This window comes from Mastigoproctus giganteus, chromosome 7, assembly GCF_048544385.1.
Source record: "Mastigoproctus giganteus isolate SK-2022 chromosome 7, ASM4854438v1, whole genome shotgun sequence".
NCBI lineage: Eukaryota > Metazoa > Arthropoda > Arachnida > Uropygi > Thelyphonidae > Mastigoproctus > Mastigoproctus giganteus.
Window position 1 is genome coordinate 187,242,841 of NC_143581.1, and position 72,089 is coordinate 187,314,929.

Sequence of the window (72,089 nt, forward strand, 5' to 3'; positions counted from 1 at the left end):
ATAAGTGACCTCAGAGAAAACTGATTTTATTTCTATTCATTTCAGGTGATGGAGTGCATTGAACAGCCTCCGAGTTCACACGTAAGTTCGTATTTACATTCAAAAGGTTGATAAAAATTACATAATTAAATTTTACAATGTAAATTGAATAGTACAGAATTCTCATAACTATGTCATTCTTATTTACAGAAAAGCTAAAAGATTAACTAAAGATTTATGGTTTATGTTTTAAACAGTGGTGTAAGATTCTGCATACCATAAAAGAGAAATAGGATTTGAACTCATTTAATTAGCGCTTGTATTGTCCAGCAAGATTGCTCAAGTTATGGTGAGCTAATTCCTTGCAACGTATCCAAACTGTTAGAAGAACTACATTCCTCCTACTTTAAATATGATGAATAACGATGCCTCTTTCAATCGTCTTTCAAATATTCCAAACAACGCATTGCATTTCTACAGGATAAATTCTAAAATTCTATTCTAAACGTATTCTAAATTATTGACTTTCTAACTATTCTAAATTAATTATTTTTTTCAAATAAACACTATTGAAAGAGCATTGCAAAAATACTATTAAGAAAAGTAGGAAGCGTTATGGATAAAAACATTAGCGTGCGAAGGCCTGTAAGCAAACAGGATTTTCTGAAATACCCAGTGTTCTGATATCTGTACGCCTCAAGTCATAGGCAATTGAAATATCAGTGATGTTTTGGATCACGTAGTAACACAGACCTCTAACAAGAGTTAGATTGCCTCAGTGGAATATTGTAAGACGGAGTCTTCAATTGTTCTTCCCGTTTTGCTCATTCCTAATACCTGTACAGGTTCTCTGTGTACCCACCAATGACAAAATTCCGTGTGAGAGGCCTATCACACGAAATGTTATCATTGTGGGAGCGTTGAAGCCTGGTGTTGTCCTCCATGACCGAGTTTCACATTAAGAGTTTAGAGACACTCTTATCTTCAAAGTTGGACAGCTTGTTCTTGGTATCGAATCTTCGCTTGTAGAAAATCAGCAGTTTTATGGTTTCTTTGACGAATTTTGCCAATGGATTTTAAAAGTTGTCTGGAGATCTTTCGGACTTAATTTCCTGTCTTTGACTTTCTGCTGCTTTGACTTCTTTTCTGCCTAAATTTCTCGAACCAAACCTCTGTTCCCTTTAAGGTGGAGCACCTTCCCCCCCCAAATGCCGGGAGAAAGAATAATTACACGCATTTTGCAATCCTATAAGAAGAGGTTTTAGACTACATGAGCGTCCAAGTTTCATTACCTGTGTTTACTGAATGTGCTTATGTGCTTACTGTTTTCTGAATGAAAGTAAATTTTGCTTTTATTCATAAAAAGGTAATATCAAGATATCCAAGAGAAGTATTTAAATCTTAAGTGATCCCACATTGTCCCAAATTCCTGTACGTGTTAGAGTGACACACGTACTTTAAACTTTTCTTCTTTTGTAGAATGTAATTAACAGATTTATATTCAATGGAATGCATCTTATATCTGTTCTTTCTTACGTTTTCAGCCAGGGGATAATGGTGTAGCAGACCAGAAGGCATACATGGTAAGTATTCCATTTAGAATCAATATTTCGCTGAATTGTATTGTGTATCGTAATAGTCACTGTTTTATAGCTTTCTTTCGCAGCCAATAAGACCAGAGCCTCTTCTGGGAAAACAGAAAAAAAGAATAATAGAATTTAAAATCAATTCTAATTTTATTTGTAAAAATGCACTTTTAACAAAATGAGATAAACTAAAGAAACAAAACGAATACGAAATCAATTTTAACAAATATAACAGTCCACTATCCCTAAACTCAGTGGTTTTGAAAACTACGTAATGCTGTGAAAGGGTTAATATTACTCCAATTGGCAACAGGGGATTTCATTCATTATCCCAATAAAGCATTGTCAAGGTCTCTAAAAGACATACAGTTGAGCCAAAAAGAAAATTCTTATCGTTATGAAAGAATTATTTAAGCATAGGCACACTTCAAAATGCACGTTGTGCGTATTCTGGCGCCTCCGTAGCCAGGTGGGAAGGAGCAGCAGTGCGTATCACACGCTTCTTGATTGTACCGGGGTTCGAGCCCGTTACCACCAAATACGGAGGATGCGGAAAGGTCAAGGAATGACCACCGCATATTCCCGAGCAATATGGCCTTAGTTGCTAATGCTCCTAAAAACCAAACAACAACAATATGCGTATTCTTTGGTCTTTTTTTCGCTTTTCGGGATGAAAATCCTAATTTTCAGCTGGGAACACCATGAAACCGTTTCTAGCGACCGACTAACATGGCCACAAGTTGAAAATGATTAATAAAGGAAGACCAGAAAGGAAAGATCTTTTTAATAGGGAGAAACAGAGATTATAGTCTACGATGGCTTAAAAGGGCTTATATCGGACTGTAAAGGCAAACGTTATTACAGTCAGAGTTTTTCATAAGTATATGCATAAATATTTTAAGGGGTGTTTGGACCCTGGTCCAGATGTCATAGTCAGCTTTCAATTTTTCGAAAATTGCCTAAAGCCCCCATGAATAATTCTTGCATTTCTACACAGACCATGATTTGTCTTACATTTTCGTAAATTATACACCAATTTTTCTCTTACAAACAAATCTCGTGTATAATTCTGAAAAAGACCAGGAAATAACTCTCAGTCATGTTTACTGTATGATTATGGCTGTGTAGGAATGCAAGAATTATTCATGGGGGTTTTAGTCAATTTTCAAAATGTTGGAGGCAGTCAAGACAATGCTGCCTCATCTTCAATTACACTTTCAAAAGGTCTGAAGAAGGAATATAATCTTGTCTCGAAATTGTCTCGAAACGTAGTTTAGTCATTAAAAGTATTCATTGAGTATATTCTCTCAATAAAGATTCTTAATCCTATTTTTCACTTGGTATATGAAGGTTTTATTATTATTAATTTCAATCTTAAACACCTACTATTCCTAAGTTATTACTCTCTGATTTACCGAGTGCATTCAACGCCATTAAACCTGCTACTAAAACTCCAAACAACTTTATTTATAAAGAAGCTTTTTTCATGACGAATTTGCTTCTCTCTTGGATCGATCTCATTTAAAGGAAATTCTTAAGGGACTGGGCTGACTATAAAAACATTTAGTGAAAACACCAGCTTTGTAGAAATTTCTCCTCCCTCCATTGAACTAGAATAAATTCCAACAAGCAGAGATAGATAACCAGTTGATTTTTAATAGAGCATTAAAGATAAAACATTTAAAAGAAACTGCACATGAACAAATTTCAAAGCACTTAAGAAGTAAAATTACTTATTCTATTTCTTTTCTTTTTTTTTCAGGAATGCATTAAAGCCATTTTGAGTAAAGGAGTTCGACCCGAAAGTCCAAATATCTAATGGAACTAACCAGAATTCCAAGAAAGAATGAAATATCAAGAAAAACAAAGAACCCCTTCATCATCATCATCATCAGCCATTTTCAATCCACTGCAGGATGAAGGCCTCTCCAGCAACTTTCCAGTTCCTTCTGTTTTGAGCACTGGCCATCCATTACTCCTTACAAGAACCCCTTACTTCGTTGTAACTGTCATGCTATAGGGGCACCCAAAATGCTAAGCTGTTTATTACTAATTGTTCAAGCATTTCTCCTCCAATTTCGGAGGTTTTATGTTTCTTATACGTCTCTGTAATAGAATGAAGAAAATCAGAAATGTATCCAGAAATATATAAAAAAATAATAAATCATTATAATTCAATTATTCACGTGGGATTGTTTGATTTAATGCCTCCCTCGTATGCTTCCATGTGAAGGTGATTCCATAATACTTATTAACAACTATTATCTGAATCGGTTCATTTCACACAACTAATGATAACGCAATGGTCTTATTGCTCACAATATAACAAAAACTTTGTTTTCACAGCGAGTTGTCACGGTATTGCACTACATTCAAGCAGATGGTCTCGCCAAAAGATTAATTGGTAAAATGTTTATAAGATGTTACATGTCTGTACGATGTTTCACTGCTACGATCGCTTGTTTTAGGAATAACTGGTTCCTCATCAGATATTTGGTGATCTCCAGCGACAACATTCAGACCAATAGTCCTGAAATATGCTGTCACACAATATATCATCTTTTAACAAATAGCCAATTAGCCTTTTAAAGAAGTCATCTCTTTGAAATCAGGTAGCGCAGTACCAAGGCAACTCGTTCTAAAGGCAACGTTTATCCTGGAGTGTGCAATAAGACCATTGATGATCTCCACACTTTATATCCTGCTGGCTACAAAAATCAGATGAAAGGAGTCCTGCAAGTGTTTTGTAATTATATGAACATTGCTGCTATTATGTTTGATCCTTGATTGCACGTCTGGGAAATCCCCGTAATCGTAATTTCAACATGGTCATAGCCATACCAACGTGTTTACGGGTGTAGTGAGCAAGAAAAGACTACACTCATATTAACCACATGTTTCATTACTCCAAATATTTTTCATATTAGAATACAGATAGAGGTGGGTTTTTTCCGTGTTTGGTGTTTTTGTCATTGAATATTGGAGCAAAGGTTGAATAAATATGACAGCCAAAAATCATTTTGCCATTCCCAAATCAATGAATACTTTACACGACATTAAATATTATACCATGGACTCTTTGTATTGTTTCGACAGAGATTAAAAATAAGGCAATCCATAGGATAGCAAAGATCGGGTATGTTCAAAAGATGATTTAAAACACGGAATGGATCCAAAAGTGACTTCAAAAGCAATCTCGCGAAAATTTATCCCATTTAGGTACACATCATCATCATCATCATCAGCCATTTTCAATCCACTGCAGGGTGAAGGCCTCTCCAGCAACTTTCCAGTTTCTTCTGTTTTGCAATGGCCATCCGTTTACTACCGATAAACTCATGAATTTCATCTATCCATCTCCACCGTTACCTTCCAGGCTTTCTTCTAGCTCCTCTTGGGTACCATTCTGTTATTTTCTTAGTCCATCTGTCATTATGTCTTCGAGCTATGTGTCCTGCCCAAGACCATTTTAGTTCTTTAGTTTTGATAAGAATGCCCTTTTCTTGAGTTTGCTGCGTAATCCATGTGTTTCTCTTCTTATCTAACACTCTGATTCCCAATATAATTCGTTCCATTCTTCGCTGTGTAGTTCTCAGCTTTTCTTCCATTCTTTTGGTGAGCGCCCAAGTTTCACTTCCATAATGCATGGTGGATGTATACATTGGTTCATTATTTTACGTTTCAGACAAACTGGGATATTGCTCTTCAGTACGTGACTATATTTCCTGAATGCTATACATCCAAAATGTATTCTTCTCTTGACTTCCAGCCATTTATCATTAGTACAACTAATAACTTGTCCCAGATAAGTATATGACTCCACCTTTTCTATTACTGCTCCTTCAATCATTATATCCCTTTCTGTGGCATACTTGTTCGTCATTACTTTTGTTTTAGCCATATTCATCTTTAGTCCAAAATCCTTACTAACTGTGCATAACTGATTAAGATTTTCCTCTAATTCTTTGGGATCGTGGCTTATGACCACAATGTCATCTGCAAATCGTAAATGGTTTAGGTACTCTCCGTTCACATTGACTCCTTTCTGCGACCAGTCTAATCTTCTGAAAGCTTCCTCAAGGGCAGCAGTAAACAGCTTCGCAGATATTGTGTCTCCTTGTCGAACTCCTTTCTCGATTTTAAATTTCCTACTGTCTTTGTCTAGTCTAATAAAGGAGATAGCACTCTCATATATTTTCTTCAAAATCATAATATATGGGGTATCTATGCCTTGTCTTTGCAGTGCCCGAAACATTGCCTTATGCTGTATGGAGTCAAATTCCTTTTCATAATCCACAAATGCCAGGCATAATGGTGTTTTATATTCATTTGCTTTCTCCATTACCTGTTATATTACGCGAAGGTGATTCATAGTTGAGAATCCTGTTCTAAAGTCAGCTTGCTCTTTCGGTGGTTTCTCATCAAGTATTCTTTCTAATCTGTTAGTAATGACCCTTGTGAACAACTTGTAGATGTGGCATAACAAGCTAATTGGTCCATAATTTCTAATTTCTGATTTATTTCCTTTCTTTATGCAGCAAAATTATGATTTCATTATTCCACTGCTTAGGCGTCACACCTTTTCTAATGCACTTTGTGAATTTTTTTTGTGTTATGTCTCTTCCTCTCAATTTTAACAAATCTACAGTAATTTCATCTTCCCATCTTTCCACAGAGCTTTCTAATTCTTCATTTACTTCAATGCATGTTCTACCTCATCAGGAAGAATAACGGGTATGTCGTATGTGTTGCTAATTTGCGATTCATCTTCTCCACTGCTGGCATCATTCCCTCGCTCCTAATATAATTCTCTATAGTAGTCTTCTGCTATTTGAATTATTCCTTCTCTGCTATTTATAAGTACACCATTGCTATTCTTCAGTATCAGTATCAGTTGTCTTTCTGTATTACTGCTCATGGCTGCTGATTTAAGTCCTTTGTTTTCCCTTAATGCTTGTTCTACGTTTCTTGTGTTTAATCTTCTTATGTCCTCTCTGAGTCTCTTTCTAATGGCTTTGCATAACTCAGTATACTCAATTTTCTCCTTGTCAGTGTTTATCTTGCTCTTCATTTGTCGTCTTCGGTTCATCATACAAGTGTTTCTTGACTAATTTTTTCTTCTTTGGATTTCGTTTTTCCTATAGATGCATTGGGCTTTATCACTTTCAGAAAGTTGTAATATTCCTCGTCGATGTCTTGGTCCTGAGCAGAATGCAGATGCTCAAACTTGTTCTTAAGTTCCAGTATATACTGCTTTTTCTCCTCTTCTGTTATCTCAAAGACCTTCGTATTTCATATAGATGAAAATAAACGAGAAGCTGTCCTTGATCTGTTATATGAAGTGGTACGTATTAACTGTCATCATTGTTCCAGCAGTCCTTAACTTTTTTCTAGGTTGAAGGGTCATCAAAACACTATTTTCTACAGACGTTATCTTCCACCTTTCTTGAATGGCTATGGTATTTAAAAGATATTTTAAAATTCTGGAATGTTTAAGATTCGCTCCTCACTTTGATTTTTCATTCTTCCCTTAAAGAAAACATCTAATTCAACCTCCACGAGTTATGAATTACAAAATAAAAGACATTCCCAAGTTTCCTGATGGTATACCACACCTGTCAGGCAACTCCTTCCACTGACTGTAACTACCAATCTCCTGCAGCTCCTTGTGGTGCTTGATGATGTATCATATTTCAAGTGACTCCTTGTGCTGCATTGTGCCCACTGACCCTTTGATTACTTATCTCCTGGAATTGCTGGTGTTGTACGATCACTCCATTAAGCCTAGTGCTACTTCTGCAAGGCAAATCAGCCTGATTAATATATAATTTTTTTATTGACTCCTTGTGCATGAAGCCAAGTGGCTAAATTCTTCATCCTTCAATCATCTCCTCACTCTGCATTATCATTACTACTCCTTCAAGTCGCTTCCACTACTTTTTTTTTTGATTTGGTAGTTATTGGCGCATCGGCTTCTGTGGCCATATTGCACCTCCCAAGGTTTTTGCAGTACTTTGATCCAAGCCCGAGGCGGGAATCGAACCAGCGACCTTTGGGTTGCCGGGCAGGTACTTTACCCACTCGGCTAGCCCGGTCGGCTGCTTCCACTACTGGGAGGTGCATCAAGGTTTCTAAGACTGTCAGGGGAATGGATTCTTACGATGGGTTATGATACTGGTACGTCTCCTGAAGCCAGTGAATTGTTTTTTTTTTTTGAAAACATGGTCCTCTCTTTTTGTACGGAGAGGGAGTTGCATTAGCAAGAGCACAATTAGTACACTAGAATAGTAAACCTTGGCCTGGCTCCTCGTGCCAGTGATGTTAATCAGGTGGTAGCTTATATTGTAACCATTTAGGTTAAGTAATCGGTCAATAACATGAACAACACACCACCATCTACACTACAGAACATTTACACCTTCTCCTCTACACTGATTGGCCTTTATCTGCACGATATCGTCATATAATATATTGCAGGGTTGCCATAGTTTGTCTGGGGCTACCCAAATAATGAATTTTAAAAAAGCACATATTTTGGGCGGGGGCTCTTAATAAACTCTCCATATGTCGCCGTGGGAGATGAAGTGGGATGTGATCTTCAGATCTTTAATTGAAATAACTACGATGATAGTACAGTATAAGGCCCGCTTCCACGTGGCAAGGACGGTAACCAGTAGTGTACACACCCTGCACCCTGTGGACTAAGAAGTCAATCACTCAGCGCGAGGAACACAATCCTACGCTGCACCGCACAAACATTCACCACTGCACTGATCGGCCTTATTGAGTACAGTATCTTTACAAATACGCGATGGGGTTGCCAAAGTTTGGCTCAAGTATAAAAGAAATAAAATAATAATAACAATCTCTATATACTTTGAATGTATTTAATTAATCTTTTATCTGGAGAATAGTTTTCTGTTTTTAAAATCTGTGATATTTTGCTTGAATCGAGAAAAGAAGCAAGGGATAAAATGAATAATTACAGCCAGATTACTTCCTCCAGTGTTATTGAGAAATATTCGTAAGAATATTTCCAATAATAGCATTATGAATTTTCTACAGTTCAGCTTATAAACTTATCAATTCTTACTCCACATACTGACTCTACTTAACAAAAGTTAATGAACAACGAAGTTTGTTAAGACCCCACTCAAGAGATTGGCTTCGAACTTGTGACTGAATTGAAATGCAATTTTCTACTCGAGAACAGATAGTTAAGAAGAAGTGATCATTTCTGCTCTTTTTAACGAAAATGTGTGTATTCTTTGTGCTTAAGCGTAAGTAGAAATATCATCTAACGCAAAATGATTTCCATTTTAGACCCGTCAATGGGCTGAAGATTGCTTTTTGGCTGCATATCCAGAGAGTAAAAATCTATTTGTAGCATATGCGTTCAGTTTTTGCAGGAGAGACGAACAACATATTTTATATAGTATAAAAAAATAAATATATCCTTTTGTTGTAAGTGGACGATACATCCGGATGCATCATATTTTACCAGAAAATCAAACTACAAAACAGCAAACTGAAAATTAAAGTCTAAACCAATTAAGAAACAACTCCAGTAAACTTAGAGCGAATGAATAAATATTCCTTTCTGTGCTGTACAAGCATCTAAAGAATAAAAACCTTGGTTTTTATAATTTTAATGAAATGTTAAGAAACTGCAAATGATTATGCATTAGTTGGCATTTATTTCATACCGTATTCAAACTGTTTCATTAAGATGCGCAACTCTTAAACTTCCTTTATTATAATTGTTGCTCTTTTATTATCTTTCCTTGATTCGGGTTTCCACCCATGACGGGTACTGCTACCAAGTACATACGGTCGGTTGTTAAGTCTGGTGTTACCTTTGTTCGAGGAACTTTGACTATCCTACAGGTGTTCAGGATTGCGACTTTCTGGAGTTCCTTGTAGGTGTTCTCTGGGAGATCTATTGCTGCTAGACCGTTGTGTAGTCTTTGGCACCATACCGGTGGTTGACGCAATGACCGGGATGGGCGTTACTTGCATATGCCGCATCTCTTTGATCTCCTGTCTTAATTTCTTGTACTTCCTGATTTTTTCCTCATGGGTTTCCTGCAGGTTGCCAGTGTTGGGTACCGCTATGTGAATCAGATAGATTGTCTCTCCTTCTTATCCACAGGGGTGATGTGCGGTCTGTTGTACAGGATTGTCTTATCTGTTATTATGGCGCCGTCCCAGTACAGCTTGTTGGTTGGGTTCTCTAGTACTGCCTGGCGTTCATACTTGTAGTACAGTACACATTTAAGATTTTATTCGAAAAAACGTATTTTATGGGAAAATACGCTCTTCGTGATGGATCCTGAAGGAAACCGACTGTCATTGATGCCGACAAACTGAAAGCCGCCATGGAGTCGAATTCAAGCCATACGTGTCAGGTGTTTGTAGAACGATTCAATGCGAGCGAAAACTCACAGCCAACAACTATTAGTTTTCTTGTCACTGCTTCCGCATCGTATTTCTGGGCCATTTTGGGGTAATTTGTTCAACTTGAACAAAAAATGGCTTGTATCAGTAATACTAAATAATCACGTTATTGCTTATCATCCTGTAAATGTGTGTCCCTCACACCGAAGCCCCCAATTCATCAACAGATGATTTTGCTATGTATCTGCTGGAATACGAGTGGTATCATGCAATACGAACTTCTGCCATCTGGCCGAACTATCACAGAGAACATAAAGTGTTTTTATTCATTCATTTTTTTAAAATATTTTACCGTGTCGTATTTTAAATTTACCGGTGACCACTTTTTGGTCACCCGATATTCATCTAACCACACTTTAAATTTCCGTAAATTCTGTCACCGGGTATAATCGCTTACAAGAAATCTTGAAAACTAAGTAGAAATACTTTGCATTTAGTACAATTTACATTGTTTTCTTATTTCGTATAGCTTCTTTTATCCTTATGCAAATTTGAGTTTTCTGAATAATCTAACCGTAAACATGCTGTATAAAAGCAATTGATTTTTATATCTTTAATCATTTCAGGCGAGTCTCTGTTTAAATAGGAAAAGGACAAGTTCCGTAAGTATTATAGTACAAATTTTCGTTGATAATCATTCTTCCCAAAATGTTAAAACGAAATAGTGAACTAAATTTTAATTGTGCAATAGTTAAAATTGAATAAAATGAAAGTATCACCAACTCGAATTGGATTTGTTTTTAGTTACAATAAGTTTAAAAAATATCTCACTAAGGTTTTTAAATATTGATCCACTTTTGGACTATTTTGACTCCCTTTCCAAATCCATCGGTTTTGAGCGAATATTGTACTCTCTTTTTGCAATAGAAGTTCTGAAGTTCTATTAATTTATTGAGAATTAATCATATATTACCAAAATTAGCTCAAAAACAATATAATTGATTAAAATCCATCAAGAAAGATTCTCAATTATTCCGTGTTCTGCTCTACTTATGACAATGTTTCTATTCCTCCCTGGAGATCATTTTCAAACCCGGCTGTCGCAATTTGACCCACTGCTTTGGAGTCTTTCACGTATTTCTAGTTTTCCTTATTCTTGCGAGTGGATAAGTGTTGGTTTAATGGTTTAGTTCGTATGACATATTAAGACTCGTCTTAAGACTCTTTCATCAACATGTAATTTTGTTATCCAAAATAGCTGGAAAAAATTATAATTATATAAGATCGTTTAAGAATATGAATGCGCATGATTTTAATATATGGACTGACTTAAAATTTTAAATAATTTTGGTCTATGACTATAGAATAATTTGATAGTGAATATGAAAACAGCAATTTACCTCCCTTTGTTTTACATGTGTTTTGCAGGAATTTAAGATTTGTGTTCAATGTTACTAATTTCATGCAAAGATAAATTGAAAAGAGAAAATTATTGAAAACTAAATAACTAAAAATTTACACTTATTGCATACAATATTGTCGGCTTCTCCAGGGGCAGCAGCCTCGTATATGTTGGGAAATCCATTCACATAACAGAACAGAGGAAACAAGGAGAGTAAAACAATCTGGAAATTCATCCCGTGCTGCGACAGCTTAATGCAAGAAAACGAATACAAATGAAAAATCCTCTTTGTTATAAAAACCTTTTCATTTACATCAGTAAGAATTATCAAGCGTAACCCAACTGACCACTTGTTTCCTCTGCTTGACTCCTTATGGAAAATCAGTTCATAATGCACACTATCCCAATCTGTACCATAAAAAAACGTTACCCATTTGGCTAATGTCTTTGACAGTTAGGTGATTATCTTTTAATAATGCATTCAACTACAACAACATTCAGAGCAGCGATTGGGTCGTGAGGGATCAGCCCATTCCTCGTCCTGCAAGTTGCTTTCTCCTTCTTTAAATACTTGACACCACTACTGACGAATGTTTCTGAAGACTTGTTACTTCATTAAACAAAGATATATATTTTTATAGATTTCTGTTAGTTTCTTCACCTTAGTCTATAAGGAACGATTGCATTTGTGTGCCACTGCATATTCATATCAGAAGGAGAATCAATCAAATCAGTTTCATCCAATTTGACACAAAATATTCGATATATTTCAGATTAACAAAATATTACTGTTTCCTATACCTATAGGACAGTCATTATACCGCAAAATATTACATCAGAAGTTATTAGCCTCAATAAAGCGCACACGAGACAGGAATGAGAGTGTGCAGTACGTTCCATTAAAGGATCCAATTAAAATTTTTTTCCAGCTCTCCGCATTAAAGTTGCAGACTGAAATTTTTTTTTTTAAAAAATGGATATGATGAATTATTCGAGAGGATTTCGTTACTTAGGAAGGAAATTTCTAAAGGTCAGTGTCACGAATTTTAAAGCGAGAAAAGCGGTGTCCCAAATCAGAAAGCTGCTGCAGAATGAATAATTTTTAAAATATAGTGATGAAACTAAAAGCAGGCAGATGGCTTTGTGGGAACGTTTTGGGCAAAAACAGAGTTCCCGCATGGAAAGGTGGAGTTGAGAAACTGTTCAATCGTTATAACAAATTTAGATATTGGAAGACACTAGAACTCCATATCTGGCATTCTAGTTTATACTTCTTTTCGGAAAACCTTGGCAAGGTGTGTGTGCTGACCAGGAGAACGATAATCCATCAATAAATTAAATTAAATCAATGGAAAATCGATACCAAGGTTTATCGCACTAAAGCATGTTGGCAGGCTACTGTTGGATGTGTTGGATATTGTTCAGTGACATTCCAGACAAAGAGTACGAAAAGAATAAACTGTACAACATTTGAAATTGTTCATAACTTTTTACAATAGTGTACACTGTATTTTAACTATGTGTTTGAAACGTATTAGGTTTAATTGACAAAATCGTAAAACTGATAAAAAAATTGTGTTTTTAAGGAAATCATCTTAATTATCTTTTATTGATATTATCAGCAGTCTAATCAAGAAATCTACGCTCACAAGAACCAAGGATATATTTAAAATCAGCACGCAACATTTTGAAAAGTGCGTTTACATATTTGAAGGAAAAAAGATTAATTTCAAATATAGATATATATAAAGTTATACCCAGTTGTTTATTAACAGATAAAATAAAATATAAGTACAACATTCAGTAGCTTTCGGAACACGTGTCCCTTTATCAACTGACAAGTTAATATAAAATTTGAATACATTACAAATTTTATAATGTATTCAAATTTTATATTAACTTGTCAGTTGATAAAGGGACACGTGTTCCGAAAGCTACTGAATGTTGTACTTATATTTTATTTTATCTGTTAATAAACAACTGGGTATAACTTTATATATATCTATATTTGAAACTATGGACCCCAGTACTCCAGGCCCATTTGTCACTAAAGATTAATTTATTGACTATTGTAATCAATAAACGGCGAGAGAAGATATCTCGGTTAAATAAACCGAGATATTTTCTCTTCGACAGGAAATTATAGAACAGCTTTTGGGCGCAATGAGATTAAGGCCTGCAGAGCGGTTTTGAATACAGCCTGGGAGTCACAGGTAATGGGACGAATAACGAATACTGAGAAGCAGCCTTCCCAGTGATCGCTGCTTCCTGGTGGAAGTAACTAAAGAACACAACAATAACAGCACAAACAACATAAATATTGCGCTACACCCATCCTTTCAGGTAGCACGTAGTAATTTGCACATTTCGAATATGGCATGTTTTTCTCATAAGATCATACATAACATTATTTCACCATAAAATAATGTGCAAAGTTATTTATAAATTTTTAAAAAATGCAAACAATTGCACTTTTGTAATTTATAAGTGATGGGATGTGAGAAAATTGCTGCCAATTGTGATGGTTGAACTTTAATGCAACAACAAAAATGGGCAACTGAAGTATTTAATTAAATACTTTAATTAAATCAAATTTGATTGCAGTGAAGTTGAAATTAGAATTGTAATGTTTAATTACAACTCAGTCGTCTTGCCATGGTGGCTGACAAGTATATAAATGGAAATTTGACGATACTTAATTTCGTCCACCACTGGAAGTTGGAACTCTTTTGTAATCATTGCCCTGTGAAGGTAGCTCTGCAGGATTGATCTCTTGCTCGTTTTACGGTGAAGCATTTTGCTCAATTTACATGCTTAATACTGTTTAATTTACACGTATCTTTCGTGGATCATTGGATGCCGGAAATTCTTTGTAATTAGTACCCTGTAAATATGGTTTCACTGGATGTCTCCTTTGTTAAACGGTGAAGCATTCACGTGAATACACAAACGATTTGCCGCTATATTTTCCGCTATATGATCCTGCTCAGATAGCAAACAAACTGAATGAGTATTTTGCCTCTACATTCACACGTGAGGAATTAAGGTTTGAAAATGATAGAAGGTTATCAAATTGTAGCAGGATACTTAATGATTTTGTAATAACTGAGAGCAAAGTGGAAGAGAAATTGTTGAAGTTAAACGTAAGAAAAGCACCTGGGGTGGATGGGATCTCTCCAGTTATGTTAAAGGAGGCGACGAAGAAACTAAGAAAACCCTTAGCCATAATTATGAGAGCATCCTTGGACTCAGGAGAGGTCCCCACGGACTGGAGATGTGCAAATGTATCCCCAATTCACAAAGGGGGTTCGAAGGGTGACACGAGTAATTACAGACCAGTTAGTTTAACTTCTGTTCCGGGTAAAATAATGGAGTCGCTGGTTAAAGATGCATTGCAGGATCATCTAGACAAGACTGCAGCAATAATTTAGACACAGCATGGGTTTGTTAAGAGAAAGTCTTGTCTAACAAAGTTCATAGGATATTATGATGTGGTTACAAAGGAACTGGATGCAAAAATTAATTTTGATATCATATATTTGGATTTCAGGAAAGCTTTTGACACTGTTGCGCATGGAAGACTATTGTACAAATTGGAGCAGAATGGTATTAAGGGTAAGTTGCTACAATGGATAAAAGGATAGTTAAGTGGGAGAAGACAGAGGGTGGTAATCAATGGGTGCTGCTCTTCTTGGACTAATGTTATTAGTGGAGTCCCACAGGGTTCGGTGTTGGGTCCACTGTTGTTTTGTATATTTATCAATGATATTGATGAAGGTATATCAGGCTTAGTGTCGAAGTTTGCAGATGATACAAAGGTTGGCAGGGTTGTTAATGACAGTAATAGTAGTGTACTGCTGCAACAGGATCAAGAAAATTTGGGCAGATGGGCTAAGAAGTGGCAACTGAAGTTTAACCTTGATAAATGCAAAGTACTGCATATGGGTAGAAGTAACCCCAGAGAAACGTACCAACTGTGTGGTACTACACTTAAGGTGGTAGAAAATGAAAAAGATCTGGGAGTAATTGTGCAGGCAGATATGAAGTTTTCTGAGCAATGCAGACAGGCTGCCAGGGCAGGTCATGGGGTTTGTCAATGATATATAGGAATTTTGCTAGCAGGGAAAAGGAGGTGATTATCCCTCTGTATAAGGCAATGGTCAGGCCACGCCTTGAGTACTGCGAACAGGTCTGGAGGCCTCATTTTAAGAAGGATGTAGATTTACTTGAGCGTGTACAGAGAAGGACAACAAGATTGGTGAGGGGAATGAAGGGATCCTCTTATCAAGAGAGGCTTAATTTCTGCAAATTGTAGTGGCTGGAGACTAGGCACCTGCGCGGTGATGTGATTGAGGTGTATAAGGCCTTGAATGTGTTGAGCACGCTGAATTCTGATGGGATCCTTCCACTTGTTCAGATTACGAACCTAAGGGGGCATAAATTCAAATTAAGAAAAGACAGATGTAGATTGGATGTGCGGAAATTTGCCTTTAGCCAGCGGGTGGTTAATTGCTGGAACAAACTTCCATCTGTTGTTGTGGAAGTTGATAGGTTGAATAAATTTAAGGCGGAACTGGACAGGCATTTGGAGGGAATGGTGTGATTTTTTTTTTTCTGATGCTGCATAAGCTCATACATTTGCTTTCTTGCATCACATGCCACTACTACTACTACTACTACCACCATTTTATTCAGGATGTTTTGCAGCTTAGGGGAAGAAAATGGAGTACATTCGTGCCCTCTATCCTGATTTTTAACTGTATGGATGCTTTTGCTATATTTCTTCAGATTATTGGAGACTACAGGTATAAAGAGATCTGCAGTAAGATATTTTTTAGAGAAGTAGAACTTCTGATGTAAGTTATTAAAATTTCGCTAGCTCTGTAATCACTATTACAGAGTGGTGAGTTCCATTGGATAATCGATCCACTGGCTCACCACTGCTTACACAAACTAGCTTTGTAATGGAAATTAATTATCATAGTTATTGCAGCTGAATTTTCCAGCTGTTATGTGCATTCTACCAATAAATCACAAATGTTTACTTACTTATCAAGACTGTAATAATTTACAGCTGCATATTGAAAGATGTGTTTTATTTAAAGAATCCTGTTTGTTGAGTTTACAACATTATTAAAAAAATTCAAATGCTGGTGTTAAAACTGATAAATATAAGCCGAGACGTTCTCAGTCGATATCAAGAAGTTAAGAAAGGCCAAGTATCCTTGAACTTCTTAAAGAACTAATGCAAATTCACGTATCCATCATATACTCCAAGGGTGGGCAACTTAATTTGTGAAAAATCTCTGTGATTTTTTCAGCAGTTTGTTTCGTTTCTAAGTCGATATTAATGGATAAGAAATATATTGAACAATGTCTTCGACTGTATTAAAATAACTGAATCTGGTTTCAAACTCATCCACAACTTTCCCAATTTCAGAAACATATTTCTCACTATTAAATTCAAAAACAAGATATTTTTGCAAAACGGTCGATTTCTTTTTCTTTTGAGATTCTTACCTATTGCCAAAAATTTATATTTATATGCAGAAATACTACTAATCATGTCACCCACATTTTTATTTTTTTCCTGGTAAACGGTGGTAAATAAAAATAAGAGATAAATGCTTATGAGGTATGTCGAAAGTTTTCAGAATTTTTATAAATTTAAAATTGTGAATCCATCAGTTTTTCTTGTGACTAGTGAAGTATGTTAAATATTCTGTAAAAACTTGTCTGCAGATGCCTGACTGTTTAAAATCTGGGCTACGATGCCCGGGTGCGCATATTTTCATTTGAACGAAATCAGAGGACCTTTATGACAAGGGCTGATGAATCCCGCTGTTTGTGCCACAAATGATTTCTCCACATTGCTTGTGGAGAAATCACTTACTGTCTTCCTTCGTCATTACTCCAATATCACAGAAGTTTAACCAAACCGATAATCATAAATCATTTAAGAATTGTATAATTTAATAATAATGTGATTCCAGAGAGACTTACTGTTTGCTTAATTTATTCAGAGAATTAAACTATTTTTAAAAATGGTTCCAAATGAACACAACTAAAATGTTTTCATGCTTCTTAAATGTTCCTTGTTCTTGACTTTCGTTTTCTTCTTATAATCTGATTTGATGTTCAGGAATGCCTTCTTTTCTGAACATATCTTTTATACATTCCTGAAAAAGATTAACGAAGGTATGTTATTGTGATAGAAAGACAGATATTTCAATACTATTATTACTATTTAGCATTCTATTTAACATGTTTAATGCGTTCAGCCCACATTTAATTTTACGCAAGAACTTAAAACAATGGTCAGCTTGATTTTCTTAACTTTGAAATCTTCAAATAACTTTGTAAAATTAAGATTGTGTAAATTAAGACTGTAAAGGTACTACTTTACATCGGTCTTTACTAACGAGTGACCCTTCATGCTGAGAAGATGCTGTGCGAGTGAAGCTGAGCCGTATGAAATTGGTGAAGTCTAAATTACAGATGACTGTTTAAAAGAAAAAAAACTTTTGAGCATAAAGGCATGTAAGGCTCCCGGAGTTGATGGCATATCCCTGTAGTTTTGAGGTAGAGTGCGAGGGAGTGAATTGAATCATTCAGATTAATTATCAGGGCATCTTTAGACTCATGGGAGATGAAACACATAAAATCGGTTCTAAGAGCGAAGTTGGTAAACTACAGACCGGGTAGTTTGACTTCAGTGGTAGGATAAACCTTAGCGTGGCAATGATTAAGAGTGCAAACCAGAGACATTTAGATAGTTGTAGCATCTTGAAGGACACACAACATGGATTTGTTAAGGGTAAATCATGCTTAACTAACTTAGTAGGCTATTTTACCACAGTTACTCATGAGGTGGACTTATAAAACAATTTTGACATAGTTCATTTGTTAGAAACGATTTTGACATAGTTTATTTGGATTTTAGCAAAGAATGTGACTCAGTCCCTTATGAGAGGTTACTTTATAAGCTTGGACATCAAAGAATTTGACTCAGTTCGTTATGAGAGGTTACTTTATAAGCTTGGACAGGTTGGGAGTACTGGTAAGGTTCTAAAGTGGATTGGTGGGTGGCTGTAAGACAGAGGGCTGTGGTTAATGGATATTCTGTACTGATGTAAAAATTTCAGATGACGCAAAGATTGGCAGAGTCGTTAATGATCAGTGCCAAGCAGTGCTCCTTCAGGAAGACTTGAACAGATTTCAAAGGTGGACAGAGAAATGGAACTATGTTTCAATGCTGCTAAATGCAAGGTCTTACACTTGGTGAATAACAACTCCCCAAATAAATTATACAATTGGTGGGATTTAATTAAAAACAGTAGAGGAGGAAAGGGATCTGGGAGTTTCAAATAGGCACATATGTTTTCTGAAGAGTGTAAACAGACAGTCAGGAAAGCCCGTGGTGTCCTATCGATGATTCATCGAATGTTATCCAGCAGATCATAATTCGACTGTACAGTATTTAGGCAATTGTACGACCACATTTGGATTACTGTGTTCAAGTATGGAAACCTCGTCTAAAAAAGACATCGAGTTTCTTGAAAGGGCCCAAAGCCGGGCAACTTGGATGGTGAGACTGGCAGAAGGACGACGGGATGAAGAAAGGCTCCAATTATGTGGGCTACAGAGCTTTGCAACCAGGCACCTCAGAGGTGACCTGATTGAAGTTTATAAGGTTCTGAGAGGGATTAGTAAAATGCATGAAGTTGAAATTTTCACCGTTATAAAGATTTATAGAACTAGGGGCCATACATTCAAATTACAGGGGTTGAGGTTTAGATTAGATTGCAGGAAGTTTTCGTTTAGCCAGAGAATCGTTTATTGCTGGAACAAGTGCCTTAGCAAGTAGTTGAGGCTGAGAGTTTGAATAAATTCAAAGTTCAACTGGATAGTTACCTGCATGAGGTTTGAAGCATATAATTTGCATTTTCTCATTTAGTTTTTTTTCCAGTGGAGCAAAAGCCTGTGTCTTCCTTGTACCATATGGCGAATACTATTACTATTTATTTCAATTATATATCATTACATCTACGGTTGTTAAAAAAACGGCGTCTTAATATACACTATAGTTGATTGTATAAATTTTTTTGTTGTTGTTTTTTCTTTTTATTTTAAATTTCACAACTAATTAGCACATATTAGGCTAATTTACGTACATAGACAAAAAATGAACAAACTGTATTCTTTTCGCCCTATACTTTCGACATTCTCGTTGAGAAAGAAACAAAGCACATCTGTGATTGCATTCTAGTAGTTACAGATGAGTTAATCAGTTCCGTTTTCTGTTGTTTCTTTAATGTGTATATCCTTCTGTCGGTTTGCTCGAAAAATCTAACAGAAGCTGTATTGAATAGGCTTCACTTAAATATATTAATTTCTATACACTGCTAGTCAAAAAATCGAAGAGCAATTCGCTCAAAATCATTCAGCCAACTTATCTAAGTAATCGTTTGATGTCAGAAGATCGAAATTTTGTTTCGTCAAGCTTCTTATTTCACCTAGATTTTATTTTAAACTAAAAAAAAATGCGGTTCACTTGTTGTGAAGCTACTAGTAAAAGTAGTAGTTTCATCTTTGAGATATTAAAATAGTTATGGCGTTGTTTCACTATACAAAATTAAACGCTTACTGCCTGGGTGTGCTGCCATAATGGTGAAGTCGTGAGGAGGAGGAGGAGTCATGGTCAAGAGGTGTTTCTTGTGGCATGAACTAGGTTCAGTGATAGCAATACACGAAACCACGAATGCCGTATGCTATTGTGAGGTTCTGGTCAATTATTTGTAACCTACATGCTGGTAATTTTATAGAAGCGACAACGTATCACAAAGCGAGAATTAAGTACAATGACATCGGAATGTTGCACCGACCAGCACTGAGCTCCGACTGTAATCCAACTAAACTAGTGAAGTTCACAAATGCCTTAAATCTGGAAGGGAGCAAAATGCACCGTCAATATCGCTCTAAAAGAAATTAGTAGGTGTTCAACGACACATCGAAGCAATCATTGGGGCCAAAAGTGGAAAAATTACATATTGTGCTCAGAATTACAGTGTCTCATTTGTTTTTTTTAATTTTATGGTTATAAAAAAATCTGATCCACTGGGAAGCCGATTTTGAATGAAAGACTACTTACAACATAATCCTCTTGTATATTTGGGAGTCCTACTTGAGCCTGAAATCATAAAAAAAAAAAAAAAAAATAGAATTATTCGCTTGAACTCTGAAAGAAATGAAAACATATTTATAAAATTAATCCCCTTAATATAATTTAACTAGATCGGATGGAAAATAATTTAAACGATGCCGTATTGGCTACTGCTGGATGAAAATAAAATTGATATAAAAAAAAATCCTTTAACTTATGTACCAGGAAACTAAGAATCTTAGGCGCTACTAATTCAGTTTTTATTTCAGGACTACTTAATTTTATTAAAACCTGTACACCCGATATTAATGTTGATATTGGTAGTTCTCTTTGACTAAGGCTATTTGACTATTTTTGTTTTGACTAAGGATATCAAACATTTTGTAGGCATTCTGTACAGGAGACGTTTTCGGTCAGTCTCTATTTTTCAAAATTTATTTAAAATTTATTTAAAACAAAACAAAACATAACATGTCTTTTCTTCTCAAGATCTGAAACGCGTCATTAGTAATTTCATAATTATAATATTTATATTTCTGAATGTTATTTCCTTAACTATTGTAACGGGAAGAATCAGTTAGCACTCCCTTTGGTTCTATACAAACTATAAGAAATATGTTGTTACAAGTTACAGCAATAAAAATACAATTAATCCGACGGTAAAATTTAATTTAAATTTTTATTTTATATTTTAAGTTTAGCACTTTAAATGCTTTCAATTGAACGATAATAAATAGTTATACTTACAGCCTCTTCTATTCCTTTTATCACACATTGCATCGCCTGAAATAAGTACAAAAAAAATCAGTTTTCTTTCTTGCGGCATATTTTAAGGGTGTAATCAATTAAGGGCGTAATCAATTAGGGAGCGTAATAAATTAAGGCCACAATGCGCCTGTAACAGCGAATATTCTCTATTCGATTTGCTTGTTTTCTGTAAGAAAACTCCGAGTTTTGTGGAAGATAAAACTGTTGACCCCTTTTCTGACTAACTCTGGAAAGGTTCTTTAATTTTGTCCAATGGATTTTGTCCAATGGAAAGGTTCTTTAATTTTGTCCGATGGGTCCAATGGACTCGTGTTGCTTGCGCCACTCACGAAGGCGTCCATTGGTGTTGCACTAGGTTTTAAAGTTATCCGATCAACACATCGTTTCCAGTCCTCCAGTCTCCGACCGGCGTGTAGTTGACACCATAGCATTCGCAGTCGACGATGATCAGCGAAGAGGAGAGGGGTATCTCTTGGGTCGAGTGCTATGGAACCCCATAAGTCTGAATGTGTGGCGCATCGTCATTAGCAATATTTTCCGTGCATTCTCCATACTGTATTGGGATGTCGATTGTCCAACTTTGAGCCGGTACAATTTGCTACACCCTTCGCTCACGACGAACATCCACCTTATGTAATCCTTTGCAGTTCTGTCGGCTGGAGGTGGTCTCACCCGTTAGACACCATTCTTTGTACACTGTAATAATGCAGTGAACAACAGACAAAACATAAGATTTCCAATATGGAAGGATATTAAATGACTTGATAAAGAAAAGAAGAGGATTTGGGAGCTCCTTTTACAAAAATGGCAAAACAGACGGAATTGTTTAGAAAAAGGTAGAATAATATTTAAATTTTTTCCCTTCTGTTAATGGTGTGAATTATATTAAACCAATCTGGTTAGTACCAAATCTACGTTGTACATTCTTACTAACAGATCACGGATCATTTTTTGCCAAACTGAATAGTCTTGGATTCGTAGCAAGATGCAAATGTACGTGTGGTGGTCTGGAAACATGGGAACATGTGTTTAATTGTTCGGTCAGAATATGCTGATTTGCGTTTGGATTACTGAATAATGTTGATAATGTAACTCGTCTGTTGGATGGAATTGAGCCATTACTTATTAAAACAAGGGAAAATTTTATTGCCTTTCAAAATTTTGCAAATTCGTTTTCGTGAGAAGGAATATACTTTTGCAATTGGAAGAGTGAAAGTTGAATAATGGATAAATTGGTGGACTGTACTCTCTTATTTACATGGAACAGTATGTTATTTTTTATATAGGACAGAGAAAATTCTTTGCACAGGTGGACAGGATGTTGGTACTCTGTTTCCTTAATGGGTGGGTGTCCACTTCTGCTCCTGCCAACGCAGTTGGCAAGAAACCTTAGTTTTTTCTTGGATTTGATCCTGCAATAACACCTTCTTCCAGCTTGGTTTTGCTGGTTAATATGAATAACTTCTGTTGAGCTCTCTGGATGCTGGTAGATGGCTGTTCGTTGAACTCTGTCTTTTGGAGAATACTGGCGATGATCAATCTCTAGGATGTGATGCTTGTGCTCATCTGTGGACAGTGCCTCTTCATCGGTTTCTGCTGTAGCCTACTTGCCAGGTTGTTATGTGTATTGTAGCTGAGGGGATGACCATTGCACAGAACTGTTGATTTGTAATGTGAATGTGAAATTTGTATTTGTAAATAATTGTATTCTGTACTATACTATTTCTATATGTATGGCGGATTTGCTAGACTTTTTTTTTTGGCTAGTGGCCGCTTTACTCAATAAATGAAAAAAAAACAAAACAAAAAAGAAAAACGGAAGGACTCCACGTATGACTTCCCATAATCATATACTCTTGAATTTCAGTAATATCTTTACTACATCCCATAACTGCTACTTGAACACTTTGACTTGCTGTTTGGATTTTTATAATGTGAACTGTGTGGCATAATCCATTACGGATGAGGTAGTTACAATTCATTGATAACCGAGTGTATATATTTATGCAAATTAATAAAGTATTGAATTAAATCATCTTACCCCAACTAATTTGTCGTCTTTATCACAGTGACTGTACACGAATGATAGGTATAGGTTATCACTGCCAGGATATGCAGTTGAAAAACAACCTTGCAATATTTGCATAATCTGGAAAAAAAAGAAAACACCTTAGCATCAGATGACGAATGTGGTAAAGATATGAAATATGAAATAAAACTGTATTATTCCCTTACTAAATAATCTTATTGAAATAAAAGATTTATTTGCAATCAGGGCTAATTGAAAACCATTTAAAACCATTTCTATGGTTTAAAAATAAATACGCACCTGTCCGGCCAACAGTCCCATGCATCTAGCAGTTTCTCGCTTGTTGTCTTCATCTTCTAAAAACAATAAATTTGTGTTATTTTTAAAAAGGAATTTGAAGATTAATGTGTTTTAAAAGCAAACTGATATGTGTAGAACGTAATTATTTAAAATACCTCAGAATAAAGAGTTTTCTCTCTTTTTAAAGTGTGGTGTATAAGGATAACAAAACACGGTAAAAATCCATTTTTATTTATTCTTTTTCTTCTTCTCTTAGTTCTGCTGGTAGTGTATACAAAATTACAACAAATTACAAAAAAATATGGCAACAAACTGTTAAAACTTCAAAACTAATAGAATTTTAAAGAGAAACAAAAGGTTCTGCCCCTGCAGGATAGGCAAATAGTTCCTAGACCAAAAATAATAGCCGAACGTGGCAACCAACATGTGCACCTGGTTACTATAACCGTCGCGGGGAGGTGAAAACCCATAAGGAGAAGAAAGAAGATAATAATATACTTTGAATTTCGTTGGAGTTTAAAAATTTGATGAATATATTATTACCATTATAAAGATGATAAAATGGAAACACATAAAAAAGTAAGGCCATTAAAATTAGGCATTATTTTAAGCTGCAGATACTACAGTTTATTTTAGTAGCTGTTTTGAAGTAACTTGTTGGAACCTGTCATTTTCCAATAATGGTGGCATCATTGGAACAGTCCCGGAAAGCGAAATCTCCTTTTAAATGAAAAGGAGCTGCTTATGTGAATGTAGTACAAAGCTAAATATTCTTCAGTACTGCAGCTGGTAAGCCATGAATGAATAAAGGAATGAAAGTAAAACCCGCACTTACTGCATATGATGGTGTCAGTGTGTACAGGTTCGTAATGCTCCTGATCACCTTCTGAACCAAAGGGAAATGCATTCATACAGCACAATACAGGCAACAGCACGAGTAGAATACCTTGGATATTCATTTTGGGCTACTAAAGGTTTTCTAGAACTCAGAGGAAAGAAATGAGAACTGCGTCTAGGACACGATTATAAAAGCACCTCAACTGATCACATGTGTCAACCAAAGTTACATCCGTTTTTATTAATTGGACCTTGTACGCTTCCGCTGTGTTTTAATACAGCGATCATTTAGTTCGTTGAAGGTCGCTGCAATTACAGACATAAAAATATTGAAAAAACTCTTATCAATCACTTACAACGATGGCGGATATAATTAAGAAAATTTCGATTCGAATCGCACAAAATCTTGAAAATATCTAATCATAAAAAGCACATTCAGGAAGTTAAATATTCTGAAATGCATTCGTCATTTATTAAATTCACACTAATGTATTATAATAGTTTTTTTATAGACCACTACTACACTCATATCTTCAGAGAAGTGGGTTTGAATCCCAGTATATGACTATGATATCAAACAGATGTAAAATTTCGAACGAATATGAGAAAATCATAAAATTGGATATTCCATTTGCAGAAAATCCTCCCCAATCAATGTAATCAATATTGATCCGTCCCCAATCAATATTGTTCTCTACATTTACCGGCCTTACCAGCCACACAAGGCCATCAGGATGGCAGACCAAGAAATGCGTGCTGTTTATAGAATTTGTACACTAGTTGGACGTTAATTAGACAAATTTTATTTGTCTAATTCAAAAGTTCGCAAACTTTTTCAGCCGCCGAAAAAGAATAATAAAATTCAAAACAGTAACAATTAATTACACATTTATTCAAAATCAATTTAAAACCTTTTAGTTTAATTAATTCAACAAATTGATGAACTTGATCCAGTGATACCACCTCTTCAAAGTCTGATAGTTACTTAACAAGAATCTTAACACATTAAACAACTTAACCACATTAAACAACTTAACCACATTAAACAACTTAAACACTTTAGGAACTACTTCACTGTTCAATAAGTTTTTATTTTATTTATTTCGTATGATGTGATCAATACACGAAGGAACCAGTTTTTTCTTGCTTCCTTCGTGTATCGTGGCCGGGATATCCAACCAACCGGTTGGTTCGGCACCATCGTAATATCCAGGCCGAGGTGGGAATCGAACCCGCGACCTTTGGGTTGCCAGGCAAGCACTTTACTTACTTCGCTAGCCCGGTCGACAGTTCTTATTAATGCGATGGATAGGATTGCTGAAGCGATACTAGTTTCTCAGTTCTCTAGTTTTAAGTCACTTAGCAGGAATCTTAACCCGCCGCGTTTATCATCAATCACTTTGGGAACCACCGGCCTAATTAATACTCATTTTTAAAATAAAAGTAAATCAGTAAATTTTACGAATATGCAGCGTATCCTTCTTGTTCCGTTGCCTTGCAATTATGTTTTCAATTCTACCTTTATACGTTCTTCTCTGATCGACTATAAATCCAGTCCATAGTTTTGCTGCTGATGGTAGTATCAACAGAAGTAGCAGAATTCTGCAATCCAGTTCGAGAAATCTGCTCTTCCAAACAGCTACAACTTCTCGAAGATGCTCCACAAGTTCCTTAAATGGTGATGCTCCAGTAAGGAGAAGAAACTTCGTTAGACCTCAACCCTTCTACAACTCAGTTCTGTCATATTTCCTGAAAAAATTATGTTCATATGCTCGAGATTTATAGAGAAGATCAGGATCATACACTTATTCTTTTACTGGGGATAATTTTCTGTGATTTGCAGTCAGATTTACGTTTGTGGGTGGAATTGTGAAGTCAGTAGGGTGGAAGTCAAAACAAAAAAAAAAAAAAAAAAAAACAACGCAACAAAAACAAAAAGACAAGTAATAATTATAATTTCCTCCCACACACAAGTCACTATAGTCACATTATAAAATTTCACGTTACATATCTCTGTAAATTTTAACTCAAAAATTCTGGTATTTAGTGCAATTATAGTATTAACGATCCTAATTCTAATGCTTGATATAATACCTTACAATTGACAACGGTTCGCGAGCGATATCTCTTAAACGTTTCGAATCGAAGCTTCAAGCAACATGGCATCGTTTTTCGTTTAAAGACGAAGGCGTGTTGTCATTAGTGGTATAATAGCATAGTACAGTATACACAGACATGATAAAATCAATTAAGTTTCACAAGTAGCATCTGTGAACGCTGTATTACTGGAATCAATAGTCTACATTGAGTACATTCTGAAATATGAAATGAATTTGAAGCCTCTGAAGTTCGTTGTTGATCACTACCTATTATCGCTATGGCCACGGTGGTGTCGTTGCCATGTTGATAACGATCAAGAACATTTTGGTAATATTTCAGCAAATATGTGGTAGAAAATTGTCAAATTTAACCTGAAGAGCCCTCAAAGGACACCTTTGAGGGCTCTTCAGGACACCTTTGAGGGCTCTTCAATCTTCGCGTGTTGTTGGTGGTCGCTGAAACCTCGTTTATCCTATAGCGCCTACCCTATTATTTGGAGCTAGTCACAGACATGCCAGTATTAACTCCAGCCCATTTAAAGTCCCCATACCTCTCGTACTTGTGGGTGTCATAAAAAATAAGTAAAGAACGGATTAAACTTCCAGCTCAGTAGCAGATTGCGCTTTTAAAACTGTAAAAAATGCGCTCGAGTCTAGTACAGTGATTGCCATCACTCAAAAGTCTTGAGTTCGAATACAATCTTGAATTAATTGTTCAATAATAATCGGAAGAAATCTGTTTAATTCTTCAATCTTTTTGAATGATTTTCGTTACGATGCTCACAACTCCATAAGTTTAAAAGTTGCAGTATAAATGATACCAACTCTTTTCGAATTCATAGAAAAGATAAGATTTCATTGCGAGGTTTAAGATGAGCTGCAGCTGCACGCTTCTATGTTTAATAATTGTTCGTATTGTGCGAAATTGGTTCTCTTACTGTATTTCCCCTTGCTTTCGTTTACATGTGCTAAATTACCATTCTGCAATAACATTGAAAGTGAAGCAGTTTGCTTACTGCCTTCACTTTCGATGGTTCAAAATTAAACATGTTTTTATTGGGTTGTTCATACTAAATTAAGCAAATAAAATAGAACATAAAAGGGCGCATGGACAACAGCTCATATGTGGGTAATTTCGTTTTGCTATTGGCCAGAAATAGATCAATCCTTTGGTATTCTCCTTATGTAAACAAAGTCCTCAGATCCTTCTACCATTTATGACGTCCTCCATTGAGCATATTTAAAAGTTGTAATTGCTGAGAATTGATCTCGGGATAAAAGGCATTGGCATTGATTTATCTTCTATTTTAAAACGATTATCCACAGCTAGGAGGAGCTGCTGATATAGTATACTATAAATTTTATTTATTAGAAGTTGATGTTGAAATACAATACTGAATATGAAACAAACCACTCACGTTCAGTCTAGGAATGCATAATATGAAATTTTATTTTTAAAATACAACAATTCCTAATAGTTAATTAAATAGCAAAGAAAGCTTTCACGCTTTGATTTCGTATGGAAGCATATTCGGAAGATATTAGTACAGCCAACTCCCACTCTCTAAAATCATTTAAGAATTGTATTTTTTAATATTTGTATAAATACATTACTAATTTTACTTTAATTACAGAGAACTCTGTGGGAAGAAACCCATAATCGGATTGTCTTATGGAATACGTTCTCAAGAACTGAATAGCTCTTAGAGAACAAATCTTCTTCAATATAAATGTTCACTCAGAAATATCTCATAAAATGAAGAAAGAAGCTGTGCTTTATTTCTTTTTCTTCTCTTCTGGTGATGACTCTACCTCGTACGCCTCTATGTCCAGATTCGAAACTATAGGGAGACCTGATTTTCTTATGATATTTTTGATGCATTCCTGAAAAATTATTTAAAAGATTATATGCATGCATTATTATACATATAATTTAAAAATTATATGTATACAAAATTTTAAAATATAAATGTATATTCATAAATTGCATGTATTAAAATTATTTATAAAAACTTGAATTGATTTGTATTTTGAGAGAGAGACGTATTCTTATCTTACTTACTGTTTTGTTTCCTCGGCAGAGGATTTCTTAGGAATACATAATGTTTGAAATTTCTTCTTGCCCTTTTCAACCCACTCTTTCATATCGGTCCTTTCCGATGGTGTCAGAGCTCAGCTCTGTGTGGTAAGTTTCTAATGAGATTCATCTCCAACTCTTTCACCGTTTTGCAATGAATTTGGATTGGTAGTTCTGTAGCAGTTATGTGTCAATTTGTCATAACGTTGGCCCGGGTTCCTGTTGATTACGGCTGCCCACTGCGAATGTATCTGCAAAGATCGGTATATCAGTCTTCTGCAGAGTTATTCTCTTGGATCAGTGACCATGTTGCGGTGGACAGTACCGGCATCATACTGTATAATCGCATTTATGCTTCCAGTAGTTGCCTCACACTAATAATTTAGTAATAGCACACTGATTCTAACAGAGAATCACAGATGGAGCTATGCATGATATTCGAAACCTGACTGGCTCTCCAAAAATGGTGCTTTCAGTTGCGATATATAATGCTACTTTTAAAATTTTTGTTTTGTGTGTTTGATTTTTCATATCTAGTTTGTAATCTGTATTCCTCTTGTGGGATCAATAATTTTGGTAGAAGCGTTCCCTTGTTTTTAATAACGTAAATAAAGTTCTTCAGACTGAATGTTATCTAGGAGGAAAGAACAATCTGTTTGGGTTTGGAAATAATTTCTTCAAACGCTGGTTCATGTATATGAATTTTCTTTTGCATTCAATGAATATTCTGTTTTCTACTTTATTTTATTGGTATTCTTATTTATTTTTTTAATGCGAACAGTTTTTAACTGTCCAAACTGAGTGAAGCTGGCTTGAAAATATTTTTCGCTGTGCATGTCCGAGTCCTACGATTCCAAATGCATATAAAGGATGGTACTGTAGAATACTCTTCGAAATCATACACAAAACTTGGCTATTTAAATAGAAAGGTAATCTTCGAATGGTTTTTGACTTACACATAAATTTATAATAAAATTACAACTGTATTGAGTTGCTCGATTTTATTAATCGAGCAACTCAATACAGCTCAACAACTCAATAAGTCATTGGTATAATCAAATGACTTATTTCTATCGAGGTGCTTGTTCCAGGTGAAGTTCACTAAATGTCAACCCTATCTTGATGTTACACCACTCTGCTCATTATACGTTGTTTTGCGCTTATAATGCAATATAGGCCAATTATGTAATAAGTGGAAGGTATCGTATTATGTCCTGGTGGGATTGTTTTCCATTATTTTGAAATAGCAGCATTGCCACAACATTTCTACTCATCAACTTTGAGAGAAGTAGAAAGCAGCCAAATTACAATAGGATCTAATTTAAACAGGAATTGATCACAAAATGACTACTTACGAAATATTGTTCCAATTCTTCTGGATCCGGCTGAAATCATAAACCAAAATACAATATATAAATACCATGGAACATGAATCCGATATTTGCCTTATTAAACTAAATTAAATAATTTTTTAATAACAATTCTTGATGAAAGAGAAACCTCGTCCTTCGCACACTAAAGAAGAGAGAACCCAGCTCTCTGGACAGCTTTGTAGTCTATTTTTTTACAATTGGAATTACAATTAAACTCTTGATTTCTTAAAGAATTAAAATTATACTGGGCCTTTAGAATGATTTAGTGTTGAGATAAAAATGAAGTAGGAATGGAGAAATTATTTTACATATTTTTAAGCAAAATAAAAGAATAAGAAAAAAATAATATGGATTATATTATCGGGTTATAATCTGGAATTTTCGATTTAATAGCTTCGAATTAAGGTTTACCATTATTAAGAGTCTGTATTGTTCTTACTGGAACTGAAACTTGTTTTTTGTACCACAAAAACTAAGGCTATAAGGCACAAACTCGAATTTTCATGAATAGAGATGTACTCCCAACGTCCGAGACCAAATTAACTCGCCTACATAAATTCCACAATGACCATTTCGAAATGAACTCTGGAGTTCGTTATGAAGCCTTCAAAAATGTATCGTGCAAAGCTTCAGTGTCCTAGGCTACGCTCTCTAACAAAAATAATATAAAATCAAAACATATGTATAAAGCTAATATAAAATTATTGATTCATTCTCAGTTTTGAACAAAATGATAATCAACAAAAACATAATATACTTACGGATGCTTGTATTATTTTTTGAAGGCATTCCATCCCCTAAAATTATTAAAGAAAAAAGATTCTTTCATGTAATTCATTTTATATCACAATACGAAACAGATTTTCAAACATTTGTCACATGTATCATGATAAAACCAAACAATATAATATTTTTGTATATAATAGAATTGTATTATATATTGTATATTCAAATCAAAGGGATCAAAGAGTAACGAGTAATTGCAGACCAGTTAGTTTAACTTCTGTGTCGGGTAAAATAATGGAGTCACTGGTTAAAGATGCATTGCAGGATCATCTAAACAAGACTGCAGCAATAATTCAGACACAGCATGGGTTTGTTAAGGGAAAGTCTTGTCTGACAAATTTGATTGGTTATTATAATGTGGTCACAAAGGAACTGGATGCAAAAAATAATTTTGATGTCATATACTTGGATTTCAGGAAAGCTTTTGACACTGTTGCGCATGGAAGACTATTGTACAAATTGGAGCAGAATGGTATTAAGGGTAAGTTGCTACAATGGATAAAAGGATGGTTAAGTGGGAGAAGACAGAGGGTGGTAATCAATGGGTGCTGCTCTTCTTGGACTAATGTTATTAGTGGAGTCCCCCAGGGTTCGGTGTTGGGACCATTGTGGTTTTCTGTATTTATTAATGACATTGATGATGGTATATCAGGCTTAATATCTAAGTGTTCAGATGATGAAAAGGTTTACGGGGCGGTTTATGCCAGTAATGAAGGTATGCTGCAGCAACAAGATGTAGAAAAATTAGGCAGATGATCTGAGAAATGGCTGTTGAAGTTTAACTTTGACAAATGCAAGGTATTGCATATGGGTAGCAATAATTCCAGAGTAACGTTTCAACTGTGAGGTACTGCGCTCACGTTAGTGGAAATTAAAAAAAGATCTGTGGGTAATTGTGCAGTCAGACGTGTAGTTCTCGGAGCAGTGCAGATAATCTGCCAGGATAGCTCGTGGGGTTTTGTCAACGATATACAGGAACTTTGCTAAAAGGGATAAGGAGGTGATTATCCCAAATGTATAAGGCACTTGTCAGGCTTGAGTACTGTATACAGGTCTAGAAGCCTAATTTTAGGACGGATATAGAGCTTCTGAAATGATTACAGAGAAGGGCAATGAAATTGATGAGAGGAACAAAGGGGTGCTCTTACCAAGAAAAGCTTTAGTTCTGAAAATGCAGCGTCTGGAGCCCCGGCACCTGTGTGGTGGTCTAATTGAAGTGTTCAAGGCTTGAGCGAATTGAATGTTGACGGGATTAGTCATCTTGTTCAGACTACGTATATGAAGGGGAATCAATTAAAATTTAGGATATCTGTAGAATAGATGTGCGTAAATTTTGCTTTATCCAATGGCTGGTTGATTGCTAGACGAAGCTTCCATCCGTTGTTGCGCAAGTACATAGCTTGAAGAAATTCAAGGAAGAACTACACAAACTATTGGAGAGATAGATAGGTGAAATGGGAATTTTTTTTTGTTTGGCTGATGCTGTATAAGCTTGCTTTCTTGCATCATTTTCCCAATTAATACTAATACTAATATGAATAATAAAACTATATATTATAATAGGTTTAATCTTACCCTTTCTAATTTTTCGTCTTTACTGCAAAAACTGAATACGAATGATACAAGTGGATTTTCACTCTCTGGGTATGTTGTTGAAAGGCAATCATCTGCTCCTTCACCATACTAAAAATGTAAAACACGCTGTATTAGATATTTTCCTCAAAGAATTACATACTAATTTTTTTCATTCAAAATGGTAAAATATAAGTAATGCATAATTTCATTAAATGAACTAACCTAGCAGTTTATTAAAAATCTAAGGATCTTATACCCCCACTCCTCTCGTTGTAGGCAAATGCGTTGTATTGCATTTAATCCCCTAAAACTATACCCTGGGAGAGGCAAGCGACATCAACAATTTCACGAGAGACAAGGTCGTGAGACTGTTGGTGTCGTCTGCAGCAGGAACGTTGTTACAAATCGAGGGGTTCATCTATGTATCAACACAGTGTGCATTGTCTTAGGCTAGCAACTACTGGACTAAAGCAGCAACGAAAAGAAAAGGTGCTGCAGGACTGGGTGCGCAGATATGTGGTCTCCAAAAATGGGACTCTCCAAGTTCGTCTTGGTGACAGCAGATCAGATGATTTCATTTTTATCAATGTCGGTAATGAAAGCATTGGTCGGTGGAGCACTGGTAAAGTGTAATGTGAACAGGCAAATTGCAGTTCACATCGATTGGCACCAAAGAATGTGTGACTCAACATGATGATATTACACCCAGATGACGAGAATTCGTTCAAGGAGATATTGCCATTGTTGCAAGGGTTGCAGATTATGCTGAGCACTTCAACAAAATGCAGAAATGTAGGATCTGCCATGACGCGTAGAGTCGTTTATCGATCATATTGCTAGATATGAATTCCATGAAGAATTTGTAAGACCATCTGGGTGTATTATATTGGGCGCATATGAAACGATGCGTCCAATATAATTTTCAGCAATCAACGAAATCCAAGTGATTTAATGGTCATTCTCGAACAGAATACTTTGGCTAATATATTCCACGAATTATTACCTTTGTTTACTACTAAAATGCATCTACATACTATTTAGAAAATGTCTAATATTTTCATAGAGTAGTATCTTTTAATAGACTAAAATCCGTCAGAGTACGATAGGAATTTCCTCATATAAACACTGTAAATGTGATTTGAACCGGACATTAAAACGAAGAATTCTTAATGGATAATAACTTGAGTGAATGCTGCCTTCTTTCAGGATTGTAGATTGCTGAATGTTCAGAAATATTGTATGATGGCTAGTTTTCATGTTGTTAATGGAGGACATGCGATTTGTGTATGGGGAATATTAGATGTTTATCGCAAAACTGAATATTAAAAGTAAAACAGAGAACCAGAACAATTACAGGAATGGGACTTATTACCACAAAGCCGTATTAACTTTATAAATGCCAGGAGATGGAATAAACGGGAAATAACCATACTCCCCATGAAATACATGCATTATGCAGGATTGGCCCTAACTCAATATAGAGTTATAACTCTCATCTACAAAATAATTTATACATTTATACGAGTAGAATACATATTTTTCTTATTTCCGATTTTATGGTGGTAATTTATCTTTTGTACACTCCGTATATTTATCAATTGATAATTAATGATTTAGATCATGATTTGCACCATGCTTTTACGATTATTATCTCTGTATATCGTGAATTTGACTGTTTTGTAAAACTTTTTTAATTAATCGGCACTCAATTAAAAATATTACAAAGCTTTACTTTCTGTAATAAAATGTATTCTAAGAGATACATAATTATAATTTATATATTTATTAATTTGTAATGGAAACAGAACGTAAAGTATTGTACATACCATTACATGGCTTAGACATACACCTGCTTCTTGTCTGTTTTCATCTGTACCTACAAAAAAGTTGAAAATTTGAACGTTTCGATGTAGATCTAATTGTCATTAACTTAAACTGAATACAAATCACATTCACCTAGGCAACTGATTGAATTAAACCATATTAAAGAAAAATAAATAAATAAAAAACTGAAACCGGAATTATAACACCCCGTTTTATCTTAATTTACAGATGCTCCATTACATTACCGAGTTAGTTCTCCATAGTGTGACAAAAAAAGGTCTCCATTTTTCATCCACCAAACAGTTCTGGACTCTTTCTACTGTTGAGATTCTGAAAAACGTTTGCGCGATTTCTCTTATTTTAGCTAAGAAATTTTTAGTGTTATGGCCTGCTACTTTTGCAAATTTCCACAAAAAGTCACCTTAATTTGACGAATTGAAGAAGTTTATACAGGTAAACAAGCCAGGGTTCATCGTCCTCACGTGTTTCAAACTTTTGTCAAGCTGCATTTGTGAAAGCGAATAGCGAATTTTCGATTATATCACTTTAGAAAGATAATTATTATAAAGTCAAATTTGAGGCGTGAAAATTGGAAATGCAGTAATTCTGAAGCTAAGAATTGAGTAACAGTGCTGGAAGTGACGTTCAGCGGCTTTTTCCACAACGTCAAGTAAATCGGTTTCTTGCGAGAACGTCATGATTTTTATCTCCAAAACATAAAGGCATCCTTTTGACATTATGGAAATTATCGATGTCCCGCAGACACCATACTGATTGCTGACCTCGAAGGGTGAACCAAATGTGATAGTCAACCATTCGATTGTGTTCAAAAAATTCCGAAATGGAGTATAAAAGCCGATTAATCTATTTTTCTTTTCAACATCCAACTGGATTGTTGAATACAAATGTTTCTGGAAACGTCCATATCTAGCAGAACACTGACTAAATTTGGTGTTTGTTTTTATCTAAGCTATTGAGAGACAGTTAACAGCTCTTCTAGGAATATTATTAATTGCTCCTAAATGTGCAATATTTCACTACACTTATATACACTCACCCCTTCTTCCCCTCCCTCTTTCTGCCAATTCCCTTACTTGGAGAGGAATCTGCTTGATCGAAGTTCGCACTACTTCTCGACTTTGCCATTCTGTGCAAATATTTTTTCGAAACTTTTCGCCGGGGGGCATCAGGGAACAGTAATTGTCTCCAAACCTGTTCTGTGACATGAAATAAGTATGGAAAATACCTCATGAATATGGGCACTTAAAACTAGACGGCCTTCAATAAATACAAACGATTGAATATTTCTACTTACTGCATATAATGGAGTCGGTATCTTCCGGAAAGTTGGTCTCATCCTGGGTCGGAAACGCAATCACACAGCTCAACAGAGATAACAAGGCGAGTAAGAACATTTGAAAATTCATTTTTGTTTTTTGGTACAGCAGCTTTGCTAGAATGCAAACGAAATGAATGGCAGATTTCTCGTTTTAAAAGAATATATATAAGTTTTTCAGCTGATCACGTGTTTCCCGCGATTTATATCCGTGTTCTTAATTGCTTTTCGATCACTTCCTTGTGAGGTACTTCGAAGTGGTTTCGTATATTCGTTCTCTCAATGGAAAGTCAGTTCTGCGTTCGAATGCATTACTCTTTTCAGTGGTTCACGGAAATCATTAAGGAAACTTCATTCTTATCAATAATAAGCTGTTGAAAGAACTTCCAGGAAGGTTCAATATCCTAAAGTACATTACTTATCAAACTTTTGTGCTAGCATACTGAAATTTATTATTACTACAACGAACTCTGTAGAATCTGCCATTTTACAATCCCGAATTCGTTAAAATGCAACATATTTTACACAAATATCAACACTCTGAAATCCTAAAAATAAAGAAACCAGTTCTGCACTCGTACCAAAGATAAAATTTGTTTTGTCTTTAAAAGCTGAGACTACTATGAGAGCCCATTTCAGAATTAAGGTCCTCGTAGATAGCACAGTTGGTATTATTACTGTTCTCTCCAAACCGGGTGGAAAAGACTTGAGTTCGAATCCCGTCGGTGACATGAGGAATAGTTACTGGTCTGTTTCACAATGTGACTGAGTTAGTCGGTCTGAGGCGTGGATAGCATGGCTTTTTTGTCTCGGAAAATCGGATATTTCGTCTAGAAAACAGCAAATCGATCCCATAACACACTCACTCACTTTACAGCCTTATTATATACAGCATAATATGACCTAAGTTGGTGATGCGCCTGAAACCCTACAACAACAAATCAGGACCAAGCAGTCTCCCACTATTTCACAGATGGTCTCTAGTTGCAACATACAGACAAAACATTCGGTGTGTGTTGTTGTACAGTATGAAATCAGTTTTCAATGTTGTAATGTTGCTAAAGCTGTCTGTCGAATATGCAGTAATATGGCAACTCGATACAAAGGCTCGTTTGTTCTCCTGTGCGAATTAAAATCATTGCATTTTCCAAGCTGTTTAAACCCTACTCTCCGCATAAACAGGTAAAAATACAAGATCGGCATTCTAAATTATTAGAACACCTCTCAATCCCCGAGAGTGCCAGATTTTAAAGAGTTTATTGTATTATTTTTAGTACTATTATCTGTTCGTATAGCCACGACTTATGGACACTCCAGGACTGTCATATGCAGAAGGGTATGTTGTTTACAATGTGAAGTGCGAGGTACAACACGTACATCAGGTTACTTATGGAAGCTCGAACCTAAACAGCAGATGGAACAAATTTACCCAAATGTTCACTTATATACAAATTTGTCGATGAAGGCTAGGGTTCGTCCCCCTTGACTGCCATTCGGCTGGGAAGTTGAAAGTTCGGTATACAAACATTCAGGTTCAGGTGAATTTGTTGAAAATTTCTAGGATACTGGCCAGGAACACATCTCTTAGAGAAAGCAGAATTTTAAAGGCTTAGCCGAAGAGACAGACACAAGTTAGAATAATCTCTTCTCGCCTTCTTTGGTGCAGAGATTAATTTATGCTTTAGTAATTAAAGATTGAAATTCCATCGATAAAATTCTTTGAGGAAAATACACTTAGCGTTTTTAGTGAGGATATATTTAGGCTGTGCCAAAGTTTTCCAAGTATTAACCGATCATGACATGTTCTCAGGGTTGTAAATCTATCCTCCAAACATAATAAAACGTATTTTTTATACACTTGTATTACAAACTTTAATTATACGAATATATCCCTTTATCTTGACATTAAACGTTGGTACTTCTTTTGATGTAGACGTGACAGACTTTTTATGGTGATTTTCGGAATCATCACGTTTATTTCTTCCAGAATCACATATTTTCATTGCGAATATGACAAGCTAAGTTATACTTATGATCTGCGACGTATGACAAAAATTATTTTTTGTTGGTTAGTGTAATCTTTAAGATTTACGTTCATATTGGAATTCGGTATGAGTGTGTATGTGAACCGTCAAAAGATATATGATTTTTTAGAAGTTCGACCCTTCTCTGGAGCTCTTCCGTGCTTACTTTGTATTATGGTTCTAATGTTTTGCCTAAGTTAAGTTGAATTGAGCCTGGAAGACCTGGCTCAACTAAATTGGGCCAAAATCAAACCATAACTTGTGAAATACGAAAGTTGATAAATGAGGAGTCTACACACAGAAAGCGAGGTGAGCTTTACCCTAATGCACGAATCTTTATCTATCCTACATTCGTTATTTCTTTCCCAGAGGAAAGAAATAACGAACGTAGGAAGCCACTGAATGCGGATAGCCGTTTCTCCAATACTAAGAACACGGGACGGAAATGCAAAGTCTCCTTTAATCAATGTGAACAGAATGACGTTCATATTTTTGAAATTCCTTGAGAGAAGGAAATGAAAATTGGTACGTAGTGCCAATGTATATTTATCAAAAAGAAGAGAGATATGTTAGCCACATATCTCTCTTCTTTTTGATGAGACACCATTTTATTTCTTCGGAGGACTCGTTAATCCCATTTTAGAAGCGAAAATTCAGGAGATAAAAATTATGCTGCAGTACGATACGTAGCCTCGATAGCAACCAAGGACAGCTCTATAAATCTTGTTAGAAGAGGAGAATTATAATGTTTTAAGACGGGGCATCAATGTCTTCAAGTTACAATCTTCATGTGTGGTGGAGGTTGGCCACATATCTCTTGACCAGTTGTTATTTTATTGCGAAAAACAGCTTGCATACGGTATGAAATAAATGCCAAGTAATGCATGATCATTTGCAGTTTCTTAACATTTCATTAAAATTATAAAAACCAAGGTTTTTGTTCTTTAGATGCTTGTACAGCACAGAAAGGAATATTTATTCATTCGCTCTAAGTTTACTGGAGTTGTTTCTTAATTGATTTAGACTTTTATTTGCAGTTTGCTGTTTTGTGGTTTGGTTTGCTGGTAAAATATGATGCATCCGGATGTATCGTCCACTTACAACAAAAGGATATATTTATTTATTTATACTATATAAAATATTAATCGAAGATAAGTCTTCTTACCACAGTATGCTGTTCGTCTCTCCTGCAAAAACTGAACGCATATGCTACAAATAGATTTTCACTCTCTGGATATGCAGCCGAAAAGCAATCTTCAGCCCATTGACGGGTCTAAAATGGAAATCATTTTGCGTTAGATGATATTTCTATTTACGCTTTAAGTACAAAGAATACACACATTTTCATTAAAAAGAGCAGAAACGATCACTTCTTCTTAACTATCTGTTCTCGAGTAGAAAATTGCATTTCAATTCAGTCACAAGTTCGAAGCCAATCTCTTGAGTGGGGTCTTAACAAACTTCGTTGTTCCTTAACTTTTGTTAAGTAGAGTCAGTATGTGGAGTAAGAATTGATAAGTTTATAAGCTGAACTGTAGAAAATTCATAATGCTATTATTGGAAATATTCGTAAGAATATTTCTCAATAATAGCATTATGAATGTTTGTGCGGTGCAGCGTAGGATTGTGTTGCTCGCGTTGAGTGATTGACTTCTTAGTCCACAGGGTGCAGAGTGTGTACACTACTGGTTACCGTCCTTGCCACGTGGAAGCGGGCCGTATACTGTACTATCATCGTAGTTATTTCAATTAAAGATGTGAAGATCACATCCCACTTCATCTCCCACGGCGACATATGGAGAGATTATTAAGAGCCCCCGCCCAAAATATGTGCTTTTTTAAAATTCATTATGTGGGTAGCCCCCAGACAAACTATGGCAACTCTGCAGTATATTATGTGACGATATCGTGCAGATAAAGGCCAATAAATGTAGAGGTGTAGGTGTAAATGTTCTGTAGTGTAGAAAATGGTGTGTTGTTCATGTTATTGACCGATTACTTAACCTAAATGGTTACAATATAAGCAACCACCTGATTACCATCACTGGCACGAGGAGCCAGGCCAAGGTACTTACCAGAATCATAACCGATTATAAGAATCCATTCCCCTGACAGTCTTAGAAACCTTGTCTTAGAATGCCTTAGAAACCTTGATGCACCTCCCAGTAGTGGAAGCGACTTGAAGGAGTAGTAATGATAGTGCAGAATGAGGAGATGATTGAAGGATGAAGAATTTAGCCACTTGGCTTCATGCACAAGGAGTCAATAAAAAGTTATATATTAATCAGGCTGATTTGCCTTGCAGAAGTAGCACTAGGCTTAATGGAGTGATCGTACAACACAAGCAATTCCAGGAGATAAGTAATCAAAGGGTCAGTGGGCACAATGTAGCACAAGGAGTCACTTGAAATATGATACACCATCAAGCACCACAAGGAGCTGCAGGAAATTGGTAGTTACAGTCGGTGGAAGGAGTTGCCTGACAGGTGTGGTATACCATCAGGAAACTTGGGAATGTCGTTTTTTTGTAATTCATAGTTCGTGGAGGTTGAATTAGATGTTTTCTTTAAGGGAAGAATGAAAAATCAAAGTGAGGGGAGGGAATCTTAAACATTCCAGAGTTTTAAAATATCTTTTAAATACCATGGCCATTCAGGAAAGGTAGACGATAACGTACGTAGAAAGTAGTGTTTTGATGACCCTTCAACCTAGCAAAAAGTTAAGGACTGCCGGAACAATGATGACAGTTAATACGTACCACTCCATGTATCAGATCAAGGCACCCAGCAGCTTCTCGTTTATTTTCATCAGAACCTAAAAAATATAAATATAATTGGAGCCATTTTGAAAGCTGAATAAGAGATATGTGCATGGATGTTCCAAGAGTATATTTTTAAATATTTAATTACACCTATTTAATTTTAGTATGTATTATTATTAATAGTGCTAGAAAAATGTGTTTTTTAGCTTTCAAGCATGGGAAAATAACTTCGTTGTTACTATTCGTAGAATTGGAGTGTGAGAGGGGTTGTATACCCAGTTTTTCAATGCAGAGTCCTTTGAAAGAAAATCCTTTAGTCGAGCAATTGACTATGCATGTCTTCAGAAGGGATATATCATTCGTGCACCATGAATATTGTACCCATAAACCTACAAGTCATCTCTAAGAAGGGAGAAACTTAGATCATATTGAAAAATAGTAAAAACAGACAAAAAACTTTTATGCACTCCTTTAAATAAATTATCTATCGCAATGGGGAAGTGTTATCTGAAGGGTAATGGAATATCGAGACCACTTATAAAAGTGGAAAGTGTACTTATGAGAGACCTGTGCCAACGTAGAAAATAATTACATATTTTGTTTTCTAACACAAGAAATTCTTTTAGCTCTTTCATCGCAGTTTTTCTACCTACCCTTACAGAATTTGATCTTGCAGGTAGCCCTTGGTTTCCATGACAGCAGAGTAATTTCGACACTTGTTTGGGGAGGTTGTTGTTCGAATCCCGTCAGCATCTAGATTCTTGAAGGCCTTAAATTGGACTGTAGCTAGCCGACCTTAGGCAGGAGGTTTTCTCCATGGAATAACTCTCCAGTGAGTTATTCCATGCTTTCAGCCCTTGAACACACATTCATTTACACTCTTGTACGTATTTCATACAATGGTGCAATATGTCAGTTGCTGATTGCATAAGCAACAACAGTATTTGTGGCCGCTCTTAAAATTTGTCACGATATTGATCACAAGTTTTGCACCTGCAAAGAAAAATCACTCGTAAAGTTTCAACCAGGAACCGAGTTTAGTGATATTAACTGGAATTTAATGACTTCATTTTTAAATAATAAATTGAGTAACTGAAAAAAGAGTCTTTACAACCAACCTACATAGCATTCAACAATTCGCTTTGATCACAAATATCTCAGAGAACGTGCTAGTTCTGTTCAATTATAGATATCTTTTATTTTATTTGTACAGGGACTATAAAATCAGTACTTATTTTATAGCGTTTTGTATTTATATTTATATTAGTGAATAAACGTAATCTTATACAGTGTGGTCAACGCTCAATTGAACTAATATGTACCACAAACCTGGCCGCTGAGCATTCTTACAATATCACAGAGGCTGATCAAGTTCACACCCCACCAAGTAAAGTAAAATAACTACTTTGCATTCGTTGGCAGAAATGTCTAACGTAGCACTAATTCTTAACATTTATTGTGCGCATTCACAAAGTTCTTTGAATACAGTTGGCTTTCCACAAACATTTATTCAATCACTATAATATCGAAATTTCCAACCTTGGGGGCAGGCTTTCATTACCAAAATTAACACATGAGTAAATACTTTTGATTAGTTATGAAATATACTGAAGATGTACTCACTGCATATAATACTGCCGGTATCTGTGGTAGGCTGTCCTCATCGTCACCAGGAAATGCAGTGACATAACCAAGAAGAGACAGAAAAGCAAGCAGAATGATTGTAGTGCTCATTTTGAGACCCGAAATGGTTTTCTGAAAGACAGTTTCTTTACTTGTAAAAAACGTGTTTAAAACATCTCTTCTTATCACGCGTGTTGATCAAATCACATCCGCCTTCTTATCTGTCCTTTGACCACCTCACTGTGAGTTTTTTTCTAAGTGCACATTTCCCCCCCCCCCTTCTAACCCGGAAGTCAGATCTCCAAGTGATAAATTCTCTGAACGACGCGCAGATTATCTACTTCTGAGTTTAAGATCAAATATCTTGAATTATTTCCTTAATAATTTCCGCTAATAATGCGGAAATCATTAAGGAAGTTTCGTTTTCTTTATATTAATATCGTAAGTGAAACCTCAAGGAAGTTCGATGTCTGCACTTCCGTCCATTGCACTACAAATCGAATCGAAAAGTGGCGCCCAATAGATTGTAATATAAAATCATTAGATGCAATTTTTATCGTTTTGGTTAAATTATAAACTGTCTATTACTTATGATTTACATATTCTTGTTTTATGTTTTTCCTTACGTCTATTGTAACTTTAGATGAAAGGTATTTCTCAGCAGCATACCCTGCTTAGAAATCGCCTAAGATAAAGCTATAAAACCTAATTAGTATAACTGGTTCCAGGAGAAACCAATGAAAACAGCCCCACACAATCACGCTGCTTCTGCCAAACTTCATTGTCAGCACGATGCAGTCCGATAAGTAGCTTTCTCTGGCATCTGCCACAAACAGGTACGATGGTCTGGACTGGTAGACCATATACTGTGAATCTTCACCACAAACTAGTGCTTTACAGTGGTTGGCCCAAGAACCTTACAACAAACTAGAAGGCATCTGGCATTGGTTGGGATGATTAATGGCTGGTGGACGGCTGCATGACCACAGTAACCTATACTATGCAGCCTACTGCCTACTGCACTTATGCATATATTTGTCCTAATCGTCTCACTGAGGGCTTGTGTGTGCTGCGATCTTCAGTGCTGTTGAAAGGTCACGTACAGATCGATTGCTTATGTGGCGCCTTATTTATCATCAGCGCTGGCAGTCTGTTAACACCGTCGATTGCAGCATCTTGCATTCACAATCGTACTGCTGTCTCCTGGTAGAGTCTCCTATGAGCATAGTTTTAGTTGTGTCTGACAAATAGTGCTTGGGTAATGTTACCAGCTATCAACTGTTAATGAGGAAAAATTGAGGAAAATCTTTTGGTGTTTCGTGATTATGTTCAGTTATCCATCAGAGGATAGCTGGCCTGAGAGAAGAATTTCTATTTTGTCTAGGATCCAAGAGAGAATTTTTAAACTGGTTGGAAATAATTATTCGAATCTATTCCTAGACTGCCTCGTAAATTAAAACGTTATGCAGAAGTGTGTACCTACCTTCTAAGTGCTTAGAGGGGAACAGATATTCTGTGTGTTATCAGACACTCAGTCTAAAACACTGATGGATCCAATATCTTTCTATTACAGAAGATTTAGGAGAAGTCCGGTTGGCATGCCTCCCTAAAATCCACTCATGCACACCTTCTCGATGGTAAGCCCTGTTACGTCACTTAGGTGGCAACGAACGTGTAGAGTGGTTCTCTTCAAGACGCCTGGTCAGCGTGAAGAGGAAAAGATCAAACCCTCCAGCATATGGCAGCACAACGAAACAAATGGCCCTCAGTCCCCAGCGGCTTTCACTCCCCCTCTTACGGCAGCGAGAGGATCAGTGTGGAAGCAGAGGGTGCTAAGAATCTCTTGGTACGACCAGGCTGCCATGCACGGAAACTGAACTTGGCCTGTTATAACGTAAGATCACTCATCGGTGAAGACAGGATATTAGAGCTGGAAAAGGAATTAGAAAATGTGAATTGGAATATCATCGGTTTGACTGAAACAAGAAGAAGAAATGAATCACTTATAAGTTTATCAAGTGGAAATCTGATGTACACAAATGGAAACAGTGAAAGGAGTGAAGGTAGAGTTGGGTTTCTGGTCCATAGAGATTTAAAAAACAACACTTTGGAATTCAAAAGTATATCATCAAGAGTGTCAAGACTAATACTCAAGATTTCTAAGAGGTACAAGCTAAAGGTTATAATGATTTATGCATCAACGTCCAGCCATGATGATGAAGAGGTTAAAGAAATGTACGCCGAAATTGAGTCTTCTAGATGAGCAGAATACCCACTAAACTATTATTATGGGGGATTTCAATGCTAAGGTTGGAAAGAGACAAAACAGTGCAGAAAGGGGAACTATAGGAAATTTTGGAATTGGTGAAAGAAATGAAAGAGGTGAAAGACTTGTGGAATTTGCAGAATCTCGAGGATTATCAGTAATGAACACTTTTTTCAAGAAAAGGGTAAACAGAAAGTGGACATGGAAGAGTCCAAATGGATTAACAACTAATGAAATCGACTTCATCCTCACTAACAGGAGATATATCGTGAATAATGTTACCGTCCTGAATAAGGTAAATGTTGGAAGTGATCACAGAATGGTAAGATGTACATTTGATATCGATGTAGGAAAGATAAAAACTGACTCGAGTAAATAATACAAAGGTCTTTGAGATAACAGAAGAGGAGAAAAAGCAGTATGTACTGGAACTTAAGAACAAGTTTGAGCTTCTGCAGACTTCTCAGGACCAAGATATCGACGAGGAATATTACAACTTTCTGAAAGTGATAAAGCCCAAGAAACCTATAGGGAAACAGAAATCCAAAGAAGAAAAAATTAGTCAAGAAACACTTGTATGATGAACCGAAGGCCTCAAATGAAGAGAAAGATAAACACTGACAAGGAGAAAATTGAGTATACTGAGTTATGAAAGCCATTAGAAAGAGACTCAGAGAGGACATAAGAAGATTTAACACAAGAAAACTAGAACAAGCATTAAGGGAAAACAAAGGATTTAAATCAGCAGCCATGAGCAGTAATAGAGAAAGACAAATGATACTGAAACTGAAGAATAGCGATGGTGTACTTATAAACAGCAGAGAAGGCATAATTCAAATAGCAGAAGACTACTATAGAAAATTATACAAGGAGCAGGGGAATGATGCCAGCAGTGCGGAAGATGGATTGCAAAGTAGCAACACATAAGACATACCCGATATTCTTCCTGATGAGGTAGAACATGCTTTGAAGAAAATGAAGAATCAGAAAGCCCCGGGGGAAGACGAAGTTACAGTAGAGTTGTTAAAATTAGGAGGAAGAGACATAACACAAAAACTGGCAAGGCTCTTCACAAAGTGCATTCGAAAAGGTGTGACGCCTAAGCAGTGGAATAATGCAATCATAGTTTTGCTGCATAAGAAAGGAGATAAATCAGAAAATGGAAATTATGGACCAATTAGCTTGTTGTTCCACATCTACAAGTTGTTCACAAGGGTCATTACTAACAGATTAGAAAGAATACTTGATGAGAATCAACCGAAAGAGGAAGCTGGCTTTAGGACAGGATTCTCAACTATGGACCACCTTCGCGTAATATCACAGCTAATGGAGAAAGCAAATGAATATAAAACACCATTATGCCTGGCATTTGTGGATTATGAAAAGGAATTTGACTCTATACAGCATAAGGCAATGTTTCGGGCACTGGAAAAACAAGGCATAGATACCCCATATATTATGATTTTGAAGAAAATATATGAGAGTGCTACATCCTTTATTAGACTAGACAAAGACAGTAGGAAATTTAAAATTGAGAAAGGAGTTCGACAAGGAGACACAATATCTCCGAAGCTGTTTACTGCTGCCCTTGAGGAAGCTTTCAGAAGATTAGACTGGTCGCAGAAAGGAGTCAATGTGAATGGAGAGTACCCAAACCATTTACGATTTGCAGATGACATTGTGGTCATAAGCGACGATCCCAAAGAATTAGAGGAAAATCTTAATCAGTTATGCACAGTTAGTAAGGATTTTGGACTAAAGATGAATATGGCTAAAACAAAAGTAATGATGAACAAGTATGCCACAGAAATGGACATAATGATCGAAGGAGCAATAATTGAAAAGGTGGAGTCATATATTTATCTGGGACAAGTTATTAATTTTACTAATGATAAATGGCTGGAAGTCAAGGGAAGAATAAATTTTGGATGGATAGCATTCAGGAAATATAGTCACGTACTGAAGAGCAATATCCCAGTTTGTTTGAAACGTAAAATAATGAACCAATGTATACTCCCCACCATGACTTATGGAAGTGAAACTTGGGCACTCACCAAAAGAATGGAAAAGAAGCTGAGAACTACACAGCGAAGAATGGAACGAATTATATTGGGAATCAGATTGTTAGATAAAAAGAGAAACACATGGATTAGGCAGCAAACTCAAGTAAAGGACATTCTTATCAAAACTAAAGAACTAAAATGGTCTTGGGCAGGACCATTGCTCGAAGACATGATGACAGATGGACTAAGAAAATAACAGAATGGTACCCAAGAGGAGCTAGAAGAAAGCCTGGAAGGTAACGGTGGAGATGGATAGATGAAATTCATGAGTTTATCGATAGTAAATAGATGCCCATTGCACAAAACAGAAGAAACTGGAAAGTTTCTGGAGAGGCCTTCATCCTGCAGTGGATTGAAAATGGCTAATGATGATGATGATGATGATGACGATGATGATGTGTACCTAAATGGGATAAAGATATTCGCGAATTTGCTTTTGAAGTCACTTTTGGATCCATTCTGTGTTTTAAATCATCTTTTGAACATACCCCATCTTTGCTGTCCTATGGATTGCCTTATTTTTAATCTCTGTCGAAATAATACAAAGAGTCCATGGTATAATACTTAATGTCGTGTAAAGTATTCATTGATTTGGGAATGGCAAAATGATTTTTGGCTGTCATATTTATTCATCTTTTGCTCCAATATTCAATGACGAAAACACCAAACACAGAAAAAACCCACCTCTATCTGTATTCTAATGTGCAAAATATTTGGAGTAATGAAACATGTGGTTAATATGAGTGTAGAAGATAATGGATTTAAAGCCAGCAGGATTTAAAGTGTATAGATCATCAGTGATCTTATTGCACACTCCAGAATAAACATTGCCTTTAGAACGAGTTGCCTTGGTACTGCGCTACCTGATTTCAAAGAGATGACTTCTTTAAAAGGCTAATTGGATATTTGTTAAAAGATGATATATTGTGTGACAGCATGTTTCAGGACTATTGATCTGAATGTTGTCACTGGAGATAACCAAATATCTGATGAGGAACCAGTTATTCCTAAAAGAGGCGATCGTAGCAGTGAAACATCGTACAGCCATATCACATCTTATAAACATTTTACCAATTAATCTTTTGGCGAGACCATCTGCTTGAATGTAGTGCAATACCGTGACAACTCGCTGTTAAAACAAAGTTTTTGTTATACTGTGAGAAATAAAACCATTGCATTATCATTCGTTGTGTGAAATGAACCAATTCAGATAATAATCGTTAATAAGTATCATGGAATCACCTTCACATGGAAGCATACGAGGGAGGTATTAAATCAAACAATCCCACGTGAATAATTCAATTATAATGATTTATTATTTTTTTATATATTTCTGAATACATTTCTGATTTTCTTCATTAAAACATAAAACCTCCGAAATTGAAGGAGAAATGCTTGAACAATTAGTAATGAACAGCTTAGCAATTTTGCCCCTATGTCATGACAGTTACAATGAAGTAAGGGGTTCTTTGTTTTTCTTGATATTTCACTCTTTCTTGGAAATCTGGTTAGTTCCATTAGATATTTGGACTTTCGGGTCGAACTCCTGTACTTAAAATGGTTTTAATGCATTCCTGAAAAAAAACAAGGAAAGACATAGAATAAGTAATTTTACTTCTTTAGTGCTTTGAAATTTGTTCATGTGCAGTTTCTTTTTTAACGTTTTATCCATAATTTATAGCTTGAACAGTATATTAAAAATCAACTGGTTATCTATCTCTGCTTGCTGGAATTTATTCTAGTTCAATGGAGGGAGGAGAATTTTCTACAAAGCTGGTATTTTGACTAAATGTTTTTATAGTCAGCCCAGTCCCTTAAGAATTTCCTTTAAATGAGATCGATCCAAGAGAGAAGCGAATTCGTCATGAAAAAAGCTTCTTTATAAATAAAGTTGCTTGGAGTTTTAGTAGCAGGTTTGATGGCGTTGAATGCACTCGGTAAATCGAAGAGTAATAACTTAGGTATAGTAGGTGTTTAAGATTGAAATTAATAATAATAAAACCTTCGTATACCAAGTGAAAAATAGTATTAAGAATCTTTTATTGAGATAATATACTCAATGAATACTTTTAATGACTAAACTACGTTTCGAGACAATATTCGAGAGACAATTTCAAGACAATATTATATTCCTTCTTCAGACCTTGTGAAAGTGTAATTGAAGATGAGACACAGTATTGTCTTGACTGCCTCCAACATTTTGAAAATTGACTAAAATCCGCCATGAATAATTCTTGCATTCCTACACAGCCATAATCATAGAGTAAAACATGACTGAGAGTTATTTCCTGGTCTTTTTCAGAATTATACACGAGATTTTTTGTAAGAGAAACATTGGTGTATAATTTACGAAAATGTAAGACAAATCATGGTCTGTGTAGAAATGCAAGAATTATTCATGGGGGCTTTAAGCAATTTTCGAAAAATGGAAAGCTGACTAACCAGAGTACAAGATCATCTTGAGATCTGGACCAGGGTCCAAACAGCCCTTAAACTTTTTATGTATATACTTATGAAAAACTCTGACTGTAATAACGTTTGCGATTACAGTCCGATATAAGCCCTTTTTAAGCCATCGTAGACTATAATCTCTGTTTCTCCCTATTAAAAAGATCTTTCCTTACTGGTCTTTCTTTATTAATCATTTTCAAGTTGTGGCCATGTTAGTCGATCGCCAGAGACGGTTTCATGGTTTTCCCAGCTTAAAATTCGGATTTTAATTCCGAAAAGCGAAAAAAAGACCATAGAATACGCACAACGTGCAGTTGAAGTGTGCCTATGCTTAAATAATTCTTTCATAACGATAAGAATTTTCTTTTTGACTCAACTGTATGTCTTTTAGAGACCTTGACAATGCTTTATTGGGATAATAAATGAAATCCCCTGTTGCCATTTGGAGTAATATTAACTCTTTGGCAGCATTACGTAGTTTTCAAAACCACTGAGTTTAGGGATAGTGGACTGCTATATTTGTTAAAATTGATTTCGTATTCGTTTTGTTTCTTTAGTTCATCTCATTTGGTTAAAAGTGCATTTTTACAAATAAAGTTAGAAATGTTTTAAAATTTTATTTATTGTTTTTTTTCCTGTTTTCTCAGAAGAGGCTCTGGTCTTATTGGCTGCGAAAGAAAGCTATAAAACAGTGACTATAACGATACACAATACAATTCAGCGAAATATTGATTCTAAATGGAATACTTACCACGTATGCCTTCTGTTCTGCTACACCATTATCCCCTGGCTGAAAACGTAAGAAAGAACAGATATAAGATGCATTCCATTGAATATAAATCTGTTAATTACATTCAAAGGTAAGTTGAGTACATTGATCCATTAATGATTACTTAGATTGGGTAAAAATTATGTAGGGATATAGCAACATTTTTATATAATACAAAAGAAGAAATGTTTAAAGTACATGTGTCACTCTAACACGTAGAGGAATTTGGGACAAAGTGGGATCACTTAAGATTTAAATATTTCTCTTGGATATCTTGATATTACCTTTTTATGAATGAAAGCAAAATTTACTTTCATTCAGAAAACAGTAAACACATAAGAACATTCAGCAAACACAGTAATGAAAATGGGACGCTCGTGTAGTCTAAAACCTCTTCTTATAGGGTTGCAAAATGCGTGTAAATTATTCTTTCTCCCCGCTCTTGGGGGGAAGGTGCTCCACGTTAAAGGGAACAGAGGTTTGGTTCGAGAAAGTTAGGCAGAAAAGAAGTCAAAGCAGCAGAGAGTCAAAGACAGGAAATTAAGTCCGAAATATCTTCAGACATCTTTTAAAATCCATTGGCAAAATTCGTCAAAGAAACCATAAAACTACTGATTTTCTATAAGCGAAGATTCAATACCAAGAACAAGCTGTGCAACTTTGAGGATAAGAGTGTCTCTAATCTCTTAATGTGAAACTCGGTCATGGAGGACAACACCAGGCTTCAACGCTCCCACAATGATAAAATTTCGTGTGATAGGCCTCTCACACGGAATTTTGTCATTGGTGGGTGTACAGAGAACCTGTACAGGTATTAGGAATGAGCAAAACGGGAAGAAAAATTGCAAGACTCCGTCTTACAATATTCTACTGAGGCAACCTAGCTCTTGTTAGAGGTTTGTGTTACTACGTGATCGAAAACATCACTGATATTTCAATTGCCTATGACTTGAGGCGTACAGATATCAGAACTTTGGGTATTTCAAAAAATCCTGTTTGCTTATAGGCCTTCACACGCTAATATTTTTATCCATAACGCTTTCTACTTTTCTTACTAGTACATGTATTTTTGCAATGCTCTTTCATTAGTGTTTATATGATAAAAATAATTGATTTAGAATAGTTAGAAAGTCAATAATTTAGAATACTTTTAGAATAGAATTTTATAATTTATCCTGTAGAAATGCAAAGCGTTGTTTGGAATATTTGAAAGACGATTGAAAGAGGCATCGTTATTGATCATATTTAAAGTAGGAGGAATGTAGTTCTTCTAAGAGTTTGGATACGTTGCAAACAATTAACTCACCATAACTTGAACAATCTTGCTGGACAATACAAGCGCTAATTCAAATGAGTTCAAATCCTATTTCTCTTTTAAGGTATGCAGAACCTTACACCACTGTTTAAAACATAAACCGTAACATTTTTAGTTAATCTTTTAGCTTTTCTGTAAATAAGAATGACATACTTATGAGAATTCTGTACTATTTAATTTACGTTGTAAAATTTAATTTAATTATGTAATTTTTATCAACCTTTTGAATGTAAATACGAACTTACGTGGGAACTCGGAGGCTGTTCAATGCACTCCATCACCTGAAATGAATAGAAAGAAAATCAGTTTTCTCTGAGGTCACTTATGACGCCATAGAAATAAAAAAAATTACTCGCTTACCAGTCATTATTATTATTATTAATTTTCATGGACTACCATTTGTTTTCACGCATACATTTATGCATGAAACATTTTAAGGAATCAGAGAATTAAATTCTACAAATATCCTATTATTTTAAATAAGTATGGGGCGACATACACTTTGGTGTTGATAAATGAAATCTTGGCAAATATTTTAAACTGAGATAAACTCAAAAATACAGAGAAATTAAACGTTTCACTTTGAGAAGGATAATTTTAATTACTTTTTACTTCCTTGGCTTGATGGAAACAATATGTTTGTATTTCTATTTATTTATTTTCTTATTATTATTGTTAATAAGTTAAATAATAATAAGCTAAATGGTATAAAATTGTGATTCCATGCACAGATAACCAGAGGAATCTTACAAAAACTTTAATGATACATGCGATCATGCACAGAAATACAAAGCTCAGCTCCAAAATGACCATTAGAAACAAAATATGACGATATAAAAATAATCATAATTAAAACACGCAAGACGACAAATTAAGCATAGCATAACATGACATCACCATACTAGGACCGGTACTATCACACCTGTCCTTTACATACAATAAGATAGCCCAAGATGTCATCTCGATATGATTTGTCAATACACCATAGGTCAATGTCTACGTTGAGCGAGTTAAGAGTGTCCAAAGTCACATTTGGGAAGTGTCCCTTGAAACTTTGTAACCTATGGAGCCTTTGTAAACTCTGACCGTAATAACGTTTGCCTTTACAGTCCGATATAAGCCCTTTTAAGCCATCGTAGACTATAATCTCTGTTTCTCCCTATTAAAAAGATCTATCCTTTCTGGTCTTCCTTTATTAATCATTTTCAACTTGTGGCAATGTTAGTCGGTCGCTAGAAACGGTTTCATGGTTTTCCCAGCTGAAAATTAGGATTTTCATCCCGAAAAGCGAAAAAAAGACCAAAGAATACGCATAACGTGCAGTTCAAGTACACCTATGCTTAAATAATTCTTTCATAACGATAAGAATTTTCTTTTTGGCTCAACTGTATGTCTTTTAGAGACCATGACAATGCTTTATTGGGATAATAAATGAAATCTCCTGTTACCATTTGGAGTAATATTAACTCTTTGGCAGCATTACGTAGTTTTCAAAACCACTGAGTTTAGGGATAGTGGACTGTTATATTTGTTAAAATTGATTTCGTATTCGTTTTGTTTCTTTAGTTTATCTCATTGGCTAAAAGTGAATTTTTACAAATAAAGTTAGAATTGATTTTAAATTTTATTTATTCTTTTTTTTCTGTTTTCTCAGAAGAGGCTCTGGTCTTATTGGCTGCGAAAGAAAGCTATAAAACAGTGACTATTACGATTCACAATACAATTCAGCGAAACATTGATTCTAAATGGAATACTTACCATGTATGCCTTCTGGTCTGCTACACCATTTTCCCCTGGCTGAAAACGTAAGAAAGAACAGATATAAAATGCATTCCATTGAATATAAATCTGTTAATTACATTCTACAAAAGAAGAAAAGTTTAAAGTACGTGTGTCAGTCTAACACGTACAGGAATTTGGGACAATGTGGGATCACTTAAGATTTAAATACTTCTCTTGGATATCTTGATATTACCTTTTTATAAATGAAAGCAAAATTTACTTTCATTCAGAAAACAGTAAGCACATAAACACATTCAGTAAACACAGGTAATGAAAATTGGACGCTCATGTAGTCTAAAACCTCTTCTTATAGGATTGCAAAATGCGTGTAATTATTCTTTCTCTCGGCACTTGGGGGGAAGGTGCACCACCTTAAAGGGAACAGAGGTTTGGTTCGAGAAATTTAGGCAGAAAAGAAGTCAAAGCAGCAGAAAGTCAAAGACAGGAAATTAAGTCCGAAAATCTCCAGACATCTTTTAAAATCCATTGGCAAAATTCGTCAAAGGAAACCATAAAACTACTGATTTTCTACAAGCGAAGATTCAATACCAAGAACAAGCTGTCCAACTTTGAGGATAAGAGTGTCTCTAAACTCTTAATGTGAAACTCGGTCATGGAGGACAACACCAGCTTTCAACGCTCCCACAATGATAACATTTCGTGTGATAGGCCTCTCACACGGAATTTTGTCATTGGTGGGTGTACAGAGAACCTGTACAGGAATTAGGAATAAGCAAAACGGGAAGACAAATTGCAAGACTCCATCTTACAATATTCCACTGAGGCAATCTAACTCTTGTTAGAGGTCTGTGTTACTACGTGATCCAAAACATCACTGATATTTCAATTGCCTATGACTTGAGGCGTACAGATATCAGAACTTTGGGTATATCAAAAAATCCTGTTTGCTTATAGGCCTTCACACGCTAATGTTTTTATCCATAACGCTTCCTACTTTTCTTAATAGTATTTTTGCAATACTCTTTCAATATTGTTTATATGATAAAAATAATTAATTTAGAATAGTTAGAAAGTCAATAATTTAGAATAGAATTTATCCTGTAGAAATGCAATGCGTTGTTTGGAATATTTGAAAGACGATTGAAAGAGGCATCGTTATTGATCATATTTAAAGCAGGAGGAATGTAGTTCTTCTAACAGTTTGGATACGTTGCAAGGAATTAGCTCACCATAATTTGAACAATTTTGGTGGGACTATACAAGCGCTAATTCAAATGAGTTCAAATCCTATTTCTCTTTTAAGGTATGCAGAATCTTACACCACTGTTTAAAACATAAACCATAACATCTTTAGTTAATCTTTTAGCTTTTCTGTAAATAAGAATGACATAGTTATGAGAATTCTGTACTATTCAATTTACATTGTAAAATTTAATTATGTATTTTTTATCAACCTTTTGAATGTAAATACGAACTTACGTGGGAACTCGGAGACTGTTCAATGCACTCCATCACCTGAAATGAATAGAAATAAAATCAGTTTTCTCTGAGGTCACTTATGACGCCATAGAAACAAAAACAATTACTCACTTACCAGTCATTATTAATTTTCATGTACTACCATTTGTTTTCACGCATAAATTTATGCATGAAACCTTTTAAGGAATCAGAGAATTAAATTCTACAAATATCATATTATTTTAAATACGTATGGGGCGAGACACACTTTGGTGTTGATAAATGAAACTTTGGCAAATATTTTAAACTGAGATAAACTCATAAATACAGAGAAATTAAACGTTTCACTTTGAGAAGGATAATTTTAATTACTTTTTACTTCCTTGGCTTGATGGAAACAATATGTTTGTATTTCTATTTATTTATTTTCTTATTATTATTGTTAATAAGTTAAATAATAATAAGCTAAATGGTATAAAATTGTGATTCCATGCACAGATAACCAGAGGAATCTTACAAAAACTTTAATGATACATGCGATCATGCACAGAAATACAAAGCTCAGCTCCAAAATGACCATTAGAAACAAAATATGACGATATAAAAATAATCATAATTAAAACACGCAAGACGACAAATTAAGCATAGCATAACATGACATCACCATACTAGGACCGGTACTATCACACCTGTCCTTTACATACAATAAGATAGCCCAAGATGTCATCTCGATATGATTTGTCAATACACCATAGGTCAATGTCTACGTTGAGCGAGTTAAGAGTGTCCAAAGTCACATTTGGGAAGTGTCCCTTGAAACTTTGTAACCTATGGAGCCTTGAACACAAAGAGGGAGTACTGCGAAGGTGTCTTCCTGGCAAACGCCAACCAACCTGTTCCAGATGTTCAAGTAATCATGCTTCGATGAACACGGATGAAGGAATGTCTTTATCTTCCTCACATAGGCTATGTGGACACTGGGCATATATTGTACGTTGGAGCAGAGTGCAGATCTGGATGCCGTGTAGATCTGGTGAGACCACAACTTGGCCCATTTCAGCACCCAGAATTATAGACCCCATAGTTTCTTGAGACTGGTGGGAGGTGCGGAAGACCAAATTTCCACGGCATAGTTGAGTACTCTAGAGAAGTACGTTTCGAGGTATTTCCTGATTATTTGTTTATTGTCAGTTCTGCACAGATCTATTTTCATTGCTCAGAATGTTCGTTATTATGGCGCGGTCCCAGTACAGCTTATGGGTTGGGGACTCTAGTACTGCCTGAAGTTCGTACTTGTTATATGGCACACTTTCTTTGATCAACTGGTATTTCCTCGCTAGTTTCTGATGTATTATTCTGGCGACCTGTCGTGTCTTTGAGTGTACTCTGTCTGGGTGATCTCTTGCATTCTGCAGTGATGTGTTGAATCATTTCTGAGGCCAGTGGCATCGCCAACACGCATCATTATGTCACTCCGCGTTCCTTCTCGATGTATTTTCCATAGTTCCTGGTGTTGATTTCTTGGTCTTGGATGGCGAGCGTGAATCATTCGGTCTCTGTGAAGAGCGTGCCTTTCGTCAGCTTATTATTATTATTAAGATTTTCTATAGTTGGAGATTTCGATATTAACTTAATGAATAGCCATTCGGAGCCCGCCGATTTACTGTTCTGTTTAAAATTAAAATAGTTTTCACCATACATTTTTTGGTTTTAACTGTCAGCAGTATTTGGGTGATGTAAAAGTAGCAGTGAAATCTTTCTTGGAACTTATCTCACTTCCTACAAATCATGTTAACTTACTTTTAAATCAGTGTGCAATGAATTTTATATTACTGACAACATTATGAAGCAAGATAAACCTGGACGACACCTGAAATTAAATAACTTAACTCAAAAAATATAAGAATTAAATTACTTGAAATGAAAACACTAACTGTAGAGGGTTTAGAATCTTTTATAGAGTCGACAATTATAGGCTTCGTGGATGTTTCCCCTTCCCCTTCTTCATTGATTGAAATGCTGCAGTTTCACCGTCAGATAGAATTGCAATCACTGAAGAATTGGAGGGGAAACATCCGAGAAACGTATGAATGAAACGTTAGTCCTGTGAGGAAGTGACTTTGGAACGACTATGGACTGGAACATGAATACAAAATAGAAATGTGTCCATTGGTTGGAATTCTTGGCCACGCCATTAGGCGGGCAACCACCAAAAGCGCATATTTCCCCAATTTTGACTACCGATTTCGCTGTAATAATAATTTTTTTTAGCTCACCCATTTGAAAAAGAAAACGCGAAAAAGAAAGAACAGTTTTTTCGGGTTGTTAGTGCAATAAACAATAATTTTTGGACTGTTCTTAGACAACCTTTTAGCCATTAATTTACAGATATTCTTCCTTTATTTAACTCATTCCTTCTGCCCTTTGAGTTTATTTTATACGAAGGATTAAAATATATTTAACTCATCAGTCATTATTCTGGCCTTGATAATATTCGTGTTTATTTATTTACCATAAAAATCAGGTGTGTGAGCCTTATCGATCTTTGTAACTTAAAGAGGGTTTCTCTACAACACAGAGGTGAGATGTCTTTGCTTATTAATACAGTTTCCCCCCATTTTTTAAACCATGACTTTATTCAAACTTCGGGGTGATATCGCTGTCCCACTTAACGGTATTTATCTAAAAAATATTCCACAAATAACCAGCCAAATTCACACGACACTTCGCAACTAATTAAAATAAGAAAAGAAAAACACTTAAGTTAAGTTTTCCGTTTTAGAAACACTTTATATTATTATTCAAAGCTTCAGACAAACTTTAGTCTTAAGCTTAATTTCCTTAAATTCTTTCTTTAATTTTCTATCCCAACTTCTTTTATTTTCCTTTAGTAGCAACAGCTGTCAGCTTTTTAAGTTGCTAAAAAACTCACGAACTATGACATGATCACATATAATGATTCTTCCGGTTAATGGCAGCCATTTTAATTCTCAGCTAAGCAAAACAAAGTATTGTCGAAAGTTATAACGTACTAGAATATAGGCAATAAGATGGTGTTTGGTTTGACTGGATTATCGCACAATTCACAGTTGACAAACGCGGTGTTAAGGAGGTATGACCGCATTCTACATATTTAGTAATAATTTACATTTTGAATTGGAATATTCAAACTTGAATGTACATCTAAAATGAAATATTAATATTTGATCTGATTTAAAATGCAGATTCAGGTTAAATATTCTTACCTGCATAAGAGCGTCATCTTTATTACAGTAACTCACCACGAATGACACAAATGGCTTTTCACTTTGCGGAAATCCAATTGCAAGACAGTGGTCAAAAACTTCACGAACCTGAAACGAAGTCACATTTTTATTAAACGATATATCCACTCATGACTCACATTCTAACAAAAAGTATATTTTGATACAAAAGATTGTGTATGAATCTCTGTTACTGTCACACTTTCGATTCCTTATTGAAACTTTTCAAGTGTTGTAAGATTTGTCTTTTAAGAAAAAAAACCCGATGTCGTGAATAAGAAATATATTGAAGACGTTTTTGTTAATGTTCAACAGATTAAAAGAATGTTTACATTAGTAATGCAAGTGATGAAAAAATCTCCCAAACGTACCTTTCCGTGTGTCAGACCCAGACATCTAGCAGCCTCTCTCTTGTTTTCATCGTTTCCTAAAAATAACATTTTTTAAATTATTAAATTAGCTTTCAGGTGTGAAATTCTTAATAACAAATACATTTCAGGGCTTCGTTGTTAAACTATACATTAAGAAATCTGAAATAAACTGCTATAGTTCAAGCTTAAGTAGTGAGTGCAATCTGAAAGCCAATTTAAATTGGCTTTCAGATTGCACTGACTTTTTTTCTTTGGGGAACAGAAACGTCCGATAAAGGTCTGCTTCCACCGAATAATTTCTGGGTGTATAGAATCATAATTAAATGGTTACTGCTGTGGCAATGAAATAGCATTGAAATGGGAATAATTGAAAATGTAAACCTACCACATATAATGTTGTCTGCCTCTTAGGGTGAGATATCTTCCTGTGCTCCAGGAAAGGCATTCACACAGCACAGCAGAGGTAACAACGCTACCAAGATAATGTTGGTCTTCATCTTGAGTACGACAGATTTTCTGAAACAAAATTAAACTGAATGATAAATTCTTTCCAAGGGAAGTTTTTATAAGTATCTAAACTAATCACGTGTTTCCCTCAAATCATATCAGTATTTCTAATTGTCCTTGGCACGCTTCCTTGAGTTAATTATCAAAGTGTGTGCGTCGATTTATTTTTTGAGTACTCAAGTAAGATCGTGCGATTAATACTCATACTAATTAGATATCCTGTATTAAAAAAATTATTATATACGTATTGCATCCGTTGAAAGTCAAGGGCGGATATCATTAAAAAAATTTTTGATTCTCAAGGGAAACTTCAGAGAAAAAAAATCTTCCAAGAAGCCGGATGGTTTGGGCCAGCATAAAGTACAAAGCGTATACAAAACTCTTTTTGAAAACCGTGATTACTTAAGAGTATATGAACAAATCTCTGAAATCTGTGCCAGAAATTTTTAGGATTGCAAGTACTTCCAAATAATGCTCTTCCCACAGAGAAAGCACAGACGGAGAATTTACTTCCAAATATGGGTATTTCCCTTGTAAGACACAAAGTCTTACAAATTAAATTAAATTTCTATATAATTAATGATAGAATGCTAGATAGAGTGATATTATAGACCTTACAAGAAAACACTTAAAGTCACAAATATTGTTTAAGATAATGGGTCTCCCGCTAATGGAATTTAATTAAGTGGAGTCTATGGTTAATGTAAAGGCAGATATACTGTGGAAATAAACATTAGAAAGAGTTTTGAATCAGTGCCCACACCGGAAACAGCAAGCGAAGATAGCAAGACGGAACAATAGGGGTACCAGCGGGGGGCGTTCTTGTTTACTGCAAACAGAGCGGGCGTGGCGAGACGAATCAAGTAAATGGACGCAGGTGCTTCCTGGATGATACTGAGCTCCGAAATTTCGATCACCTTCCAGAATATTCGAGAATTCTCTAGAAACGGAAGTCCTCTCTACACCGGAAGGGGCTCGACCATCGTGTCATGGGTCATAGGCAAATGAGAATGGAGACGATGATGGTCAGAGAGAAATGATTGGTTGAGGAAAGGAGGGGCGTTACGAAATTTTAGGAAATAAAAGGGGAAGAGCGCACGCAAAAGAAAAATGTGATAAAGTTTTTTTGGAGATGATAAAGTTTTTCGGAAGGTGATAAAGTTTTTTTTTCGGGAGTGATGAAGTTTCTTTGGAGGGCAAAAAGGGTGTTTTTGGAAAGATAGGCCCAGGAAACAGTCCCCGGAAGCGATCCACCAGTAGAACAAGTTATGGTGAGTTCACTAAATTCTGATGGCTTTAACAAAGTGTAGATAAGTTACGGAAAGGGGAACTTTCTCGAGATGGAACATAGAAGTCCGAAAGCGTCCACCGAGAGATATATTTGGAAGGAGGACAGCGAGAAGAACACCGTACCGTCCTGTAGAAATAAAGTGATGGGAAGTGACTCTTACTAAATGATCCGGCACAGCAAAGAAGGATACGACACCAGGATGATCGGCTAAGCGAATAGTGTCCTTGGTAGAAGTTAGCAGCCCGGAATCGGAGAAGAACGTTCCCAAACCAATGGAGGACCCGATGCAGAGCAGAAAGTCCCAGGCCAAACATTGTATTAGCGGTAGGATCCAAAATCCCCAGAAGTAAGTGGTTAAACAACGAATCTACCTCTATGTAATTGCAAAGGACTGCCGGGAAGATAGATAAATATTAAGTGAGATTTAGGGAAGCAGACAGTTAAGAGTTAAGTTAAGGTATAGATAAGTAAGGAAATATCATAGAAATAGTTTAATGAAGGATGGTTTACAGTTATGATTTATTTACTGATTAATTAATGGAGGAAAAGTAATAATTTTGGACGGGTTAGCCTATAGAGTAGGTACAGTTGTATGTTACTTATATAATGTCACTGATGTAGAGAAATTAGTCGCTATATGCTGAAGTTTACCTGAGGGAATGAAGAAATAAATAATCCCATGTATATTTCATTTACATGTAACTTTAAAGTGCTGGGGAGAGAATAGAATAGAATAGTTTGTAAAGTGGACATTAAATTCCAGAAGAAGAATTGTATCAACCATGAAGAAGAATGTAGGATTGTGCTAGATAGGTATGAAAAAGAAAGATATAAATAGATAAATAATAAATGTCAATTGTAATTAAGAAAGAGTTAAATTAAACTGATTGTACGAGATGTTAGTGGGCCTATAGTAAGAAGAAGATGATGATAGGAGAGCCTAATGACCAGGAACGTAATCCATGCCCTGTACCTATATATGAAGTGAATAATGTATAATGATTTGTCTTATCTTTTATTTGTAAGTATGTATAATAAACTGATTGTATTTCACTTAATGCAAATAGTGTTTGGCCATTTCTGAACTCACAGCACAATCCAAAGGAGGAGTGATCTAATATAGGAACTTGCGCAGAACCGGAATTCTTCTGTGAGATAACAAGTCAGATGCAAAGTGGGGATTTTTAAGAATATAATTAATAATAAATATAAATAACAAATAAAAAGTAATATAAATATATATAAAAAGAAACCCCACCCCCACACCCTAATGGAGTAAGGAGATAGATCTGTACCCTTGATTATGCTGAACATTATCTCTCTCCATACTCTCTTAACTCTCTGATCTCTCCATACTCAGGAGTATCAAGAGATGAGAACTTTAAATCTTACGGGTTTCAAATTGATTTCCTGGAAGAATGAGTTTCTAATACCAAAGGAATTCTTGTAGAACCTCACAACAGCCTGACAAGTGTTTAAGTGGATGTAATGGTTGCTTCGTTGTCAAGGGGAATAGCGCTTCCTTGATGTTTTACATGTACCTTTAAAAGATTCCATCTTTGTGTAGATGCGGAAAATAATACGTAGATTTGTTGTATAACACCAACTAATTACTTCGCAGAATTTGATGACCCAGCCATGTCACATAGAATCAAATTCAAATTGTGGCATCCACAAGAAACATAAAATGCCCTCCGATTGATTTTTCTTACTCTTGCTTGTACCCCTTTGCTACAACCTTTCATATTAGAACCATTATCATAAGCTTGACCGCGACAATCGGGAATTGGTAAACCTATTTGTTTCAACTTTTCCAAGAAAGACAGATCCCGTTGTCTCATTGACAGGTAAAAATCCTACAAACCGTTCAAAGATTTCTACAGATTTCCCAATTATTTCAACGAAACGTATTACTAAAGTCATCTGTTCTTGATAGCTAACATCCAGAGCGCAGTCTAAACTCACGTAGTAATATTTTGATTTATTTATACTAGCTGTTATTTTTTCTAAGACGTTCTTGCTAATTAGATGAATAAATTCATTTTGCATTCTTTTACCTAAGTAATGATCACGAATATCAGAATTGTTGATTTGTAAGGACCTTACAACTGTTATTTAAATATGAGTGTTATTGATATTGAAAAAATTATTAAGGAATATTAATACAGACAATCATTTGAAATATATCAGGTCAAAACTAATAACAGATTTTGTATAGGATAGTTCAGATAAGTCCCAGGTTTAATTGTGCTCGTTTCGCCTATTACCTTTAAGCAAGAGGAAGATTAACATAGCAACGGTCGGGATGCGTTTCGAACACGCGATTCAATAGGAAACACCGATGGAGCAGACCGTAGTTAATGAGCACAGATCAGAGTCAACTTTTTGCCCCTAAAGAACAATGAGCCGAAACAAAAACAATTCAGATAGAGATGGAGCTCAGTAATGGAGGTACTCAAGAAATTTAAGTGCACACTTGTAGGTGTGCACTTAAATTTGCCTTGCTACACCTTGACAGGTGTAGCAAAGCAAATAGAGGGCGTAGATGGGCAAACACAAAGACGATCTAGAAACTTCTAAATTTCCGGAAGTTCCGGTCACATTTCTAGAAAGTTCCAGAAATTGCTAGAGACCGGAAGCCCTCTCTAAAACGGATGGAAGACACGCCCACGGAAGAGTATAGGAGACGAATGGGAAGTACAAGGGGAAGGCATGTACAGGTCTGCGATTGGTCGGAGTGAAAAGCGTAGGAAATTTTGAAATTCAGAGTAGAGAGAAAAAAAAATTTTTGAGAGAGTCTTTGGAAGTGCGTGGAGGAAGACAGTCGTGTGGCAGAGTCGTTGTGGAGTTTTGGGGAGATGGTTTAGGAATGGGAGGTATAAGGTATATTGGGGGTCTAGCGGCTCCTGGGATTTCTCACATCTCCGCGAATGTTCTAAGGAATGGGAAGGAAATTTTCCTTGTGAGTAATTTTTGTAAGTCTAAAGTTGGGGAAAGAATGTGTCCATGTGGAAAAAAGAAGATACAGCAGTAGCCAATGAACACAGCACAGTGTGAGAAGCTGATGCAATTCATAGTGAAGGAAGGAGAACGCCCAAGGAGAATTCTAGAGAATGACATAGGAAAGGATCCTTATTCAACTCAACAGAGCAGTGCCTACGGGAGAGCGAATCTCAGGTAGATTGATGTATTTCAAGGATGAGCAACCGCCCGCTTTCTAGTCTACGCTGATGGTTATGGCAGCCCAGAATAGAAAGAACACTCGGAAAACTGAGTAAGTGATAGTTCAGTACGGAAAAATCTTACGTTAGTGAAGGAAGGACCCTAGGGGAAATACTTAACCTATGGGAGAAAGCTAAATTGCACCCATTTACACAGAATTGTAGTGCAATTAAGAGTAGGACATTATGCTAAAAGTTTATTAATGGGTAGAAAGGATACTTTGAGATAATAGTTAATTTTGGGGGAATGACTATGTAGGTAACAAAGGATTGTAGTCGAATATGATATTATAGTGAATTTGTATTTATAGAGAGTATAACGTAGTGTGATAGTAATTGTTTAAACGGATAAACACTGATTGAGTGCCCAGCTAATTAAAGAATTATAGGATTAGATACGGGAAGATGGTTAATTACATTGGTTGATTATGAATGATGAACAGATTTGTAGTTGAGGAGAGGATTTTCTAACTGAGATATATATGTATATATATATGTGTGTGTATATGTATATATATACATATATATATATATATACACACATATGTGTGTATATATATATATATATATCAATATATCAATATATATATATATATATACACACATATGTGTGTGTATATATATATATATATTGAACATACCCAATCCTTGCTGTCCTATGGATTGCCTTATTTTTAATCTCTGTCGAAATAATACAAAGAGTCCATGGTATAATATTTAATGTCGTGTAAAGTATTCATAGATTTGGGATTGGCAAAATGCTTTTTGGCTGTCGTATTTATTCATCTTTTGCTCCAATATTCAATGACGAAAACACAAAACACAGAAAAAACCCACCTCTATCTGTAATCTAATGTGCAAAATATTTGGAGTAATGATACATGTGGTTAATATGAGTGTAGTCTTTTCTTGCTCACTAGACCCGAAAACACGTTGGTATGGCTATGACCATGTTGAAATTCTGATTACGTGGATGTGATAGCTCATTTTCCAGACGTGTAATCAAGAATGAAACATAACAGCAGCAATGTTCATATAATTGCAAGACACTTGCAGCACTCCTTTCATCTGATTTTTGTAGCCAGCAGGATTTAAAGTGTATAGATCATCAATGGTCTTATTGCACACTCCATTATAAACGTTGCCTTTAGAACGAGTTGCCTTGGTACTGCGCTACCTGATTTCAAAGAGATGACTTCTTTAAAAGGCTAATTGGCTATTTGTTAAAAGATGATATATTGTGTGACAGCATGTTTCAGGACTATTGGTCTGAATGTTGTCACTGGAGATCACCAAATATCTGATGAGGAACCAGTTATTCCTAAAACAGGCGATCGTAGCAGTGAAACATCGTACAGTCATGTAACATCTTATAAACATTTTACCAATTAATCTTTTGGTGAGACCATCTGCTTGTATGTAGTGCAATACCGTGACAACTCGCTGTGAAAACAAAGTTTTTGTTATACTTTGAGCAATAAGATCATTGCGTTATCATTCGTTGTGTGAAATGAACCAATTCAGATAATAATTGTTAATAAGTGTCATGGAATCACCTTCGCATGGAAGCATACGAGGGAGGCATTAAATCAAACAATCCCACGTGAATTATTTGAGAATTATAACAATTTATTATTATTTTTATATATTTCTGGATACATTTCTGATTTTCTTCATTCGATTACAGAGACGTATAAGAAACATAAAACCTCCGAAATTGGAGGAGAAATGCTTGAAGAATTAGTAATGAACAGCTTAGCAATTTTAAGCGAAGATGTTGGGTGCCCCTATGTCATGACAGTTACAACGAAGTAAGGGGTTCTTTGTTTTCTTGATATTTCATTCTTTCTTGGAATTCTGGTTAGTTCCATTAGATATTTGAACTTTCGGTTCGAACTCCTTTACTCAAAATGGCGGTAATGCATTCCTGAAAAAAAAGGAAAGACATAGAATAAGTAATTTTACTTCTTTAGTGCTTTGAAATTTGTTCATGTGCAGTTTCTTTTTTAAACGTTTTATCCATAATTTATAGCTTGAACAGTATATTAAAAATTAACTGGTTATCTATCTCTGCTTGTTGGAATTTATTCTAGTTCAATGGAGGGAGGAGAAATTTGTACAAAGCTGGTGTTTTGACTAAATATTTTTATAGTCAGCTCAGTCCCTTAAGAATTTCCTTTAAATGAGATCGATCCAAGAGAGAAGCGAATTCGTCATAAAAAAAGCTTCTTTATAAATAAAGTTGCTTGGAGTTTTAGTAGCAGGTTTGATGGCGTTGAATGCACTCGGTAAATCAGAGAGTAATAACTAAAGTATAGTAGGTGTTTAAGATTGAAATTAATAACAATAAAACCTTCGTATACCAAGTGAAAAATAGGTTAAGAATCTTTATTGCGATAATATACTCAATGAATAATTTTAATGACTAAACTACTTTTCGAGACAAGATTATATTTCTTCTTCAGACCTTGTGAAAGTGTAATTGAAGATGAGGCAGTATTGTCTTGACTGCCTCCAACATTTTGAAAATTGACTAAAACCCCCATGAATAATTCTTGCATTCCTACACAGCCATAATCACACAGTAAACATGACTGAGGGTTATTTCCTGGTCTTTTTCCGAATTATACACGAGATTTGCTTGTAAGAGAAACATTGGTGTATAATTTAAAAATGTAAGGCAAATCATAATCTGTGTAGAAATGCAAGAATTATTCATGGGGGCTTTAGGCAATTTTCGAAAAATGGAAAGCTGACTAACCAGAGTACAAGATCATCTTTAGATCTGGACCAGGGTCCAAACACCCCTTAAAAGTTTTATGCATATACTTATGAAAAACTCTGACCATAATAATGTTTTCGTTTACAGTCCGATATAAGCCCTTTTAAGCCATCGTAGACTATAATCTCTGTTTCTCCCTCTTAAAAAGATCTTTCCTTTCTGGTCTTTCTTTATTAATCATTTTCAAGTTGTGTCCGTGTTAGGCGGTCGCCAGAGACGGTTTCATGGTTTTCCCAGCTGAAAATTCGGATTTTAATTCCGAAAAGCGAAAAAAAGACCATAGAATACGCACAACGTGCAGTTCAAGTGTGCCTATGCTTAAATAATTCTTTCATAACGATAAGAATTTTCTTTTTGGCTCAACTGTATGTCTTTTAGAGACCTTGACAATGCTTTATTGGGATAATAAATGAAATCCCCTGTTGCCATTTGGAGTAATATTAACTCTTTGGCAGCATTACGTAGTTTTCAAAACCACTGAGTTTAGGGATAGTGGACTGCTATATTTGTTAAAATTGATTTCGTATTCGTTTTGTTTCTTTAGTTTATCTCATTGGCTAAAAGTGTATTTTTACAAATAAAGTTAGAAATGTTTTTAAATTTTATTTATTCTTTTTTTTTCTGTTTTCTCAGAAGAGGTTCTGGTCTTATTGGCTGCGAAAGAAAGCTATAAAACGGTGACTATTACGATACACAATACAATTCAGCGAAATATTGATTCTAAATGGAATACTTACCACGTGTGCCTTCTGTTCTTCTACACCATTATCCGTTGGCTGAAAAGGTAAGAAAGAACAGATATAAGATGCATTCCGTTGAAATAAAATCTGTTAATTACATTCAAAGGTACGTTGAGTACATTAATCCATTAATGATTACTTAGATTGAAAAAAAATTATGTAGGGATATACCAACATTTTTATATAATACAAAAGAAGAAATGTTTAAAGTACGTGCGTTACTCTAACACGTAGAGAAATTTGGGACAAAGTGGGATCACTTAAGATTTAAATTCTTCTCTTGGATATCTTGATATTACCTTTTTATGAATGAAAGCAAAATTTACTTCCATTCAGAAAACAGTAAACTCATTAGCACATTCAGTAAACACAGGTAATGAAAATGGGACGCTCAATTAGTCAAAAACTCTTCTTAAAGGGTTGCAAAATGCGTGTAAATTAAATTATTCTTTCTCCCCCCACTTGGGGGGAAGGTGCTCCACCTTAAAGGGAATAGAGGTTTGGTACCAGAAAGTTAGGCAGAAAAGAAGTCAAAGCAGCAGAAAGTCAAAGACAGGAAATTAAGTCCGAATGATCTCCAGACATTTTCTAAAGTCCATTGGCAAAATTCGTCAAAGAAACCATAAAACTGCTGATTTTCTATAAGCGAAGATTCAATACCAAGAACAAGCTGTCGAACTTTGAGGATAAGAGTGTCTCTAAACTCTTAATGTGAAACTCGGTCATGGAGGACAACACCAGGCTTCAACGCTCCCACATGGAGGACAACACCAGGCTTCAACGCTCCCACATTTCGTGTGATAGGCCTCTCACACGGAATTTTGTCATTGGTGGGTACACAGAGAACCTGTACAGGTATAAGGAATGAGCTAAACGGGAAGAAAAATTGAAGACTCCGTCTTACAATATTCTACTGAAGCAATCTAACTCTTGTTAGGGGTCTGTGTTACTACGTGATCCAAAACATCACTGATATTTCAATTGCCTATGACTTGAGGCGTACAGATATCAGAACTTTGGGTATTTCAAAAAATCCTGTTTGCTTATAGGCCTTCACACGCTAATGTTTTTATCCATAACGCTTCCTACTTTTCTTAATAGTATTTTTGCAATACTCTTTCAATAGTGTTTATATGATAAAAATAATTAATTTAGAATAGTTAGAAAGTCAATAATTTAGAATAGAATTTATCCTGTAGAAATGCAATGCGTTGTTTGGAATATTTGAAAGACGATTGAAAGAGGCATCGTTGTTGATTATATTTAAAGTAGGAGGAATGTAGTTCTTCTAAGAGTTTGGATACGTTGCAAGGAATTAGCTCACCATAACTTGAGCAATCTTGCTGGGACAATACAAGCGCTAATTCAAGTGAGTTAAAATCCTATTTCTCTTTTAAGGTATGCAGAACCTTACACCACTGTTTAAAACATAAACCATAACATTTTTATTTAATCTTTTAGCTTTTCTGTAAATAAGAATGACATACTTATGAGAATTCTGTACTATTTAATTTACGTTGTAAAATTTAATTTAATTATGTAATTTTTATCAACCTTTTGAATGTAAATACGAACTTACGTGGGAACTCCTACCCTGTTCAATGCACTCTATCACCTGAAATCAATAGAAATAAAATCGGTTTCCTCTGAGGTCACGTATTAGGTCATAGAAATAAAAACAATTACTCACTTAACAGTAATTACTATTATTATTAATATTCATGGATTACCATTTATTTTCATGCATACATTTATGCATGAAACCTTTTAAGGAATGAGAGAATTAAATTCTACAAATATCCTATTATTTTAAATAAGTATGGAGCGAGACACACTTTGGTGTTGAAAAATGAAATCTTGGCAAATATTTTAAACTGAGATAAACTCATAAATACAGAGAAATAAAACGTCATGTCATGGTGATGTCATGTTAAGCATAGCATAACATGACATCACCATACTAGGACTGGCACTATCACACCGGTCCTTTACATACAATAAGATAGCCCAAGATGTCATCTCGATATGATTTGTCAATAACCATAGGTCAATGTCTACGTTGAGCGAGTTAAGAGTGTCAAAAGTCATATTTGGGAAGAGTCGCTTGAAACTTTGTAACCTATGGAGCCTTGAACACAAAGAGGGAGTACTGCGAAGGTGTCTTCCTGGCAAACGGCAACCAACCGTGTTCCAGATGTTCAAGTAATCATGCTTCGATGAAGGAATGTCTTTATCTTCCTCACATAGGCTCTGTGGACACTGGGCATATATTGTACGTTGGAGCAGAGTGCAGATCTGGATGCCGTGTAGATCTGTTGAGCCCACAACTTGGCCCATTTGAGCACCCAGAATTATAGACCCCATAGTTTCTTGAGACTGGTGGGAGGTGCGGAAGACCAAATTTCCACGTCATAGTTTGAGTACTCTAGAGAAGTACGTTTCGAGGTATTTCCTAATTATTTGTTTATTGTGAGTTCTGCACAGATTTATTTTGATTGCTCAGAATGTTCGTTATTATGACGCGGTCCCAGTACAGCTTATGGGTTGGGGACCCTAGTACTGCCTGGGGTTCGTACTTCTAATATGGTACACTTTCTTTGATCAACTGGTATTTCCTCGTTAGCTTATGGTGTATTATTCTGGCACCTGTCGTGTCTTTGAGTGTACTCCGTCTGGGTGATCTCTTGCATTCTACGCGATGTATTTTCCATAGTTCCTGGTGTTGATTTCTTGGTCTTGGATGGCGAGCGTGAATCATTCGGTCTCTGTGAAGAGTGTCCCGCTCGTCAGCTTATTACGATTATTATTAACAAGATTTTCTGTAGTTGGAGATTTCGGTATTAACTTAATGAATAGCCATTCGGAGCCCGCCGATTTACTGTTCTATTTAAAATTAAAATAGTTTTGACCACACATTTTTTGGTTTTAACTAGTCAGCAGCATTTGGGTGATGTAAAAGTAGTAGTGATCTTTCTTGGAACTTATCTCACTTCCTACAAATCATGTTAACTTACGTTTAAATCAGAGTGCAATGAATTTTATATTACTGACAACATTATGAAGCAAGATAAACCTGGACGACACCTAAAATTAAATAACTTAACTCAAAAAATATAAGAATTAAATTACTTGAAATGAAAACACTAACTGTAGCGGGTTTAGAATCTTTTATAGAGTCGACAATTATAGCTTCTTGGATGTTTCCCCTTCCGCTTCTTCATTGATTGAAATGCTGCAGTTTCACCATTACATAGAATTGCAATCACTGAAGAATTGGAGGGGAAACATCCGCGAAACGTATGCTTCAAACAAAAGCTTCAAACAAATTTTAGTCTTAAACTTAATTTCCTTAAATTCTTTCTTTAATTTTCTATCCCAACTTCTTTTATTTTCCTTTAGTAGCAACAGCTATCAGAAGCTGTTTAAGTTGCTAAAAAAACTCACGAACTATGACATGATCACATATAATGATTCTTCCGGTTAATGGCAGCCATTTTAATTCTCAGCTAAGCAAAACAGAGTATTATCGAAAGTTATAACGTACTAGAATATAGGAAATAAGATGGTGTTTGGTTTAGGAACATTACAGTCACATATAGACGTATGTTTATACAATGTAATTTCATTTCCAGTATAGATATTTGAATAATTAACATCTTTCCACAGTTCCACATTTTCGCTTTTATTAGTGGTTCAAAAGAAACCAACCAAGCGCATCTATCTAAAGAATAAATTCCCTCTTTTTTGGCTGGACTGGACTGATCAGCGAATATAAGAAATCCACGGACTATAAAATTTTGGTATAAAATATAAGACTGGATTATCGCACGATTCACAGTGGACAAACGCGGTGTTAAGGAGGTTTGACCGCATTCTACATATTTGGTAATAATTTACATTTTGAATTGGAATATTCAAACTTGAATGTACATCTAAAATGAAATATTAATATGTGATCTGATTTAAAATGCAGATTCAGGTTAAATATTCTTACCGTCAGAAGAGCGCCATCTTTATTACAGTAACTCTCCACGAATGACAAAAATGGGTTTTCACTTTGCTGAAATCCAATTTCAAGACAGTGGTCAATAACTTCACGAACCTGAAACGAAATCACATTTTTATTAAACGATATATCCACTCATGACTCACATTCTAACAAAAAGTATATTTTGATACAAAAGATTGTGTATGAATCTCTGTTACTGTCACACTTTCGATTCCTTATTAAAACTTTTCAAGTGTTGTAAGATTTGTCTTTTAAGAAAAAAAACCCGATGTCGTGAATAAGAAATATATTGAAGACGTTTTTGTTAATGTTCAACAGATTAAAAGAATGTTTACATTAGTAATGCAAGTGATGAAAAAATCTCCCAAACGTACCTTTCCGTGTGTCAGACCCAGACATCTAGCAGCCTCTCTCTGATTTTCATCGTTTCCTAAAAATAACATTTTTTAAATTATTAAATTAGCTTTCAGGTGTGAAATTCTTAATAACAAATACATTTCAGGGCTTCGTTGTTAAACTATACATTAAGAAATCTGAAATAAACTGCTATAGTTCAAGCTTAAGTAGTGAGTGCAATCTGAAAACCAATTTAAATTACCTTTCAGATTACACTGACGGACAGATGGGAAACAAAGATTAAAGCCGCAAATAGAACCTGATCACAGGAATCGTAGATGTACCTTCGACTTCTATTATCATTAGACAACAGCTACAGGAAACATGCACTCAACACTACGTATCAATTCTTCGGTATTCTTTTTCATGAATATACCGAGAGTGATCAAATTGCTCTACCGCTTAGGTAGAAATAATAAGATGACAACAACGAAATATTTATATTATTCGACAGTGTCCTGCAACACTAATACACTTTTCCAAACGATGTTCCAAAGCTTTAATTCCTGCCAAAAAAAAATATTGGTGGGTGGTTATCCAAACAGGAATCCAGAGTATGGATAACAACAAAATCACCTGGAACTTTCCCAATCTGAGTGTACTTTAGATTTATGAATAGAAGGAAGTCAGTGGGGGAGGGAGAGCCCAATCTGGTGATTTTGGTGGGTTAGGTAACAATTCAAATGACGCATCTTAAATTAACCATTACAAGGGGCTTTGTGCGTAGGGACATTATCCTGATGAAAGAGCACACGACAAGACAGCTTTCTTGGACTTTTTTTTGTCATCGCTTATTTTGAGGATTAGGCTGGCAAAGTGTGCTGTGATGGTGTGGCCATGTTCAAGGTAATCAATGACGACAACATCCTGAGAACCCAAAAAAAAAAAAAAAAAAACCATTATCTTCTGCACCCTGAATTTCTTTGAGGATGGCGGTCAATGATGTTTCCACTCTACGCTCGGTTCTTTTGACTCAGATTCAGAGGGATGGAGCCAAGTTTCATTATAACCACGTACAGTGGTTATAATTGCGTCCTCCCCAAAATCGGAAGGAAATGTCCTGGGTTCGAATTCCATCAATGATGCGAGGAATTTTAGGGTTTGATCAAATTGATCTTCTCTCATATATAAGTATATCATATAAATAAGTATAATGTTGTCATATTCTAAAGTTTGTCAAATTCAAACTTGAATGGACATATGAATCTCAGAGAGATGAATGCATTTCATTTGTACAATGCCCTCCTTGACTTATTGTGTAGGGAATACACCTTATGTCTGAATAAACGATTAATAATAATTATTTTATTATTACGAAAGTCTAATTTTAACAGATTTTTTATTTATTTTTGTGATGGACCGCGTATTTGGTATATACAGTTACAAAGAACCTAATGATTTCAGAAGGGTTTACGCAATCAAATTTTTATTGCTGCAAACTTATTTTTCATGCCCACACCATGTTCTTTCGGCCTTTGATTTGTTCGAAATTCTCAATGCAAAAT

At 35.5% G+C, this 72,089-nt stretch overlaps 4 protein-coding genes across 4 annotated transcripts in view; 1 reads left to right on the forward strand and 3 right to left on the reverse strand.

Annotated features, from left to right (window-relative positions):
* LOC150083429 (uncharacterized) overlaps positions 1-3,587 on the forward strand; it is an 11,504-nt gene extending 7,917 nt beyond the window's left edge. Inside the window, exons 4-6 of the mRNA XM_090377273.1 lie at positions 46-81; positions 1,524-1,562; positions 3,328-3,587. Of these exons, the coding sequence (XP_090233399.1) occupies positions 46-81; positions 1,524-1,562; positions 3,328-3,384 (132 nt within the window). The 3' untranslated portion in view covers positions 3,385-3,587. The remainder of the gene's footprint in view (positions 1-45; positions 82-1,523; positions 1,563-3,327) is intronic.
* Positions 3,588-17,358: 13,771 nt separating this feature from the next.
* On the reverse strand, positions 17,359-24,644 carry LOC150083430 (uncharacterized). Its single transcript, XM_090377275.1, has 6 exons — positions 24,460-24,644; positions 23,625-23,680; positions 23,337-23,444; positions 21,275-21,310; positions 20,516-20,554; positions 17,359-17,543 (listed from the first exon to the last, which is right to left on the reverse strand). The coding sequence occupies exons 1-6, from the start codon at positions 24,581-24,583 to the stop codon at positions 17,484-17,486; spliced, it is 423 nt and encodes a 140-aa protein (XP_090233401.1). The 5' UTR covers positions 24,584-24,644; the 3' UTR covers positions 17,359-17,483.
* Positions 24,645-28,108: 3,464 nt separating this feature from the next.
* LOC150083431 (uncharacterized) lies at positions 28,109-35,796 on the reverse strand. The gene is made up of 6 exons (XM_090377276.1): positions 35,511-35,796; positions 34,198-34,247; positions 32,372-32,479; positions 30,772-30,807; positions 29,993-30,022; positions 28,109-28,444 (listed from the first exon to the last, which is right to left on the reverse strand). The coding sequence occupies exons 1-6, from the start codon at positions 35,620-35,622 to the stop codon at positions 28,337-28,339; spliced, it is 444 nt and encodes a 147-aa protein (XP_090233402.1). The 5' UTR covers positions 35,623-35,796; the 3' UTR covers positions 28,109-28,336.
* Positions 35,797-64,267: 28,471 nt separating this feature from the next.
* The window catches only part of LOC150083432 (uncharacterized), an 8,563-nt gene continuing 741 nt past the window's right edge, over positions 64,268-72,089 (reverse strand). Inside the window, exons 2-6 of the mRNA XM_090377277.1 lie at positions 70,563-70,618; positions 70,174-70,281; positions 67,759-67,794; positions 66,177-66,215; positions 64,268-64,584 (exon numbers count right to left, since the gene is read on the reverse strand). Coding sequence (XP_090233403.1) covers positions 64,528-64,584; positions 66,177-66,215; positions 67,759-67,794; positions 70,174-70,281; positions 70,563-70,618 — 296 coding nt within the window. The 3' untranslated portion in view covers positions 64,268-64,527. The remainder of the gene's footprint in view (positions 64,585-66,176; positions 66,216-67,758; positions 67,795-70,173; positions 70,282-70,562; positions 70,619-72,089) is intronic.

Coding starts and splice junctions, on each gene's coding strand:
- LOC150083430 (XM_090377275.1), bottom strand. CDS start 24,583: ATGAATATCCAAGGTATTCTACTCGTGCTGTTGCCTGTATTGTGCTGT. Junction 21,311..23,336: donor AAGACGACAAATTAGTTGGG/GTAAGATGATTT, acceptor TACTTATTTCAG/GCGATGCAATGTGTGATAAA. Junction 17,544..20,515: donor ATATACAAGAGGATTATGTT/GTAAGTAGTCTT, acceptor AATCTTTTTCAG/GAATGTATAAAAGATATGTT.
- LOC150083431 (XM_090377276.1), bottom strand. CDS start 35,622: ATGAATTTTCAAATGTTCTTACTCGCCTTGTTATCTCTGTTGAGCTGT. Junction 34,248..35,510: donor TACCGACTCCATTATATGCA/GTAAGTAGAAAT, acceptor ACTTTTTTGTAG/GTACAGATGAAAACAGACAA. Junction 32,480..34,197: donor TATGTCTAAGCCATGTAATG/GTATGTACAATA, acceptor TTACATTTTTAG/TATGGTGAAGGAGCAGATGA.